This window comes from Physcomitrium patens, chromosome 22 (assembly GCF_059467195.1).
Source record: "Physcomitrium patens ecotype Gransden chromosome 22, ASM5946719v1, whole genome shotgun sequence".
Taxonomy (NCBI): Eukaryota; Viridiplantae; Streptophyta; class Bryopsida; order Funariales; family Funariaceae; genus Physcomitrium; species Physcomitrium patens.
The window spans coordinates 9,992,698-10,064,786 of record NC_143431.1 but is presented as its reverse complement, the minus strand read 5'-3'; the positions used below and the strand labels follow the sequence as shown (position 1 = coordinate 10,064,786).

The 72,089-nt window shown below is 36.5% G+C and overlaps 3 protein-coding genes across 10 annotated transcripts; 2 read left to right on the top strand and 1 right to left on the bottom strand.

Moving 5' to 3' along the window:
• The first annotated feature begins 27,577 nt into the window (after nucleotides 1–27,577).
• On the top strand, nucleotides 27,578–31,102 carry LOC112274681 (4-coumarate--CoA ligase). The gene is made up of 5 exons (XM_024504348.3): nucleotides 27,578–28,148; nucleotides 28,497–29,653; nucleotides 29,800–29,998; nucleotides 30,118–30,331; nucleotides 30,471–31,102. Exons 2-5 carry the CDS (start codon nucleotides 28,541–28,543, stop codon nucleotides 30,673–30,675), a joined length of 1,731 nt encoding a protein of 576 aa, XP_024360116.1. The 5' UTR covers nucleotides 27,578–28,148; nucleotides 28,497–28,540; the 3' UTR covers nucleotides 30,676–31,102.
• A 2,729-nt stretch (nucleotides 31,103–33,831) lies between these two features.
• LOC112274657 (phenylalanine--tRNA ligase beta subunit, cytoplasmic) lies at nucleotides 33,832–40,033 on the top strand. 6 transcript variants are annotated; one of them, XR_002967478.3, is made up of 21 exons: nucleotides 33,832–33,973; nucleotides 34,426–34,498; nucleotides 34,606–34,661; nucleotides 34,758–34,855; nucleotides 35,008–35,137; nucleotides 35,322–35,437; nucleotides 35,570–35,636; nucleotides 35,841–35,882; nucleotides 36,026–36,067; nucleotides 36,243–36,319; nucleotides 36,528–36,654; nucleotides 36,774–36,941; nucleotides 37,297–37,413; nucleotides 37,512–37,622; nucleotides 37,809–37,943; nucleotides 38,081–38,155; nucleotides 38,261–38,368; nucleotides 38,539–38,652; nucleotides 39,084–39,167; nucleotides 39,290–39,463; nucleotides 39,690–40,033. XR_002967478.3 is itself a non-coding variant. In XM_024504314.3 (20 exons), the coding sequence occupies exons 2-20, from the start codon at nucleotides 34,441–34,443 to the stop codon at nucleotides 39,362–39,364; spliced, it is 1,800 nt and encodes a 599-aa protein (XP_024360082.1). In that variant the 5' UTR covers nucleotides 33,832–33,973; nucleotides 34,426–34,440; the 3' UTR covers nucleotides 39,365–39,588. The 6 variants fall into 6 exon arrangements, 4 of the variants coding, with proteins under 4 accessions (XP_024360082.1, XP_090102223.1, XP_024360083.1 ...); XR_016499967.1 differs by having other exon boundaries at nucleotides 33,837–33,951; XM_024504314.3 differs by lacking the exon at nucleotides 39,690–40,033 and having other exon boundaries at nucleotides 39,290–39,588.
• A 4,406-nt stretch (nucleotides 40,034–44,439) lies between these two features.
• On the bottom strand, nucleotides 44,440–48,825 carry LOC112274818 (uncharacterized). 3 transcript variants are annotated; one of them, XM_024504588.3, is made up of 6 exons: nucleotides 48,040–48,825; nucleotides 47,663–47,758; nucleotides 46,959–47,271; nucleotides 46,301–46,510; nucleotides 45,827–46,084; nucleotides 44,440–45,612 (listed from the first exon to the last, which is right to left on the bottom strand). In XM_024504588.3, the coding sequence occupies exons 1-6, from the start codon at nucleotides 48,168–48,170 to the stop codon at nucleotides 45,166–45,168; spliced, it is 1,455 nt and encodes a 484-aa protein (XP_024360356.1). In that variant the 5' UTR covers nucleotides 48,171–48,825; the 3' UTR covers nucleotides 44,440–45,165. The 3 variants fall into 3 exon arrangements, with proteins under 3 accessions (XP_024360356.1, XP_024360357.1, XP_024360359.1); XM_024504589.3 differs by having other exon boundaries at nucleotides 47,663–47,713; nucleotides 48,040–48,824; XM_024504591.3 differs by lacking the exon at nucleotides 47,663–47,758 and having other exon boundaries at nucleotides 48,040–48,824.
• Nucleotides 48,826–72,089: the final 23,264 nt, after the last annotated feature.

The following is a 72,089-nucleotide window of genomic DNA, read 5'->3' as shown; positions in this document are numbered from 1 at the left end:
AATATTTATATATACAATTTTTTTGTTTTATATTTTTATAATAAAAATAAAGTCAAAATCTTCAAATTATACATTACGATATTATAGAAGTATTGTTGTGATGTAACACACCTAATACATGAAAGAATGAAGAAAATATTATATTATAAAAAATATTATTTTAAAATATTGTAGCAAATTATCTTAGAAATATAGATAATAGTCAAAGGGTAGTAAAACTAAAAGTGCAAATGTTGCCTTTTTGCTAAGCGGGCTTCTATTTAATTTGTAGGACTATAAATAAGGCAAAACAAGGAAGATTAGAAAAATAAAAGATATAAGCATATATACACGAGAGTTAAGAGCTGATTTTAGCAAAAATTATCTCAAGAAAATAGAAATTGATATGTGAAAAGGATCGGTTGCTAACAAGAGTTGAATTCAGATTTAGAGATACAAAACCATTGTTGTGTGGTAATACGATTATATAATAAAAAATAAAAATATGGATGTTATTATAGAAGAGCCTAGTAGAAAGATATACTAAAAAAATAAAGATAAATAATAGAAAGGTAGTAAAAGATTTAGTCTTAATGCTACCTTTTATAGAAAGAACTTCTATTTATTTTATAGAGGCATAAATTAGCCTAATCAAAGTAAATAAAATAAAAAAATTAATATAAACATATTTAGGAGAAATTTAATAATAGGTTAAAGAAAAATTTACCTCAAATTACCAAAAATTGATACCCAAAGAGGACTAGCTATCAACCTATGTCGAAATCATATCTTAAGGTATAAAACTATATGTCTATATAGTGACTCTAGAGTTTCTTTGATATATTAGAAAGTAGAATTTGAGGGCAGACTAGAAGAGAGATTTTTAGGCATTGGTTTCATGTCATTTGAACTAATATTGAGATTTTGACGGATTTTCAAAGTTAGTGATGTTCTTGGTAGGATGAGGATTTAAGAAATAAAAATATGTTTACAAATTTGAGGATTTCTTGAGTTTTGTGATGTGAGTATGGGTGAAATTTGGATAATGTGTTGATGTACTAGTTATAAATGTGTATGCAAAATTTGAGATCAATTGAACAATTAGATTGAAGTATATGAAGGTTTTTGTAGATTAAGGTTTCAAAAATTAGAGTTTGTGGATCAATGAGTGTTTCTAATAAGATCTTCAACAATAAATCAATTGGATTAAAGTGAAGTTATTTTATATAGATATTAAACTTGATTTTTAATGTTTAGGTGAAATTTGAAAGTAATTCAACAGTTCAAGAAGGAAATATTGGTACTAGAAGTTTAGTATTTATGTTGGAGTAGAAGGCCACCCAATATCCAATCGGATTATCTTGCATCTCTTTCAATTGATAAGTGCAATCAATTTTATCTTTCTTGTGTATATTTTTAACTAAGATATTAAGAAGTGTGTAATTTTTGAATTGATATCAATGATTCAACCATTAGTTGTTGAGGTTTCAATCTACTATAGGATTTAATAAAAGTTTGTTTAAGATTTAGAATTTGATTAGGATTTGCTTAGGATTTGATTAAGACTCATTAAGATTTTAATTAAGGTTAAATTAGGATTTAATTAGGATTTATTTAGAATTTCTATTTTTAATATTTTAAAAGAAAATTTTATTGATATTTTTTTAAGATTTCTTATTATTTTTCTTTGAGATTACTTTAAAACTTCTTTAAGTTTCTTTTATAACTTCTTTTAAATTTATTTTGGATTGATCAAAGTTTGATTGGAATTATTAAGGTTTATTTAAAGTTTATTTGAGATTCTATTAGACTTGGTAGGATTGTTACTGCATTTCTACTTACCTTTATTGGTTAAGTATCTAATGCAAGAATACACATAATACAACACTGCGCACCTATAGCAACTCTAAGGTTCTTTTACAAATCAAGGAATGGAGTTTGAGAGAAGACTTCATAGAATTTCTTTGAACATTGATTTTCGGAAATTTAAGTTTATAATGACTTTATAAGATCTTAGTAAAGTTAGGATTGTTTTGATTAAATTTGATTTTGTGAAATAAAAAAAAAAAAATACATTTGAAAAAAATTATAAATGTGGTAGTATATATATATATATGTATATATATATATAAAATTTAAGGTTGATTTATGATTTAAGATTTTATTATAATTGTCTTGGATTTAATGAAAGTTTGTTTAAGATTTGATTAAGATTTATCTAAGATTTGTCTAAGATTTGTTTAAGATTTTATTAGGATTCAATTAAGATTTATTTAGGATTTTTTTGTGTTTCTTTTATAATTTATTTAAAAATATAATTGAACCTAATCAATGTTTGATTATATTTGTTAAGCTTTAATTGCAATTTTTATGTGATTCTATTAGAGTTGTTAAAACTTATTGTTGCAACTTTCTTTTAGCTTCTATAGCTAATTATTCAATGTATTTTTAAACAAGACTTCACATAATACAATATATTTAGTGAACCTGATGTTAAAAGCTTTAAGTGGAAGATATTTGGTGTTTTTGGATTTTTTTTGAGTTATAGAGAAGAAAGGGAAAGAAATGAAATATGAACTATGGATGGTGCTTCAATTAGACCTACAAGTGGAGGTAGTAGTAGAGGACAAGGTGTATATTTTGATCCTAATTTTATAAGTATGTTTGAAACTTTTGTTTTATTTACGCAAAAGCATGTTAAATATTGCAAAGAAGGTATGCCAGACAAAGCATTACACATAGTTGTGAATAAGATTGATGAATTAGAAGGGAAGGATATTACAAAATATTTAAAATAATATACATAAGAAATTAAGTTGAAGTGTATTTTAAAGAAGAAGATGGTTCAATTATTTGAATTATCCTCTACATTAGATAGAAGAAATTATGTAAAGTCTATTATAAGATATTCTAGAGGTTCAATGAAAAAATTATTTCAAGTCTTAAAGGATGAATTGTTTTTAGAAGATAGTGACAAAATTACAAAGAAGTCATTTTTTTTAATAGATTAAAGTTTTTAAAAAGGATCTTCTAGGAATAAAATTATTAAAAAAGTTTAAAAAGTAATATTCTTATTTATCAAAGAAAAAAAATATAATTATTGGATCCAAGTAAAGTGGAGCTTATTTTTAAATTGCTGATAGAAAGTTGCAAGAGAAGTTGGAAATCTTACTTAAAGATAAAGAAGAAGATGAAGGATTGACAACAAATTGGAAAGAAGTGAAAGAGGCAATAGGATTGTTTGCAAAAAGAGAAAGAAGAAAGGATAGGATAGCTATTTAAAGACCATTCCAAACATCTAAAGTAAAGAGATCTACAATCTATCCTATATCTATAATTCAACCTTCAATAGCTACATCAAAGAAAGAAGAAATGTGCATCAATGAAATCATATGAAGGATAAGAGATTTGCAAATAAAATTTACAAAACTTAAAGAGAAGGATCAATCATCAAGAGAATCAACAAGATAAAATTTAGGACCAATAGAAGGTGTAGTGTATAGGTAGATGTAGGATAATAAAACAGATTATTCAAGAAGGGAATCTGAGAATTTTACAAAGGTGCTTTGTATAGAAGTTATTTTTTCCAAAGATGGTATAATATACTAAAAAGAAAGTAGAGAAAAGTTGGAGATAAACTTTGGTAAAAAAAGGAATGAAGATTTTTGTGAGAGTTGCTTTTAAAGTACATAAAATCTTAAGCAATGAAACATCAATATATTGGATGGAAGAAAATCCAAGTAAAATTTCTCTTTTCAGTATAACTCATTACATTTGACAACAAAGTATTAGATTTTCTTAGGAATTCTAAATTATACTTAAATATTTATTTGAATTTTAAATGTGTTGGCAATAATATTTGACAATTTACAGAGTGGAATGATCTAATAGATGGATTATTAGTACATACTCATATTATAAGGAGTCAATATAAAATATTAATAGAAGAAAAATAAAAGAAAGATGAAAATAATGAAGGACCATCAAAAGAACTATAAGAGAAGAAAAGACATGGTAATAAAAGAATCTTATGCCTGAAGAGAGAATAGAAAATATTTCTACAAAAGAAAGAAAAATTAGAAAAGAAAAAATAAAGACTATTATTTATAAACTAAAATCATATATTGAAGCTATTGTAGATTTGAAGAAAGTATTGGAAGACTGAATTTCAAGTGAACACGTTGAATTCATAATTGAAAAAATCCTAGAAATTACAAAGTATGAATTTCATGAAATTATTATTGATACAATAATAAAAAAAAAATTATAGAAAATATTGTAACATTAAATGTACAAAGAACAAGAGCAATGGAAAGTAATAAAGATGAAGAAGATGAAATGTAATTTTTTATAGATTTTATGCAAGTAAGATTTACAAAAAAGAAGATGATGTAATTCAAGCTTCTAGTTACTATTCTTGAAGTCATTGGACAAACTATTATAATTTTTTTGATAAAATTAGGAGATTTAAAAAAATCAATTGTAGCATTGATTGATTATAGTTTTGAAATCAATTTAATATCAAAAGAATTGTGTAAAAGGAAAAAATGGCCTATTTATATTGAATATAGGTGGATGATAAAAACATAAAATAATTCAAATGGAGTTTTTCATAGAGCTTGTTTAAATATCAAGATGACAATAAGAGTTATTATTCATGAATAATTTTTTTTTTCTATAAGATATGTCTATATATCCTATTACATTGGAAAACCCATATATTATTGCTACATGAATAGAAACAAAGGTAATGGATGATAATTCAGCCTATGCAATGAAAAGAAGTTAAAATGGAAAGAAGGTAGTACAATTTTTAATAGTTTGTGCCAATCATGAAAGAAATCAAAATAGTTTAAGGGAACATCCTTTACTAAAGATATACAAAGAATTTAAAGATCTTGATAACTTAAAGGATTGATATTAGAGGCCATTATAAAGCAAAATTATAATCATAGAAGGAGTGATGGTTTCTTGTCTAGTAGAAGAAATGAGACCTTATAAGATTATCATGAGATCGATATATTTCATTCAAAAATATATATATTTGAAAAAGATAGAAAATAAAAACATGAAAAATACGAAACATGAGTTGAAAAAATGTAGATTGATTTGTGAAGATAAATACATAGTACGGATGTTTGAAGAATCTTGATTTGATGATATTATAGATAATTTACAAATATTATTGAATTTAGACTTTGAAGATTGTAATAAGGTGATAAATATGTATTTTAAGCAATTTTATGATGGATTGAAAGAATATATAGATAAGTATGAAATAAAGGTGAATACAAAATATAAGACTATTTCAAAGAAAATTAAACCAATGGCATTGCTACTACCATTAAATTTTGAAAAAAGGATTGAAAAGGCTTCTATGTAACTCAATTTAAGAAATCTAAAAAAATAGGTCATGAATTTAAGGATGAATTGACATTGTGTCATGGACATAGAAATACAGACTCAAGATCTAATAAGAAGTTCAAGAAGAACTGGCAAGAACTAGATTAATCAGATGAATACAAGAACAACACCAGAGAGGTGAGTTAGAGCTCCAAGAGATGTGTTGTCGAGACTGAAGAACTCTTCAGCCTTGATTCTAATATATACTTCTATTTAGGAAGCTTCTCAAGCAACTTCTATCAACTAGGAAGCTTCTAGAAGGTTCGAAAGACTTGCTTCTAGAAGGTTCTAGAAACTTGTCTCTAGAAGGTTCTAAGGATTATGTCCCTAATATCACCCCCTCCTTTAGCTTCGAGGTCTCTGAGAAGGATTGTTGTTGATCAGTACCAACGCAAGAAAATGAAGATCTGTCGCACAACGTCTGCTATGAACTCCAACTGTTGTTCACGAGGCAAGTGGTTCATCGGTCCTTGAAGCCAACGGTAGTGGCCCACTCCTTCAACTTCTGACCAAGCATGAACTTCCGTGTCCTCATTATGAAATTGTCCTGCAAATACGCCTTCTGGCTGACCATCGTAAGCAGGCTCGGACTCAAATACAATCACCAGTGATCGGTTACTTGGTATCTTCCGTCGTCGTCGTGGTGTAGGTGGTTCTTCATCTCGAGGTCGCCTTTGTGAGCTAGTCGATTGTGATAATCTGACTGGCATAGTATCTATCTCTTGGCTATCCATATCAGAAGACCAAACTATGGCTACTGAAAAAATTCTATTTTATCTTAGAGAAAATAACTATATCAACTACGAATTTTGGTGGTGCTTTCCTCATTTCTTATATTCTTGGGTGAGCAAGCTTCAGAAGGAAGCTATCGTCGAACCGACTTAGGTTTATGATGATGTTGTTGATGAAACTCCTGTACCTTTTGCGGCGCATTGGCGAGATTTTCAGCTGGCTTCCATGTTCGCTCATTAATGTCGTAGCCACATCAATGAACAAGATACTCCAACTTGTCCCACCTTCGCCATGAATCCAGTACCTTTTCAACCTCGTATTCCTTGTGGTTCACGATCTCAATACTAGGTGGCAGACATTGTACTCTTCCAGGAAAAGACGACTCTCGATAAGGCTCTAACAGAGAAACATGAAAGACTGGATGTACCTTCATAGAAGCCGGTAATTCCAAGCGGTACACCACTCGATTGATTTGCTTTTGGATGATAAATAGTCCCAATCTTTGATAGTCCAACTTATCACATGGTTGCTTGGTCTTGATATTCTATCGAAGAAGCCATGATTTGTCTCCAATTTTGAAAGTAAATGCTTGATTCCAAAATCTATCTATAGACGCCTTGTAGGATTCTTGAGCGGATTGTAATTGAAGCTTCAACGTATTTTGAAGCTCTGATAATTGTTTTGTAAATCCTTCAGCTGCTGGATTCTTATTTGTTGACGGTGTCGTATTGTAACATGAGTATATCGTGAAAATATAAAGAAAGTAGACTTTTATTAATGTTCAGTTACCCCAAATATTGAGAGCAACGACCAATTCCAGTGCAAATACTGAGAGGCCAGGTTCAGTCACCCCGTTACAGTCAGCCGGGGCATACTAAAATGCTCTATTCGATTCCAATAACGGGAGTCAGCAGGAAGGAAAAGGACTAAATCAACGACAGATGAGCCTGGTTCGAAGAGCCAATTGGATCCAATTTCAAGACATCTAATCTAGGTCTTACTACGGGCCTCTTAGCCAATATGAGACCTGAATTGGTCGGGCGACTCAATGTCGTACTGATTATGGGGCTCCGATTCCATTTCAGGCTGTTCCATCCTTCGTGCCATTTTGGAAACGTCATTTTGGTAAAAAGATCTCTTAAAGGTAAAAATGGAGGAGAAAGCTCTGACGGCGGAGCCAATTCCGAATCCAAGATGGAAGATTGAAGAAATTCAGAGGCTAGGGTTTCAAAGAGGGGAGAATTAGGGTTAAAGGAGAGGATAGGTTAAGAAATGAAAGGGAGAGAATAAGGGTTTGAGAAGGGTCAGAGAGCTAGCTTCATGCTTCGGGCAAGGAAAAAAGACAAAGGATTGGGGTTTTTTTTTCTTCATAGGATTTTGAGAAGACTCAAGTAATCGTTGCTGAAGTCAGTGCTGTACTGGTGAATTGGGATTTTAATGAAGTAGGTGTGATTATTCTTGACTGTTTTGTGAAATCGAAGTTACGTCTATGATTGAAGAATTAAAAGGGTGTCCATAGGATTGAGTATGCGGAGAGAATGAAATTTATTAGATTAATCTAACAAGACAGTCAGTGGCTACAAGGTCGTGAGTATAAAGCGGTATCAAAGATTAGCAGTTTGGGTTGTTCAGGGTTCTCTTTATCGTCTAGAGATCTACCGGCTGGGACAAAAAGGACTTCGGTGAGCAGTCGAAGGGCATCCATATAGATTTACGATGTATTCTTGCAGTTGTTTATATTCCAACAGCCAAAAACCGATAGACTGTTTGAATATTAGCGAATCTCCATACTACCTTTTACAGCCAGACGTCCCGCGCGTTCTCGAGCAAGAAAGCACATAATACGACATAAAGTGGTGAACCCGATGTGAAAGCTTGAGGTGGAAGGTATTGGATTTTGTTTGATTTTATTTTTATTTTATGGAAAACAAAGATAAAAACTTTGAAGGATTTTTGGCAGGAGTTTCTGGTGGGGGTTCTTCTAAAGGACAAGATATGTACATGGATCCGTCTATTGCTAGTATAATTCAAGCCTTCTCATTATCAATGCAGCAATAACAAAGCAATGATCAAAGGGAAGCTTTGGCAACCAAAGCATTGCACGCAGTGGTCAATAAAATTGATCAATTTGATGGGAGGAATATTTCAAGGTATTTAAGATGTTATGTTCGTGAAATGGAATTAAATCAGGTTTCTGAGAAGAAAATGGTTGCACTATTTGGACTTGCCACGATATCGAAGATAAGAGACCACATTACATCGATTACGGATCGTTATGGGAATTCATGGGAGGTTTTTTCACATGCATTGAAAGACGAATATTTCTTGGAAGATGCTGATCGTGTTACTAAGAAGCTGTTTCAGGAATGGATTGAATGGCCCAATAAGAATTTGCAAGCAACAGAGCTACTAAGGGAATTTGAGAGGCAGTACTCTCAATTGTCGAAAGTAGAAAAATTGACATTGGAGCCAAACAAAGTTGATCTATTTCTTCAAGCTGCTGATGGAGAATTGCAAGGAAAATTAGAACTCCTTCTTGAAGACAAAGAAGAAGATGAAGGATTGACAACAAAGTGGAAGAACGTTGAAGATGCGGTGGGGTTGCTTACAAAAAGAGAAAGGAAGAAGGATAGGAGCAATATTCAGAAAACAGTACAAGCACCCAAAGCTCCAGTACATACAAGACTACCAACAATGCCTACAGTTCAACCTTCGACATCCTTATCAAAGAAAGCAGATATCGAGATGGAAGAAATTATATGAGAAATGCGAGATCTTCAAATCAAATTAGCAAGACTTGAAGAGAATACTTCTATAAATAATTTGAAGAATGTTTCAAAATAAGGATATGTACAAAGATGCATTTGATGTGATGATGCTTCACATACTAGGAAAGATTGCAATGAATTTAATAATATGATATGAGAAGGAATTATTTGCTGAAAAGATGGAAAGATAGCATTAAAAGATAGGGAGCATCTTCTTCAAACCAATTTTGGCAAGGGAGTAATGAGAGCATTGGTTCAAGATTACTTAAAAGAGCATGAAACAGCAACACGAGAAAGTGCAAGTTATGGTGCTAGAGTGGATGATGACCTTGGTGGAAGTACGAAAACTAGTGAATTTTGAGCTTCTGCCATTTCTACAATGTAAGAAGGGAAATTACCTTAAGAAGCGTTATTGAGGACTACAGCTGCAATACGAGGTGAACAGGTTGGGAAGATCTTGTTGAGTCTCTTTCAATTCATGCATATATTGCTAAGAGCCAACATGAAGCTTTGATGAAAGAAAAGAGACGAGGAAATTTTGATGATACGAGAGAAGGAAATTCTTCTAAGAGGCAAACTCGAGGAGACAAGGCTCGGGAGGCAGCTTCACAAGAATTACCTGTAAAGGATACCTTAGCATCATTGGAAGAAAAAACAAGGGAGGCAAAAGATAAGGGCAAATCAATTGCTTATAAGCTACTTTCTGACATTGAAGCGGCAACAAATTTGAAAGGGGTGTTGAAAGAACGTATATTAAACGCTAAGGTGTAATTCACATTGAAAGAAAATTTGGAAATTGTAAAGAAGGAGTTTCATGATGTTATCATTGACAGCATTAAGCGAAAGAGGCAATTAATGGGTGAAACTCGAATGAATCATGCTATTGATGCAAGAATATATAAAGATGAAGAAGAGGTTGATATTGGTTACAAGTAACCAAAAAATGAAAAGAATGGGTATAATCAACGAGTACGATTCAAAGATTATAATAATAAGGAAATGGAAACTTTGAGTCATTATACTCGAAAGTATTGGGCAAGGGCAATTACTGAGGTATTGGTGAAAGTAGGAGATATAGAAGAACCAATTGTTGCTTTAGTTGACCATGCTTCTGAAATAATTCTCTTGTCTAAAGATCTTAATGAGAAGCAAAAATGGCCAATTGATATGGAACATGGATGGGCAATACGAGCAGCTAATAACACATGAGGCGAATTATATGGAGCTTGTCCAGATGTCAAAATTTGGATTGGGGATGTTGCGACGGAGCAACATTTCTTTGTTCAAGATACAACATCTTATCCGTTGATTTTAGGACAACCTTATATTACTGATACATGGATGGAAACAAAAGTACTTGACGATGGTTTTGCTTATGCAAGGGTACATAGCGAAGATGGGAAGAAAGTTGTACAATTTCTAACAGTACCTCCTAACCATGAACGAAATCGAGATAGGTTGAGGGAGAAACCATTGCCAAAGATTGTTGAAGGATTTAAGGAATTTGGGGAGATACTACTATATAGCGAGATTATGGAGGTACAAAAGAGGAGGTACTCTCGCAAGATGAAGGTGCCTTTGATGTGAATTTTATTGGTATTTTGGAGAATAGAAATATTATGTATAAGAAAGTTGATGATTTTAAAAGAAAAGAAAGAAAAAGATTATGTAATATTGAAGGAGTATTATGCAAGTTAGGTACGGAGCAAGAAGATGAAAGTGATTTGGATAATGAAGGTGATATAGATGAACTAGACAAAGACGTAGAGAATATATTATAAATCAAACAACAATTGGATAAATTGGTGCATACTGAAGGATGCTTAGGTATAGAAGGAGTGGATGTCGTGTTGTAAGACGAGTATACCGTGAAAATATAAAGAAAGGGGAATTTTATTAATGTTCAGTTACCTCGAATATTGGGAGCAACGACCGATTCCAGTGCCAATATTCAGGGGCCAGTTCAGACACCCCGTCACAGTCGGTAAGGGTATACTTACCAGTAACGAAATGTTCCGTTCGAGTCCAATAGTGGAAGTCAACAGAATTGAAAGGACTAAATCAGTGACTGAGTGAGTTTGATGCGAAGGACCAATTTGACCCAATTATGGGAACATTTAGGTCTTACTACAGGCCTCTTAGCCAATATGACGCGAAGGACCAATTTGACCCAGTTACGGGAACATCCAAGTCTTACTATGGGTCTCTTAGCCAATATGAGACCTGAATTGGTCCGGTGACTCAATGTGGTTCCGATTACAGGGGTTTCGATTCCGTTTCAGGTTGTCATGTCTTCTATGCCGTTTCAGGAAATGTTGTTTCCAGAAAAAGAACCTTTAAAAGGCAAAAAATGGAAGAGAAAGCTCTGATGGTGGAGCCAATTTAGGATCCAAGACGGAAGATTGAAGAAATTCAGAGGCTAGGGTTTGAAAGAGGAGAGAATTAGGATTAAAGGGGAGGATAGGTTAAGAAAAAAAAGGGTCGGAGAGCTAGCTTCATACTTCGAGAGGGGGAAAAAAAGACAGAGAATAAGGTTTTTTTTTCTTCTTCATAGGGTTTTGCGAAGACTGAGGCAATCATTGTTGAAGTCAGTATTGTACTGGTGAATGGGGATTTTAATGAAGTGGGTGTAATTACTCTTGACTGTTTTGTGAAATCGAAGTTACGTCTATGATTGAAGAATTAAAAGGGTGTCTACAGGATTGAGTATGTGGAATGAATGAAAATTTTTGGATTAATCTAACAAGACAATCAATGGATACAAGGTCGTGAATATAAAGCGATATTGGAGATTAGCAGATTGGGTTGTTCGAGGTTCTTTGTAACATCTAGAGACCTACCCGCTGGGACAAAAAGGACTTCGACGAGCAGTCAAAGGACATCCATATAGATTTACAGTATATTCTTGCAGTCGTTTTTATTATAAAAGTCAAAAATCGATAGACTGCTTGAATATTAGCAAATCTCCATACTACCTTCTACAGCCAGACGCCCGGCACGTTGTCGTACTGTAATCACTTACAGTATGAAAAAATTAGTGAAAACATGTAATATGTTTATAAGTCTTAATGTGAGTTAGAATAGTTAGTATGTTAATTTAAAATGAATTGAAATAAGAAAAATTGTTTGGAAGTTAATCTAGTTTGATCATAGAGTTTATATTATATAGGATTTAGATAGTTAGTATAAAGATTAAGGGAAGGGAGGAGTTAAAAGATGAAAATATAACTAGAAGGAGGCTTATTGGGAAGGATGAAAGTAAGGCATGGTTGGATGAAGGAAAGGGGTGAAGAACTTCATCCCTATTGGTCGAATACCATGCCCAATGGGCTTTGAGGAGGCTGCCCGAGGCCATATTAGGAATTAGGGTTCCTCTTTCGAGGCCATTCGAGCTTTTGAGGCTAGGGTCAGAAGGTTTAGGGTTTTGGGTATAATTTGGGTGAAGATTTTGTGTGATTTCGAGTTTTTATGGAAAAGATATGAATGTTCAAAGATAAGGTGTCAATTTCGTACCTACTGTCACTTCTTTTGGGCATCACATACGAATACGGAGAGCAACGGAAGATCGGCGACTGGATTTGGAGGGAGCGTTTTCTCGGCTACACATTCTACTTACTATATAGTGAATTCTAAGATTGGGTGAAGGAGTTATGAGGCGTTGAAGACATCACTTGTAATTTGAAGGCAGTAAGTATATCGTTTTGTTGCTAGTTATGGGTGAAGCCTTATCTTGAGTTTCTGGACGAATTTTCGGCTCAAAATTTCCACAAGTGTGTGTAATTGGGTTAAGAAGCTTTAGATCAAAGTTTCATAGTATTTGAATAATTACTTTGTGAGATATGAAGGAAGTTGTACACGGGTGTAAAAAAGCTAGGGTTTGAAGCTACAGTTAGGGTTTTCAAGATATCACAAGATCCAAGACTAATTTACGGTTGAATTTTGGTGTGGTATTTGCTAAAGATATATCAATAATCCATGTAAAATTTGGAGTTGTTTAGACGGTTAGATCGTAAGTTATGAGCTGTTGAACTTCGGGAAAAATTCCTCCTAAGGATATATAAGTTTTTTATAACACCTTATCAAGTATTTTGGTGTTCTTTGGATTTTATGGCTTATATATTGATGTAATTGCTCCAAAGGAGAGGAGTTTTTATATATAAAATTTTTACCCTTATATTTCAAACTTGATTGAGTATTTAGTGACAACCAGAAGCCCAGAGCTTTCTTGAGGCAAACTCTCTCTACCCCGACAACGTTCTCGAGGAGGAAAGCACGTTGTCGTATTTCGTGCTTTCCTGCTCAAGAACGCGCCGGGCATCTGGCTGTATAAGGTAGTATGGAGATTCGCTAATATTCAAACAGTCTATTAGTTTTTAACTATTGGAATATAAACAACTGCAAGAATACACCGTAAATCTATATGGATGCCCTTTGACTGCTCGTCGAAGTCCTTTTTGTCCCAGCCGATAAGTCTCTAGACGTTACAAAGAACCCCGAATAATCCAAACTACTAATCTTCGATACCGCTTTATACTCACGATCTTGTATCCAGTGACTGTCTCGTTAGATTAATCCAACAATTTTCATTCACTCCCCATACTCTCTCCTATGGACACCCTTTTAATTCTTCATCCTAGACGTAACTCGATTTCACAAAACAATCAAGATTAATCAAACCCATTTCATTAAAAATCCCAATTCACCATTACAACACTGACTTCAGCAACGATTGCCTCAGTCTTCCCAAAACCCTATGAAGAAAAAAAAACCCCAATCCTCTGTCTTTTTTTCCCGCCCGAAGCATGAAGCTAGCTCTCTGATCCTTCTAAAAAATCCTCCAAAACTATTCTCTCCTTTCATTTCTTAATCCATCCTCCTCTTTAACCCTAATTCTCTCCTCTTTCAAACCCTAACCTCTGAATTTCTTCAATCTTCCGTCTTGGATCCGGAATTGGCTCCCACCATTTGGGATCCGAAATTGGCTCTTCCCATTTTGGATCCAAAATTAGCTCCGTCGTCAGAGCTTTTTCCTCCGTTTTTTCTTTTAAGAGATCCTTTTACTGAAAGGACGTTCCCGAAACAGCACAAAGGACGGAACAACTTGAAACGGAATCGGAGCCCGTAATCGAGACAACATTGAGTCGCCCGACCAATTCAGGTTTCATATTGGATAAGAGGCCCGTAGTATGACCTGGATGTTCTCGCAATTGGACCGCATTGGGTTGCTCGACCAATTCAGGTCTCATATTGGATAAGACCTGGATTGGATGTCTTGTAATTGAATCCAATTGGCTCTTCGAATTAGGCTCACCCATCGTTGAATTGGTCCTTTCCCTTCCTGCTGACTCTTGTTATAAGAATCCAATGAAGCATTTTAGTATGCCCCAGCTGACTGTAACAGGGTGACTAAACCTGGCCACTCAGTATTTGTACTGGAATTGGTCGTTCCTCCCAATATTCAAGGTAACTGAACATTAATAAAAGTCCCCTTTCTTTATATTTTCAAAGTATACTTGTGTTACAACACGACATCCACCCCCTCTGAATCTGTGCATCCTCAAATATGCACCAATTTACCCAATTGTTGTTTGATTTAGAATATATTCTCTACGTCTTTGTCCAGTTCGTCTTCGTCACCTTCATTATCCAAATCACTTTCAATCTCTTCCTGCTTACCTAACTTGCGTAATTTTCTTACAATATCATATAATCTTTTTCTTTCTTTTCTTTTAAAATCATCAACTTTCTTAAACATAATATTTCCATTCTCCAAAATACCAATAAAAACTCGCATCAAAGTCACCTTCATCTCGCAAGAGTACCTCCTCTTTTGTACCTCAATAATCTCACTTTACAGTGGTATCTTCCCAAAATCCATAAATCTTTCAATAATCTTTGGCAATGGTTTCTCCCTCAACCTATCTCGATTCCGTTCATGGTTAGGACGTACTATTAGAAATTGTACAGCTTTCCTCCCATCTTCGCTATATATCCTTGCATAAGCAGAACCATCGTCAAGTACTTTTGTTTCCATCCATGTTTCAATAGTATAAGGTTGTCCTAAAATCAACGGATAAGATGTTGTATCTTGAACGAAGAAATGTTGCTCCGTCGCAACATCCCCAATCCAAATTTTGACATCTGGACAAGCTCCATATAATTCGCCCCATGTGTTATTAGCTGCTCGTATTGCCCATCCATGTTCCATATCAATTGGCCATTTTTGCTTCTTATAAAGATCTTTAGACATGAGAATTATTTCAGAAGCATGGTCGACTAAAGCAACAATTGGTTCTTCTATATCTCCTACTTTCACCAATACCTCAGTAATTGCCCTTGCCCAATACTTTCAAGTATAATGACTCAAAGTTTCCATTTCCTTATCACTATAATCTTTGAATTGTACTCGTTGATTATACCCATTCTTTTCATTTGTTGGTTGCTTGTAACCAATATCAACCTCTTCTTCATCTTTATATATTCTTGCATCAATAGCATGACTCATTCGAGTTTCATCCATTAATTGCCTCTTTCGCTTAATGCTGTCAATGATAACATCATGAAACTCCTTCTTTGCAATTCCCAAAACTTCTTTCAATGTGAATTCCACCTTAGCATTTAATATATATTCTTCCAACACCTCTTTCAAATTTGTTGCCGCTTCAATGTCAGAAAGTAGCTTATAAGCAATTGATTTGCCCTTATCTTTTGTCTCCCTTGTTTTTTCTTCCAATGATGCTAAGGTATCCTTTACAGGTAATTCTTGTGAAGCTGCATCCCGAGCCTTGTCTCCTCGAGTTTGCCTCTTAGAAGAATTTCCTTCTCTCGTATCATCAAAATTTCCTCGTCTCTTTTCTTCCATCAAAGCTTCATGTTGGCTCTTAGCAATATATGCATGAATTGAAAGAGACTCAACAAGATCCTCCCAATCTATTCACCTCATATTGCAGCTGTAGTCCTCAATAACGCTTCTCAAGGTAATTTCTCTTCTTACATTATAGAAACGGCAGAAGCCCAAAACTGACTAGTTTCCGTACTTCCACCAAGGTCATCATCCACTCTAGCACCATAACTTGCACTTTCTCGTGTTGCTGTTTCATGCTCTTTTAAGTAATCTTGAACCAATGCTCTCATTACTCCCTTGCCAAAATTGGTTTGAAGAAGATGCTCCCTATCTTTTAATGCTATCTTTCCATCTTTTCAGCAAATAATTCCTTCTCATATCATATTATTAAATTCATTGCAATCTTTCCTAGTATGTGAAGCATCATCACATCAAATGCATCTTTGTACATATCCTTATTTTGAAACATTCTTCAAATTATTTATAGAAGTATTCTCTTCAAGTCTTGCTAATTTGATTTGAAGATCTCGCATTTCTCATATGATTTCTTCCATCTCGATATCTGCTTTCTTTGATAAGGATGTCGAAGGTTGAACTGTAGGCATTGTTGGTAGTCTTGTATGTACTGGAGCTTTGGGTGCTTGTACTGTTTTCTGAATATTGCTCCTATCCTTCTTCCTTTCTCTTTTTGTAAGCAACTCCACCGCATCTTCAACGTTCTTCCACTTTGTTGTCAATCCTTCATCTTCTTTGTCTTCAAGAAGGAGTTCTAATTTTCCTTGCAATTCTCCATCAGCAGCTTGAAGAAATAGATCAACTTTGTTCGGCTCCAATGTCAATTTTTCTACCTTCGACAATTGAGAGTATTGCCTCTCAAATTCCCTTAGTAGCTCTGTTGCTTGCAAATTCTTATTAGGCCGTTCAATCCATTCCAGAAATAACTTCTTAGTAACACGATCAACATCTTCCAAGAAATATTTGTCTTTCAATGCATGTGAAAAAACCTCCCATGAATTCTCATAACGATCCGTAATCGATGTAATGTGGTCTCTTATCTCCGATATCGTGGCAAGTCCAAATAGTGCAACCATTTTCTTCTCAGAAACCCGATTTAATTCCATTTCACGAACATAACATCTTAAATACCTTGAAATATTCCTTCTATCAAATTGATCAATTTTATTGACCACTGCGTGCAATGCTTTGGTTGCCAAAGCTTCCCTTTGATCATTGCTTTGTTATTGCTGCATTGATAATGAGAAGGCTTGAATTATACTAGCAATAGACGGATCCATGTACATATCTTGTCCTTTAGAAGAACCCCCACCAGAAACTCCTGCCAAAAATCCTTCAAAGTTTTTATTTTTGTTTTTCATAAAATAAAAATAAAATCAAACAAAATCCAATACCTTCCACCTCAAGCTTTCACATCGGGTTCACCACTTTATGTCGTATTATGTGCTTTCTTGCTCGAGAACGCGCGGGACGTCTGGCTGTAAAAGGTAGTATGGAGATTCGCTAATATTCAAACAGTCTATCGGTTTTTGACTGTTGGAATATAAATAACTGCAAGAATACATCGTAAATCTATACAGATGCCCTTCGACTGCTCGCCGAAGTCCTTTTTGTCCTAGCCGGTAGGTCTCTAGACGATAAAGAGAACCCCGAACAACCCAAACTGCTAATCTTTGATACCGCTTTATACTCACGATCTTGTATCTATTGAGTGTCTCGTTAGATTAATTCAACAATTTTCATTCACTCCCCATACTCAATCCTATGGACACCTTTTTAATTCTTCATCCCAGACGTAACTCGATTTCACAAAACAGTCAAGAGTAATCAAACCTTCTTCATTAAAAATCCCAATTCACCATTACAACACTGACTTCAGCAACGATTGCCTCCGTCTTCTCAAAACCCTATGAAGAAAAAAAAAACCCCAATCCTCTGTCTTTTTTTCTCGCCCAGAAGCATGAAGCTAGCTCTCTCGATCCTTCAAAAAAACCCCTCAAAACTATTCTCTCCCTTCATTTCTTAACTTATCCTCCTCTTAAATCGTAATTCTCTCCTCTTTCAAACTCTAACCTCTGAATTTTTTCAATCTTCCGTCTTGGATCCGAAATTGGCTCTCGCCGTCTTGGATCTGGAATTGGCTCGTTCCATCTTAGATCCGAAATTGGCTCCTTCCGTCTTGGATCCAAAATTGGCTCCGTCGTAAGAGCTTTCTCCTCCGTTTTTACCTTTAAGAGATCCTTTTATCGAAAGGACGTTCCCGAAACAACACAAAGGACGAAACAGCCTGAAATGGAATCGGAGCCCATAATCGGGACAACATTGAGTCGCCCGACCAATTCTGGTTTCATATTGGATAAGAGGCCCATAGTAAGACTTGGATGTTCCCGCAATTGGACCGCATTGAGTTACGACCAATTCAGGTTTCATATTGGGTAAGACCTGGATTGGATGTCTTGAAATTGGAACTAATTGGCTCTTCAAACTAGGCTCACCCATCGTTGAATTGGTCCTTTCCCTTCATACTAACTCCCATTATTGGAATCGAATGGAGCATTTCAGTATGCCCCGGTTGACTGTAACGGGGTGACTGAACCAGGCCACTCAGTATTTGCACTGGAATTGGTCGTTGCTTCCAATATTCGAGGCAACTGAACATTAATAAAAGTCCTCTTTCTTTATATTTTCAGAGTATACTCGTATTACAACACGACAACGTTATACGACAATGGACTTTATAAATCAAGCTTCGGATGATATCCATAGTTGGAAAAGAATGGTGTGTAATGAGTCGACACATGGAGGGTGTTGTTATATGTAAACTCGAGTAGCGACAGACATGTGGTCCAATCGTCTTACTGATAGTTGATGCTGCATCGTAAGTATTGTTCCAAGACTTGGTTCACCCGTTCCGTTGAGCCATCACTTTGAGGATGAAAAGCCGAAGGAAAGCATGATATCCACCTTCAGTATCTCAAAGAGAGATCTCCAAAACTTTGATACGAACTGGATTCCTCGATTTGATATGATATCATTTGGTAGTCCATGTTATCGATACACATTATCGAGAAAGAGCCTTACTGTGACTTCATTGGATGATGTCTTCTTGCAAGGAACAAAGTGTGCCATCTTTGTATGCCGATCTACCACGACAAAGATGCTATTAAATGAGTTTGATGATGGAAGATCCGTGATGAAGTCCATGGAAACTGAAGACCATGGTCGACGTGGAATCGGCAGTGGCTGTAGGAGTCCATAAGGGCGATGCCGAGGATTCTTAAATCTTGAACAGATGTCAAAGGAGAGGATAAAATCTTTCACATCCTTTAATATTTGGGGCCACCAAAAATCTCGAGAAATAAGCTCCAAGGTCTTGTTGAATCCAAAATGTCCCGCAACTGGAAAATCGTGGCGAGATTGAAGAACTCGGAGTCGTGCTGGTCTTTTTGGGATATACAACCGCTCCTCTAAGTATAAAAGTTCTCCCTCCACCTTGAATTTGTCGTCATTGGCATGCTGCTTGATATCAATGGCTACTGAATCTTTAATGGTCACGGCTCGTACCTGATTCAAGAAGTCAGCATTAATTAGCACAATTGTAGCGCGAAGCCAAAATAGCTCTGGCTTCAACAATGTCGTATATTGTTGATCAAACGCTGCTTCTCCAATCTTTGGTAGAAGATACGATCTCCTCGATAAGGCGTTAGATAGTCCTTGCTACTTTCTAGGTCGATAAGTCATAACAAAATCAAACTTAGATAGCAACATACTCCACTGAGCTTGACGTCGATTTAGAACCCGAGCCGACATGAAATACTCTAAATTCTTGTGATCTGTGTATACGGTCACTAGGTGTGCAGCTCCTTTAAGAAAATGATGCCATTCTTGGAAAGAATCCACTACAGCAAGAAGTTCCTTATCGTGGATCTCATAATTGATTTCAGCAGCAGAGAACTTTCGAGAATAGAATGCAACCCGTGGAACTTCTTGTCTTCTCCCATTTGTGAAAGTACGGCTTCCTAAGCAAAATCCGAAGCATCAGTTTCTAAATAAAAGGCCTTTGTAAAGTCTGGATGTACCAAGATTGGAGCCGTAGTAAATATAATTTTTAGGTCTTGAAATGCCTTCTCCGCTAGAGGTCCCCACTCCAGCTTACCCTTGCATGTCAATCGAGTGAGAGGAGCAGCAACTTAAGAGTAATTCTTGATGAAGATCCAATAGAAGTTGGCAAAGCCAAGAAAACATTGTACGTCTCTCACAGTCTTCAGAACCTCCCAGGACACGATTGCTTCCACCTTCTTGGAGTCCATCTTTAAGTCTTCTGTAGTCGCAACGAACCCCAAAAACTCCATCTCTATTTGGTGAAATAAATACTTCTCCAACTTGATATATAGTCCTCACTCACGTAGTTTCTCCAAGACCAAACGAACGTACTTTTCATGCTCTTCCTCATTTTTGGAGAATATTAGAATATCATCCAAATAGATGACAACAAAATCATCAAGGTATTCTCGAAAAATGACATTCATCATATGTTGAAAGACCGTTGGAGCATTGATAAGACCAAAGGACATGATTTTATACTCAAAATGGCCATACCTTGTACGAAACACTATCTTCCACTCATCTCCTTCCTTGATTCGTACGAGGTTGTAAGCTCTCCTTAGATCAATTTTTTTAAAAATCCTTGCACGTCCAAGTTGTTCTAAGAGACCAAAAATCAAGGGTAACGGGTAACGATTCTTCTTTGTTACCTTGTTGAGGCCTCGATAGTCCACGCACATCTACAATGAACCATCTTTCTTCTTCACAAATAAGATGGATGCTCCAGCTGACGATTTTGAATGACGGATGAAGTTCTTGGCTAGATTCTCATCGATGTACTTCCGCAACTCCACCAACTCCGTCTGCAATACATTGTAGATTGGACCAAAAGGCAGTTGTGCTCCTTCCTACAAGTCTATGGCGCAATCATATGGTCTGTGTTTCGGTAGCATGTCCGCATTTTTCTGTTGAAACATGTCTTTAAAATCCTTATATTGCTCCGGTATACTTGTTGTCGAGATCTTCTCCCTGGTAGTTGGAGCCGCATAAATGACAAATGGTGTGCCTTCCTTGGACGATCTTATAAACGCTCTTACTCCAATAAATAAAGATTTCTCTATTCGAGGTTTTCTACTAGGCTTGCTCTTGGGTGGTTTGTGGGAAAGGTCATGTTCCGCAACTTCCAATCTTTGGATGGATTATGCTTTTTCAACTAAGAAAGACCAAGAATAAGAGGATTTGATGGGGTTCTAATAATATTAAAAATAATATGACTACTATGGCCCTTAAACGTCACTTCTGTAGGTTCTGATTCATAGGTGACACTACCAGACAATAAAGGTCGCCCATCTATGACCTCAACGTGAACAGGTTTGGATTTTTGTGCTAAAGGGATCTTACGATGCTTCACAAATTCTTCGTCTAAGAAACAAGCAGATGCTCTTGAATCTAATAATACTAAGGTTCTTAGTTTTTGAGGGCCAATAAGCAAAGGGATTATAAAACAAAGGACAAGTTGAGCGAAAAGAAAGGAACCTGATTGTTGTTGCGATGTTTCACTGTCCAGCCGCACGGTTCCTATTGTGGCTGGTCATCCTCGTTTTCCTGAATAAACACGTCCCTTGTCTTGACAATACGTCAATTTTACTTCTTGGGGTAGTTTCCAACTTTGTGGCCTTCTTCACCGCAATACAAGCATAGACCTTCCTCCGTACGCCGCTTTTTTTCTTCTAGAGTAAGGTATTTGACATGTACCACATTAATTTGTATGTCTTCTACCTCTGAATGTGAATTCACGTTGCTTACCAACATAGTTGGGGAGTGGCGAACTGTATGTTGTCTTGAACGTTGGTCTTGGCGGTGTTGAAATAGGCAGTTATCACACTTCACAGCTTGGCTAATAGCTTCGTTGAGCATTTGTGGATCTGGAAGAGTTAACAACAAATCCTTCACATCGTCCCTTAAATCCCAATAAAATTGATTCATCAACGCTTCTTCATCCTAATTGATGTTGCATGCTAATTGCTTGAAGTCCGATGTATAGACTGATGTAGAGTGCATCTCTTGTCGTAGTGACCGAATCTTTGCTGTAGTCCATCGAACCTTGTCGTGTTCACCAAATGCTTCCGCAAACGCCTCCAAAAATGTTTCAAAGTTGTTTAGTATAGAGGATCGTTTCTCAAACAAAGGAGCAAACCATGATAGAGCTTGTCATGTAAGTAAGGTTCCAACAAGCCCAACATGTGACTCCTCCGTTGGATAGCATTCGAGCTGTAAAACTGTTATCAACCTGATTTGGTTGACAAATCCTCGAAACTTGGTACGCGTACCATCGAACTTGTCCGGAAGGCTAAGTCGGGGCTCTTTATATTATAGAACCAGCAGTGCTTGTCGAACTTGAGGCAAAGTTGCTTCTCCAAGTGCAGAAGTTTGAGGCTGGTGCAACCTAGATTGTGCCATCCCAGATGCTCCATCATTATGAAGCCTTGCCACGACTCCTTCAATCTCTGCAGTTCTTTGCGATAACGTAGCGAGGACATTCATGATAGCATCCAACTTGGACTCCAAACTTTCCATCATACTAGTGTCTTGGCCCTCGGCCATTCTAAGAGAAGGACAGAAATGACTCTACAAGAAGACAATATTGGTTTAGAGGAGGGTACTCTGCAACCTCTAAAATGCCTTAAGAGCTTCAAGAAAAGGGATAATCCACTCTCTCCAAGAAGAATAAGACTCCAATATTGTAACAAAAGAAGTATCAGTTTAGAGGAGGGTAATCCGCAACCTCTAAAGTGCTAGTACACTTCCAAGCAGAGGAGTAATCCACACTCTAACAAAGAAGAAACTAGCTCTGATATCTGAGGTGAGTGAAGTCTCGACAAACTGTCATGGACACAGAAATACAGACTCGAGGTCTAACAAGAAGTTCAAGAAGAACTGGCAAGAACTAGATTAATCAGATGAATACAAGAACAACACCAGAGAGGTGAGCTAGAGCTCTAAGAGATGTATTGTCGAGACTGAAGAACTCTTCAGCCTCGATTCCAATATATACTTCTATTTAGGAAGCTTCTCAAGCAACTTCTACCAACTAGGAAGCTTCTAGAAGGTTCCAGAGACTTGCTTCTAGAAGGTTCTAGAAACTTGTCTCTAGAAGGTTCTAAGGATTATGTCCCTAACACATTAGATAGTTTGAAAGTTAGGTGTGAGAATTTTTTGACAAAAGATGAAGAGAGATATTTCAAAGAATTGCTTTTATGATATAGTAAGATATTTGCATTTGAATCACATGAGATAGGGTGCATTGATTCAAATATTATAGCATCTATGGTTATTTTTACATTTCCACATGAATCATGGAATTTGAGGCAAATTCTAGTTCTAAAAGACTATTTCCCAAAACTAATCAAATTATTCAATGACAAGATTAGGATGGAAGTTTTAAAACCATCTATTGCACCATATTCGAATTGATGGTTTAGAATATTTAAGAAAAATAAGACATTGAGGTTTATTTAAGATATATAATTGATAAATAAAATAACTATTAGAAATATAAGTTCAAGTCCAATTGTAGATGAATTTGTAGAGGCATTCATAAGAGAGTAGTTTATTCTTTGGATGATCTTTATTTGAGATATGATCAATTTCAATTGGCAATGCAAAATAGAGATTTGACAACTATAAAGACATGATTAGGATTGGTCAAAATATGCACATTATTACAAGGAATTACAAATTTTGTGGCACAAATGATGAATAGAATGTACAGATATTAAGAAAATTTATTTTGAGTATAATAATACCTTTATTAAATAATATATCAATTAAGAAATGTGAAGAAGAAAGAAAAGATGAGACATTAGATTTAAAGCAATGTAAGAAGTTTATAGCAAATCATATTGATGATTGTGAAAAGATTTTGATAAGATTAAAAGAAATTTATTAAACCTTATTGGAGGCAAAAATAATGTTTGAGATAAAAAGAGTTTTGGTAGTATGACATATGTGTGGACTATATGGACGCAAGCCATCAATGGAAAAAGTGGACATAATTCAAAGGATAAAAAAAATATTCAAATACATTAGAAGTTCAAAGGTTTTTGAGATCATACATTTTTTACCACATTTAAATTCTATATTTTGCATATGTAGCAAAGCCATTATATTATTTATTGAAGAATGGGTGGAGGTTTCAATGGAATATTGAGTAAAGCAAGGTAGTAAAAAAGTTGAAGAAATTCCTTTCTTTACGACCATCTTTGAAAAAAAATAATTATGATTTAGGAAAACCACTAGTATTAATGGTTGATGCTAGTCCAATAGAAATTAGATGGATAATTAGAGAAGTTGGTGAAGAAGAGAATAGATATGTGGTTAGATTTGGAGCAAAAGTCTTAAATCTTCATTAAAGGGCTTATGCACAAATAAAAAGAAAATTATGAGAAATAATAACCATAATAAAAAAATAAAAAAAGAATATTTGATTGATACAATCATGATTGTTGAAATAGATTATTATCATTACTAGGCATGATTATTAATTATTCTACACTAGATATTATAATGTTAATGTAGATTGTATATATAAATTCTATTAATCCAAAATTTAAGCATATTTTAAAAAAAAGCAATATGATTGTAGATTTGTTATCACAAGCATGATATGATAATGAAGATGATATGATTGATGATGAAGAAAATATTGGCACCAATTTTTATTCAACTTTATATGCAAGAAGGGATGGATTGTATTTGGCTATATCACTTGAATTTTTTTGAGAAGAATTATATGATGGTCAATGGTTGTATATAGGAAAATACTTAATTACATTAATATGAGAAGAAGATTAGATAAATAAAGAATTTAAGAAGATTTGAAGGAAAACATATGGATATTTTCTTCCAAATGGTTTTTATGGAAGCATTCAAAGAAAAAGTGTGGAATATCATAATAAGTTGTAAATAGAATTAAAAATAAATAAAAAAAAATTATTAATAAATTTTATGAGAATTGGTGAGCCAGACATTGGGATATTTGAGCAACATTTATTGAGTTGAAAGAAAAATATTGGTGGAAGAGCACAAAGACAAAATTTTTTTTTGTAAGATCTCGTGAGAGTTATCAAGTGTATTCGAAAATTTAACATCAAGATGGATTACATTCAACATATCCTTTAGTTTTATATTAGATTTAACAAATATAGTTGAAGGACAAGTAATAAAAATAAGCATCTTTCATGGTGCTTAAAGTATACATTTAAAATTAAATTAAATTATACAATATAATTTTTGAAATTGATGTATTATCCATATATCAAGTGGTTATATGAAACACAAATATATATATATATATATATATATATATATATATATAACTTCATGGTAATATTTTTAAATATAAATAATTCAAATAAATTATAATTAAAATTAAGTTAATTTTCAAAACATATCGTATTTTACATTTAATTCTTATATAAAAAATTAGTTAATAAAAAAAATCCATTCATTTTAAAATTTTAAAAAATTTAATCAAAATAAATTATTTTGTACTCATGGCATATATAGGATTTTAGTTTCTACTAAAATATAATATTAAAAATAAATTAAATTATTTAAAAGATAAAATCATTTATTTATATAATATATTAGTAGAAACTTGTGCCATTGAGTAAATAAAAGTTGTAAAATTTTATTTTGTAGTGTTCAATCAAAAATCAACTACTCCTAAAGAATTGTTGACTAAGAAAAGAAAAGACAAAAGAAATTTATATGCATAAAAACTGAATCATTTATGTTTTATTTTAGTATTATTAGAAATTTTGGACGTTATAAAAAAAATTATATTATAGAATAAAAATATGAACTTAACATTTACTTTGAAAGTTGTTAATATGATTATTATTATTATTAGATACTTATCCATATCATTGGGTAAAAAAAAATTGTGACATTTTAATTTTTCAAGTAATAAATCAACAACTTGTTAAAAAGCATCAACTTAAAAAAAATCAAAATCAAAATCAAAAATTACAGAACCATTTATATTTCTTTAGTGTTATTGGCAAAGATAATTCTTATTTACTTCAATTGCTAAAATAACTAATTTAATAAAATATTATAATAAACCATATTTATTTTAGTATTTTTAGATTTTTTATTTTTAGAATAAAAATCATAATTATATTTAAAAAGTGCATTGTGAAAAGGCAACATAAATTTTTACATTGTGAATATAAAATATATGTTTTTATATATATAGTAGTGAAAACCTATGTTATTGGGCATAGAAAAGATATAAAAGCTTTTAGAGGTAGTCTCTTCTATACTACAAGGCCTTGAAAAGCCTTGTGTTCTTACGCTCCCATGTTTCCCAAGTTCTCTTCTTCATGGCCAATGAAAAGGCTTCTTTGTCTCTTTATCTTATACACAAGCTATTTTATATATTAATAGTGGGAACCCATGATATTGGGCACTACATTCTTCTACACATCCATCCATATATTCCCTTGTTCATCCATATTCTCTCATTTCCATCTTTAGCCAAAGAAAAGACTACTGTCTCTTTGATTTATACCCAAGTTGTTTCATATAATAAATTAGATAAATTATGTGTTTATTAAAAAATAAAATAATTAAAAAAAAGTATATATTTATAATATAAACTAAAAACTAGAAAAAAAATATAGAAATTCCTTTTGCTTTGATATGATTGGAAAATTTTCATCACACTTTACATGTTTGGCAAATGTAAATTTGTAAAAATTGACGATTTAAGAAAAGGATGATGTAATAGGGGCTAAAATCTGTATTTGAAAAAGATTCATTGTATGTTCTATACGAATTATGATATAAACCATTAAACTACCTTAAAACTAGTATGTATATTCACTTCAAAATCATTCAAACTTATAGAAAAGCTATCATAAAATAGTGTTTAAAAAAAAAAAAAAAAAAAAAAAAAAACATTTTTCCCAATCCTTTCCTTGTTTTTTAAAAGCCACATATTCCAATTATAATACTGTACATCCGTCCACCATTCATACTATCTGGTCATCCAAACATCCATGCACTAATTCATCCACCAATCCATTCATCAATCAATCGTATCGGATCATCCATACTATCTGGTCATCCACTTATCCACGCACTAATGCATCCATCCAGCGGATTCACTCTCTCGCTTCAGTCAGCACAAGAGCATACCGCGTGGACGGCATAGGAGCGTCAAGGCCTTGAGCACATGCGCAAATCCTCGCGGTCAATGCCGAAACCCGGCGATGGAATCTCGTCCATGACAGTCAGAGCGGGGCTTGACTTCCAACCCCTTTGCGAGATTCGGCACAAAAATGTTTCATTCCTCATGCACTTTCTGCCACCTTTACGGACCAATGGGGACTAACCGCGCTCTTCAGTTGAAACATTTTCCTGCAACTGTTGAACATCATGGAACCAGGAGAAAGCACCAAGCTCCTGTTGACAATATGGCAACCCCCGCAGAGACATCCCTCGAGGGATGAACTCGAAGTCTCTGACTATCGTCGATTCCCATGCTGCTTGTTTTCCATATCGATCCCTCCGCCGCTGTCGCTGTTGCAGACATTACGCGGTGCAGTCAAAATGGGAAAAGGAGGAAAGGAAGGAGAAAAGTTCTGAAAGCGGTAGGAATTTGTCCAAGGTTGGACATCGCCTGAGGAAAGCCTACGCTGCGGATCCGAAGTCAGGTTCCGTGATCGAGCAAGACCAGGATGACCTGAGCCCCCAGCGTCTGAACGTCAGCCAGAACTCAGCGGGGAGCCCAACACCTGCATATGAAGAACCGTGTCAATTGCGAGTTTGTCTTGTGGAGCCGATCCGCAATCAATAGTCGCGCCAACCTTGTGGATAATAGCGCGGATCGAGTTAGATGCTTGTGAGCCTGCACGCTGAAGACCCATTTCTTGAGGACAGGTGTAATGAGTGATATTTATCTTCTTTCTCTGTGGAGCCATTACAAGGGATGAAAGAGGAGCATTTCAGGGGACTCAGGCCCAAGTATGCAGTGGCAATGATAGTGCAACCGAAGAGCAGGGAGCAGAACACGTGAGCGAGGGAGCTTCGAGGCCGTCAGATACCCTCTCTTCATCTTCGCAGTTCTGCTGATTTGTTTTCCAGCCTCCAACTGTAATTGCCAGCTTACAATTTTCTCTACCGTCATCCACAATCTCTCTGAGAAAGTCCCTTCGTTCCGATATTAGTCCACATTTGGTCGCCAAAGAGCTCGCATCAGTCTCTCCGCTCAAGATTTCATCTAGTCCCTGTGCACAACCCGACCTTGAACATCAATAGCCTCTGGAAGGAGTGAGGTCCTGGTTGCTAGTCAGGTAGAAGCTTGAAGCTCGCATTGAAATGTGCTGTGTAGTATGAGATCGCAATGTAAAAAAAATATTGTGATGTTTCCTGACGTTCGAGCTTCGGTAGAATAATTTTGATTGCTCTTGTAGTTCTACCAGAATAGTGATAACTTTAGCACCACGTGTGAGAGGGTTTAATGGGAGAGATACGAAGCTGTTGGTATGTCTGTTGTAGGTCGATCACTTTGCAAGCTAGCGGATTCTCAGAGGCTCATTGCTGTTGTTCTATTCGCGTCTATAATGATGAGAAATATACAGCCAGGCGGTAGCTCTTTTCTATCCGTTTTACAACTAACACAGTAATTGTTTTTTGAACAGATCGGTGAGCACATTGGTCCAGCCGGAAATTAAGAGCTTTGAAAATGTCTCCTAGCATAATCTCGGAGTCTCTCATGTCCGAACCCTTAACGTACTCGATTATGAAATCCCTACAATCTGATGTTCAGGAATTGAAACCTTCTCTCACTGAGTCCTGGGCGGAGACGAAGACGGAAAGTGCACCGTCTGATCAAGTACAAGAATTCATTTTCAGGTCCAAACTACCAGATATTTATATCTCCAATCACATGCCCCTGACTGATTACTGCCTCGAGAAGGTAACGCAGTGGCCCGACAAAGTCTGCTTAATCGACGGTAACACAGGGAGAGAGTACAGCTATGGCGAGATGGAGCTCACTTCACGGCGCGTGGCCGCAGGGTTGGCAAAAATTGGAGTGGAACAGGGGGGAGTCATTGCCTTGTTGCTCCCAAACTGCGCGGAGTTCGTCCAAGTGTTCCTCGGAGCTGCGAAGAGGGGCGCCATCGTAACCACAGCTAACCCATTTTACACATCAACTGAGCTTGCGAAGCAGATCATCGCGTCAGGGGCGACGGTCGTGGTTACTCAATCCAGATACATCGAGAAGCTGGCTGGTTTGAACATCCAAATCATCGTCGTCGATCAGTATGTCGACGGCTACTTACACGTCTCCGCGCTCCTAGAGGCCGACGAGGCTGAATGCCCGGAAGTCGACATCCACCCCGACGACGTCGTCTGCCTCCCATACTCCTCTGGCACCACAGGGCTGCCAAAGGGTGTCATGCTTACGCATAAGAGTCTTGTGACCAGCGTTGCCCAGCAAGTCGATGGCGAAGTGCCCCATTTCAATATCAATGTAGAGGACACTCTGATGTGTGTGCTGCCCATGTTTCACATCTATTCCCTGAACTCGATCCTCCTCTGCGGGCTTCGTGCCGGAGCCACTCTCGTGATCATGGCCAAGTTTGAGCTCTCCAAACTGCTAGAATTCATCCAGAAATACAAAGTGACAATGGGACCTTTTGTGCCGCCAATTATGCTCGCAATTGCGAAGAATCCCATCGTGGAGAATTACGACCTTTCCAGCATCAAGATGATAATGTCCGGTGCTGCCCCTCTTGGTAAGGAGCTGGAAGATGCCTTCAGGGCTCGGCTGCCCAACGCTATTCTAGGCCAGGTAACATACTCTATCACTCCAGTAATTCCTTTTGACATGTCTTCCTTTCCGAAACAGAAGCGCTGAAGATTTGAGGATAATTTTTGTGTATTGTATTCTAGGAACCGACAACTCATATGAGCTTGGATTAAGTTGTGAATTTGCAGGGTTACGGAATGACCGAAGCGGGCCCAGTACTGGCAATGAGTTTGGCATTCGCCAAGACACCCTTTCCTGTGAAACCAGGATCTTGTGGCACTGTCGTTCGGAACGCAGAGGTGAAGATTATCGACACCGAGACTGGCATGTCATTGTCATACAACCAGCCCGGAGAGATATGCATTCGGGGACCTCAAATCATGAAAGGTTTGTTTCCGTTCTCCTCGTGAAGTTGAGTAACTGTTTCACGAAATGCTCACACACGAGTAAATCAAGTGTGACCACATTTGCGCTGTATCACTAAACGTAGAGTTTGCCAACCTCAGGATACTTGAACAACCCGGAAGCTACGGCCTACACGATCGACGAGGACGGCTTTCTCCACACTGGAGATGTCGCATTCATAGACGAGGACGAGGAGATGTTCATCGTGGACAGAGTGAAGGAAATCATCAAATACAAGGGCTTCCAGGTTCCACCAGCAGAACTGGAAGCCGTCCTTCTTTCTCACCAACAAATCCAAGACGCAGCAGTGGTCTCGTAAGCTCCACCACCCTCCCCCCCTCCCTCCATCACCCCCTCCTTGCCCATCCCTACAAGCAGCAATTTAGATACCATCTCACAAACTACGAAACCTTGTCGAGTCTGCTCTACAACTAACCAACCCAATGCTCTGCAGACGCAAGGATGAGGTCGCCGGAGAAGTACCCGTGGCGATCGTGGTCCGATCCCCTGGCTGCACGATCACCGAAGACGAGGTGAAGGACCACGTTGCAAAGAGGGTGGTGTTCTACAAGAAAATCCACGATGTCTACTTCGCTGACTCGATTCCCAAGTCTGCATACGGAAAAATCTTGCGAAAGGATATCACCTTGAAGTTCTAGACAACACCGTGCAGGGTGTCTCATTCTTTCTGCTCTGTAATTATCTGTAAAAGAGATGCACCGAAAAACCGTGTATCCGCTCCATTCTTGAAGACGCATCCATTCCTGAAACAGCCAATCTTTCTGTGAAAATGACGATCTCTGCATCGATCCGGTGGCAAAGAGAGACTAGAAATGCGGATCAGATACTGGCTACGGCAGAGAGGTAGTCGGATGGAATCGTGAGCCTCCGGGGCGACCCACTATGATTTTTTTCCTGAGGAATAGTGAGGAATGCCTGCAACTAGATGATGAGGTAATCAGAAACAATTGGTTCAGTACAATATAATGTAGCATATATCACTGAATCACATCAGTGGTTCGAGGTAACATATGCCTCGGTTATTGACGATTTATATATACATTAAATTCTTTAACTTCTTTGATTCGTTTCTGTTTCAAATGTGCTAAGCATGACATTGTTGATTTGCCCATGGGGTTTCAAAGTTCGATTTGTTTTTGGTTCCTTGGAGGGTGAATACCTATCTTATGCAAATTGTTTATGTGTGAAGTTTTTAAATTGAAGTAGCATCTGAGATGTTTTGGTTAGACCTAGTAAACATGAACTATGAACAAAGTGTAAGTATTAAGACAGAAGTAGGTTTGATAGAAGTTCTTCTACATTGAAAACAATCCTAAATGTTATTGCAACCTAAATTATTTTGGTAGTCAATTTTTTGTTTTGTTCTATTTACTTATCATGTTATGCATAAATGCATTTTTAGAAGACATTAGTATTGTAGACACCTACATTTGTAGTTAAACCATGTACATAATAGTTTATTGTGTAAACAAAGGTCATTACTCACAACACATCAAGTGCTACAAACTAGTCACAAAAATATGTAATCTAAACCAAATATAAATGCACAATCAACACACGGTGTTGTAATACGTGAAGTCTTGCTTGAGGATGCTCAGGGCACCTGGCTGTGGAAGGAAGAATGGAAATTGCAATAACAAAATCCTAATTCTAATAGAATACTAACAATGTTCTAATTAGACCATAATAATGCTAAGCAAGCTTAATCAAATTCAAAAAAACCTCAAAGAAATTTCAAACAAACAATAAGAATTCTTAAAGAAATATTAGAAGGATCACAAATATCACTCAAATACATCTCAATTCAATCTTAATTTAATTCTAGTTAAAATCCTATTGAACTTCATTCAAACTTTAGGCCAAAACTAATTGAATCTTAAATCCTAATAAAATCCTAAATCCTAAATCAAACCCTAAACAAACCTTAAACCAAACACCAACCAAATCCTAAACCAAATCCTAACCAAATCCTAAATCAAACCCTAACCAAATTCTAATCCAAATCCTAAATCCTAAACCAAATCCTAATCCAAATCCTAACTAAATCCTAAATCCTAAATAAATCCTAATCAAACCCTAATCCAAACCCTAAATCCTAAATCAAATCCTAATCCAAATCCTAAACCCTAAACCAATTCTTAATCAAACCCTAATCCAAATCCTAAATCCTAAATCAAACCCTAATCCAAATCCTAAACCCTAAACCAATTCCTAATCAAACCCTAATAATTCCTATAATAGATTTAAACCTTAATAGCTAATGAAAAAACTGTTGATCTTAACTCAAATTTTTTACACTTCTTAAAAACTAAGTTGAAAAAAACCACAAAATTTTTGAAAATGATCGGAATTACCAAATAGGCGATAACCTCAAAAACGTGCTCGGGTATTGGTTGGCCTCCTTCTTCAACCTTGATGCCAATCTTCCAGAGCCAATATCTCTTCTTTGCACCGTTCGATTGATCTCAAAATTCTCATACACATAGAAAAACAAGTCTATTATCCTCTCACATAAGTTTCACTCTAATCCAACAAGTAGATTGCAAGAAATCTTAAAAACCCTCACTGGACCTAAAATTCTACTTTCTAAGACCTTGACCCACTTAAACTTCAGTATTCCTCAATCCAACCGTTAGATCGAGCTCAAATTCACAACAAATATTAAATCCAACTATAACCATAAACCTACAAAATTTCATGGGTAGATCTATTACAAAACACTTGAAATCACCCAAAACGTAAACCCTATTTTATTTCATAAAACCCAAGTCATCCGAAACAAACCTTGACTTTGCAAAGCTCATATAAAGTCATACCAACTCCAAATCACCCAAAATCAATGCCTATAGAAACCCTATTCAATCTTCTATCAAACTCTCTTCTCCGATCTGTCAAAGAGTCCCGAAGTCGTGGTTGAGACTCGGTTTTGTGCCTCAGGGTCTGATTCCGACCCTGGTTCATAACCGGCCCTCTCCGGGTATCAACATCTAGTTTTTTTAAAGTAATTTTTACTAGAATTTACTCTTAACTTCCTCCTAAAGATGTCTATATCATTTATTTTTCCAATCTACCTTATTTTTCCTTATTTTTGGCCCTACAAAGTAAGTAGAAGCTATTTTTTTCTAAAAATGCAATATTACTACTAAAAGTTTTACTACCTTCCTATCTTTTATCCATATTTTTCTACCTTTTCTTTTAACTTGGCTCTTCTATAATAAGATCCATATTATCATCTTTCACTATATAGTCGTGTTACGACACGACAACGGTCACAAAAATATGTAATCTAAACCAAATATGAATGTACAACCAATACACTCTTAGTGCTACAAACCAGTCACAAAAATATGTAATTTTAACCAAATATAAATGCACAACCAACACACTCTCTATCATGTACAATTATTTACCTTTGTTAATTAATAAAAGTCAATAAAAATCAAATGACTATTAAAAATAAAATATTAATTATGCACTATAAAACAAAGTTAATTCTTAATTTTTTTGACTAATTGTTGGAGATTGTTGATTTTTAGGAATAAATTATGGGGGAATATATATAATGCATATGACTCTATGTACAACGATAAAAATGGATAATGGGATGATAAAAGATGGAATACAACGATAAAGACGAGACATGGAAAGACATAAATCAAACAATGCGCGAATAAAGTAATAAGGAGCCCCGACAAGTGAGAAAGCACCAATCTAAAAACCCTAATTGCAAAAAGAACGCCTCCGAGAGGAAAAGAAAGAGTGGGGGCTGGCTCCGAAAGTCCAGTCCATGCTTAAGTGGAGGGACGGAGAGAGGGGTATAGGCACGCTTACATCAACTGCACCAGTGCTCCGTGTCGTCGTCGTCGTGAGCGTTGTTGTTGCGCTGCGATTGATCACCTATTACACTTCCACGGGTGCTTGCGGCGATAACCCTTGGTCTCTCTCTCTTTCTTCCCTACCTCGACTCACTATTTTTTAAGGTTTCAGATTTCACCTCATTGTACAGTGATTCGGACGAAATGAGCTTCCTTCTCCGATATTCTGGAATTCGAAGTTTGTCTTGATTATTCCGAGGTCTAGGGATGTAGTCCTGGATATTGTCGCCAGCAGGGAACTGTGATGCACTTAGACAAGAGGATTTGAGGATTGAATTCTGCTATTATTTAAATTGTACTAGACAAAAGGATTTGAGGATTGAATTCTGCTATTATTTAAATTGTACTCTTTTACTTCAACTACGTGAAGAAGTCGTGTAGGTTTTCATTTTTGATTTCCTATTATTTGTTATTTATTAAAATTGTCCCCCTCTCTCTCCTACAGAGCTCTTCTAACTGTTTAATCAGGAAAGGAACTGTGCTGAGGTGAGGAAGTTGGTGTTGTGTTGGCAGGGCGCACGTCTCGCCATGCCGACGGTTAGTGTAGGCCGTGATCGTCTTTTTGCTGCGCTGGAGCAGACTTACAGTAAGTGTGTTTTGACTTTTGTGACATTTTGGTTAGATTTGAGTTCTCTGAGGATTCTTTTGTTGGATTTGGACTGTGGTAGTGATATCGTGCTCACGTCGGTGCAGCTGATCAGGAATTTGACGAGCTTTGCTTTGAGTTCGGTATTGAGCTTGATGATGTGGTACGTGATTTCTCTAATTCTTTTTTATTCGGACATCTGTATGTTTTGAATTTGCGTCGAGCGTTAGTTCCAATGCATTGTGAACCACTTGTTCAGACAACCGAGAAGGAGGTGATGCGTAAGGAGAAGCATGTGGATGAAGAAGCAAGTTCAGATGAAGAGATCATTTACAAGATCGACGTACCTGCTAATCGGTATTTACACCTTGATCTTCGCTTTTTTTATGAAAGAGCCTTGCTTATGAAAGCTGTGAGTACTTGACATAATACCTCGAACTGCTACGTTTAGAAGGAACCTGACGTGCCCTTATATGCACTTGATTAGTATGTTCTGCATTTGCTTGCAGATATGATTTATTGTGCTTGGAAGGCTTGGCAAAGGCATTGAGGATATTCACTGGGAAAGATCCTATTCCGACTTTTCGTCTTTCTGATATCCCGAGACGTTCAGTACAGAAGATGGTTGTGAAACCAGAGGTGTGCAGTAGTTATAGCAATCTATTTTCTGTTCTTGGAAAACTTTTTTATGAAGCATTCCGGCGACTTTAGTCTTGTTCGCAATGAAAATGCCTTCATGATGACATTTCTGCGCTTCTATGAATTTATTTATGTAATTTTTTTGAACACGAGTGGTATTGATGCTCTTTACGCAAATTTGCAGACTTCGTCAATCAGACCCTTCGTTGTATGTGCGGTGCTGCGGGGCGTTACTTTTGATGAAGCACGTTACAACAGCTTCATTGACCTTCAAGACAAGCTTCATCAGAACCTGTGCAGGTGTGGTTTCACTTAAAACTTCGACCAGCTAGTTACTTTTGTAGCAAAAAGTGGAATTATTCCAATTACTCCTCTGTTCTGCCGAGTATAGTATCATAACCTCGCATTTTCTGTTATATTGCATGCTTTCAGGAGGAGGACTTTAGTTGCAATAGGGACTCACGACCTTGATGTAATTGAAGGTCCATTCACTTACGAGGTAATAACATGTCTCAACCCTCAACTCTCAACCGTCAGAGTCTCATTTTTGTGGTTGTTTGGACAATATTGCAGATGCATTAATACTTGGCCATAATATTTCCAATTCATTACCTGCGTATCTCGTTAGTTCTCATTTTATATTCGATTTCATGATTCCTTTTAGGTCTCAATAGATTGAATCATTTTGATATTTTTTGTGCAGGCTCTACCACCAATTGATATTAAATTCGCTCCTCTCAAGCAGGTGGGTTTGTTTTTATGCCTTGATGAAGATGGAACGTAATCGATTCAAAGTTGTTGTCAGGCCTTGTGAATTTGCATGAAGTCTATGTTCTAATTACTTGACGTATATCCTTCATTTTTATCATGGTTCTTATCCGTGTGCAGACAAAGGAATTCAATGGCGCTGATTTAATGGAGTTTTACAAGGTAACTTCTATTTAAGATTCGTGAATTTTTATTTGAAACAGTTCTGATTTATGAATTCTAGTAGACATTGTCCCTCCTGGTTACTCTGTTAGGAGCAGAATTTAAGTTCATCTAGAGGGGGAGAGGCAGCGAGAGAGAGAGAAACGGGACTAATTATGTTATATTGTCGTGACAGTCGGACTTGAAATTGAAGAAGTTCTTGCACATCATTGAAAGTTCTCCAGTCTACCCTGTAATCTACGACAGCAAGAGGTAATCTATCTGTGATGTTCGTTCTAGTATTACATGTCTAGTACTTGAAAATAAGAATAAATCAGTGTGTTAGATCAGTAAGTTCCCGCTAGACAACTAATTTATTCTGCAATTTTCATGATCACTTAATCATGAGCATAAAAACAACTACAACGGTTTGCTTCTTTCCTGTAGAGATTCATGTTCCCCTTTGGTTGTAATCTATCAGGAGAGTGCTGTCATTGCCCCCAATTATCAACGGAGCACACTCGGCAATTTCCCTGAAGACAAAGAATGTCTTTATTGAATGCACAGCTACCGATTTGACGAAGGCAAAGATTGTGCTGAACACCATGGTATGCCACTTTGCTGCTTGCCTCCTCTTTATTTTCCATTATTAGCTCTATTGTTCATGGCTATCAATGTTTAGGTGTTGATGAATTTGTTATTTTCTTGCTTTTATTGTGGGAGACAGGTTACTACGTTCTCACAGTACAGCAGTCCTCAATTTGAAGTGGAACCTGTGGAGGTGATCTCAGCAGATGGAAAGTCCGCACTATACCCAGATCTTTCACTTCGTACATTTGAAGTGGACATGGCATACATCAATAGAATTATCGGAACTTCATTGGGAGCAAAAGAGGTTTGTCATATCATCAATGTCATTGTGTACCTGAGTTCTGAAATTCTAACTCATTGCTGCTTATAACACCATTTAAGATAGACGTAGCGCTAGTATTCTAGGAACAGTTGAAGGATTCTGTCTTGGTAGGTAATGTGTGCAATTGAAGAAGTCTATGCTTATGGGTTCTGGTGTTTGTCTATTTATACCCTCTGATGGGTTGAACTTACTAATCGCCTTAAATCCATTGCTGAAGGATGATTAACTGGTGATCGAAGAGGTTGTGTGGAAGAATTTGTTGTACTGGTTTGACTTGTACACTGACGATGTAAAAGATGCACTTATTATTTTTATTTGCCAAAATTTTGTGTGGCAGGTCGCAAATTTGCTGAATAAGATGCAGCTTCAAACTGAGGTTCAATCTGACTCAAGAATTCGAGTGTCTGCTCCACCTACAAGAAGCGATGTTCTACATGCTTGTGATGTTGCCGAGGTGAGAATTCTCCTCCAGAGAAATTCCTAGCTTATATCTGGACGCAAGAACCGATTGATTGAAAAAAATGGTGTTCTCAAGGTTCTTTTTGTTTGCAGGATGTTGCAATAGCATATGGATATAATAATATTTCAAGGACTGTGCCGAGGTCTCACACGCAAGGGAAACAGCAGCCATTGAATCATTTCACTGACTTGATAAGAGCCGAGGTAGGATTTTTTTCTTGCGTTCGGTTTTGAGTCAATTTACTAAGTTTATGGCTAAATAATATTGCAGATTGATATGTTTGTTTGTCACGCACATGCGTTTGTGAGGGTGTTGTAGATGTTGATGTTGTTAACTTCCTGCTCACCATATCTAATTTCAAGCCGCTCTGGATGTGGTTACTCTCGCAGGTGGCAATGGCAGGGTTTACGGAGGTAGTTACGTGGATTTTGTGCTCTCGTGAAGAGAACTTTACTATGGTTAATCGAAAGGACGACGGGAATACAGCCGTAATCATTGGCAACCCGAGGACTGCAGATTTTGAGGTGGGATCTCTTTTCTAATTGCACGTGCAGTTGCGATTATCAATAACACAAGGTTGATGAGATTTCGTTTGTGGTAATTTGCTGACAGTCTCTTTTACGGTTGATACTTATTATTAGACGTTGCTACCTTATTACAGGTAGTACGCTCGAGTTTGCTTCCAGGGATGTTGAAAACGATGGGTTCAAACAAAGATGCACCTAGACCACTTAAGGTTATTCTCGCTACCTTTCCTATCAGCATCTGAACTGTGTTCGTTTGCTGTGCCCTTAGCCAAACGTGGATGCCAATCCTAATAAGGTGGGATATCTCATTGCAGCTGTTCGAGGTATCTGACATTGTAAGACTGGATAGTAAAAAGGACGTGGGTGCAGTGAACAGTAGACATCTTGCTGCTATCTACTCCAATATGAACTCTGGTTTTGAGGTTTGTTAGAGACCACCTTTTCTTTCTTCTTGGTTTTGCTGTAGTCTCAAGACAAGACGTTGATACATTTCTGCTTAAAAATATCTGATGTTTCTTGAAATGTTTTTGCAACACTCGGCAGAAACTTTTCTTGTTGGCTGCTAATTATTTTCGTGTGGGTATGAAATTAGGTGATTCATGGTCTTATTGACAGAGTGTTTGAGGTTCTTGGTGTTCGGCCTGCTGAGTTTAATAAAGGTTCTGGCACCTACAGTGATGATGGCTACCATATTGTCCCGTCCCAGGTACGTGTGTGTGTATGTGTGTGTACATATATACATACTATCTCTCTTTAAGTTGCCTATTTTGTTAAAGAACCGTCTGAGCTTTATGTGTGTAGATTTTACCTGCCATATTAGTGTAAGAAATTGCAGTGCTGTGTGCCAGTTTTTGCTTTTCGCATGCGTGTTCTTGTCATAATAACATGGTCTGTTATTTCCTTGCTAAAAGTTCTTTATTTAATAATATTTATAATAATGGTAAAATTAGTGAGGTGCTGAAAGGCTAGGGTATCCTAGGTTCCAGCTTCAATTAGTAAGCTAGAAGTACTCTTTGTTTGTCCTCTTAACAGGCGGGGAGGTTAATTCCTAGTTTGTAGCCGTTTGGTGTTATGCCTGTTATAAACACGCTCTACCTCACAATGAACTAAACCTGGATTTTCCCTTGTCGATTTCAGGAGCCTGAATATTTTTCAGGACGGCAAGCCAACATAATTTATGCGGGATCTTGCGTTGGCTCCTTCGGAATCGTAAATCCTGAGGTCAGTCTCGCATGTGCATTGATTTGGGTACTTGCTCAACTCGTTCAGTATGCATTTGGCTTTATGCCTCGATTCAAGTCCTGCTCACCACATTAACGTTATCACCTCTACTTTTGAAACAGGTCATGCTGCGCTTTGATATTACAGATCCGTGCTCAGCCGTGGAATTAAATATTGAACCATTTTTGCACTTGTAACGTTCTCGGGTTTCTTCCAACCCACATTTGCGTATCACACCCGTCTGTTCATACTGTGGGGATGTTGGGAGATTCTCTCTCCTATCGTCTTAATGCAGTGTAAGTGCACCGGCAGATTCCTGTTGGGGTTTATGCTCGGACATCTCGGTTTCTATAGATAGACATTATCGCTCTAAATAATATGGTTATTGAATCAATATTTACATCTATTGTTTGACACTAAAGCTGTCGTGATTGAAATGGTGGGTGTAGTAGTCTGTGTCGGGCCCTGTTTTGTTTATATCTCGTAATATTGATGAGAGTAAGTGGTCAAATATGTGTTCAGAAAATCATGAGTGATAACAATTCCAACCAGGCAGCTGGGGTGGCGCCACTCTGTCAGATCATCCATCATTAGGATGTGCAGTGCCGTCCATTGAAAGAACTTGTAAATTTCCCCGACCAGTTATTTTTAGCACAAGATTGCGCTGATTCTTCACAAACTGTATGAGGCATCCCCTCCCAGTGCATATGATTTTATGCATTTATTAACGCCACTAGCAAGCAACATCAACCGAACTATTCTTCTTAAATTTTGAGTACTTTAGTTGTGAAACAACTTGAACTTTTTTTTCCTTCGAATACATGTTGATCTTACATCTTCCAGGTACTATTTGGTTGTACCTCCAATTTTTGCTTCATGTGAGATTCTTGGATATTTAAAAAGTATTGTTTCAGAGTTGATGTGGATTCAAATTGTGGAGCTTGAATTAGATTCTGTACCTAAATTTAAGTTGATGGTCTATGTTATCTAAAATCGAGTATTGTTTATAATTTTATGAAATTTCAGATTTGAGTTATAAATGATACCAAGTTATAATATTATATTATATTTCTAAGTTATTTGATATTTTCAAGTTACTTTGTATTTAGTTTTGTTGTAAGTGTACATATTCTAAACTCTCTTTAGATGTAAGTTTATTTGGTAATATTTTTAATTATAAAATTTTACAAAGAATGGTGATTATATGTTGGAAAAGTCAAAGATGTGGCCAATTGAATTTGTTATATATTTTGATTTTTGTTTCTATTAAAGGTAGTTGATAGGTCCTTTCAATCATAAATAGTAGCTTATATCAAAGTAGTAAGACCATCTTATTATTTCATTATTATTTAAGTATTTATGGCTTCTTTCAACAAAACATTTGGATTATAATTAATAATAGTTTATATTTTTAATAGTATTATCAAATATTAAGAGTCTCTTTCAAGGTCATGATATGAAATGCATTATGTCTTATCATCTATTCTTAAGAATATGTCATTTTTAAAGATCTTCATCTTTATTACATTGCTTAAAAAGTTATGACAATTTCAATGATTTGTTTGGTAATTCAACAAACAATAATTCTTGAGTATTGAATTTGCTTGTTGTTAATTTTTTATTTCCTTAAGGTCACAATCTTCATTGAATCTACTTTGCTTTGTAACAAAGAATTTTTTATTCATCATCTTGGTTTTGAAGGATGTTATTGATAAAACACATCAATATTGTTTGTTGCATTGATAGGATTTTTGAATGGCTGTCATGTATATTCACTAGTATCATATCTATGCTAATGTACAAGATATTCCAACTATTTCAACGTTGTCTTAAGTCTAAAATTTCTTCTATTTTAAATTCTTGATTGTTGTCCATTTTTATAAGAAAATGTGGCATTTGTCCTTTTTTTGGTATACTTACTATCTTCTATGATAAAAAAAAGAAAAAAGAAAAAAAGGACATGGAATACATGATAGATTTTAAATATTGATCTAATATTTAATTCACCTATTTTGTTTGTCCATTAATTTGGAGATAGAAGACCAAAGATGATTTAATGTATACTTTCAATATTTTAAAAAGTCTTCTCTAAAATCTAAATACAAATTAAGTCCTTCTATTTGATATAATATTTCTTGGCAATCCATAATAGCAATAAATATTATCAAAAATAACTTTGGCTATTTCTTTATTTATGATAGTTTTTGCACAAGATACAAATTGTGTTATTTTAGTGAAGCAATTTACTATTACAAATATAAAATTATAAGAACTTAAGATTGATAAAAAAAAGTCTATAAAAATAATTGACCATAGTTGTTTTCATATAAGTAATGGTTGAAGAAGTCCATAAGGTCAATAACAAGTATTTTTTAATTTTAAACAAACATCACATAATTATACAAAGTCTTTAACTACCATTTACATTTGAAGCCTCTTAAAATCTATTGATATTAATTTCAATATCTTATTGTATCTAAAATGTCTCGTTGTAGGAAAATTTAAAAGCGCATAATTGTGCTTCACTTTCTATGAATAGTTTTATAGATAAGATCTAAAAAAGATAAAGAATAATAATCTATGACTTCTACATTTATGGTCTTAGTTTTCTTTATTGAAGATATTTCATGTTTTTTAACAAAGCTTTTATTTAAAAAGAAGCTAAGCCTCTTGAATCAAATCAAGCAAAAGCTTTGTGATTTTTAGATTCTAAACAAACATCTATTATAAAACAATGTGAGGTTTTTGAAGATAAAATATGACCTTTATTAGGTCTTGCATAAGATTTCAATTGCAAGGTGCTATATAGTAGCATAGCTATACAATAAAAGAAAAAATATATGAATTATATTTTAAAAAGATATGGGTAAAAAATAGGGAGTTAGTAAATACATTTAGTGTTAATATTGTTTTGTTTGTAAAAAGGCTTCTATTTATTTTGTAGGAGCATAAATAAATTAGATTAAAGTAGACTAAAAAAATATAAATATTTGCATCTTTAGGAGAGAATTAAAAGTGTTTTTTAGAAAATATTATTTTAAAAAAGCTAGAAATTGGTATTTAAAAAGGATTGGTTGTGAACCATAGTCAAAACTATATCTTAAGACACAAAAATGCACACCTATTGCAAATCCAGTTTTTTTTTTTTATTTTTTTATTTTTTTTATTTTTTATTGATTGAAGAACAATATCAAAGATTAAACTTGTTAAAATATGTTTGACTATTGTTTTAAGGTGATTTAGATAAATAATAAGTATTTAAAGGTTTTTTAAAGTTAGAGGTTTTTAAAGTGATTTGAGATTTTGAGAAATAAAAAATAATTTATATATTTTAAATTTTTTGAACATTATAGTACTTTGATAGGTGAATATGTGTAGAATTGTGAATTGGCTTATTAGTAATGTGGCTTGTAAATTTGAGATCAATCAAACAATTGGATTAAAAATTATTAAAATTCAATTGAAGTACCAATTGAATTTTATTAGTCTCTTAATTAAATCAATTGTATTAAATCAATGCTTAGGATCTTAAAATTTGGATTTCAAGAGTTAGTGAAGATTTCTTTGATCTTGCGAAAGTTGCCAATCTAATTGAGATAATTTTTTTTGAATTAATAGTTTATTTAGTTTTAAATATTATTGTGATTTTTGAGACAATGAAACAAAGTTTGAGAGCAACACACAAAACTTTGTCCATCAAGTTTGAACAATAAAATAAAAAAATAAAATTTCTTGTAGATTAACATTAAGGTTGGAAAAAGAAGATGGCCAATATTCAAATAAATTAGAAGTTTTTTTTCCTAATCAATAAGTTGAATTTTTAAAAGATTTCTTTTACTTGTTGTTAATCAATAAATTGCAATGTGTATATATTTTAAAGTAAAATAAATAATTTAATTAATAATTTATGGAGTTTTAAAACTACTATAAGATTTAATTAGATTTAGATAGGATTTGGTTTAGATTTAATTAGCACTTAATTGAAGTGTCTTTAGAATTTTATTATAGTTTGTTAGAATTTACATAAGATTTGGTTAAGATATTATTAAGATTTGTTAATATTTAACTAGACTTTTATTAGAGTTATTAGGATTTGTATAAAGTTTTATTGGATTTATTAAGATTTATCTAAGATTTTATCAAACTGTTTTTAGGATGTATTTAAGAATCTTTATAACTGTAATATTAATTAAAAATATATTAAAATAAAAATATCAAAGTTTTTGTTATTACAATAAAAATGTTAATAAATCAAAAAATAATTAAACATTGTAAAAAGAATCCTTAAGATTTTCATTGAAGTTTTTATTTTTCTATTTTTTTGTGATATTTAAAAGTTTTTTTTTTTTTTTTTTTTTTTTTTTTTTAAATAGATTTTTTTGAAGATTTAATTTTTTTAAAAATAATTTATAAAATTTCAAATGGCAATTAACTTGCATCAAAGGACCTTTGTCTTGGCTACACCACTTTTTAAATCCTCTACAATTATGAATCAATAAGAAGCGTTGTAACAAAGTTTCAAAAGGATGGATAAATGTTGGAAATATCATGAAGCTAAGTTCAAACTTAAATCCCAAATTTTAAGTTATTTATTTTCAGGAAGAATTTCCAATTTATTTATCATGTGGTTTATTTAAAATGTATCCATGTCAGCATGTTAAAGCAGTTATGTGCTTATACACACAACTATATAATCCTTCATCTTTGTAATGTTAAAAGTAACTTCAAAATCTTCATTAAAAGTTGGCACTTATATCATACATCAAAGCCATTCAAAAATTGAATAAAAAATATTTATTCAGTTTTACAACGACTTTAAATATATGCTCTAATTTATAATCAAATCTATCAATATATTTGTAGCTACAATAATTTAAGTATGATTTTACAATACAACTAATCATAAAAACTAACTAATGAAAAGAAATTAGACAAGATAGCTACAAAAGAAAAAAAGTTCTATTCATTGGAAGTAGATATGTAAAAAGTTATTGAAGGCATGTACCACGTAGTACAATCAACATGTAAGATATTGTTGACAAGTTCCATAGAAAACAATTTTCATAAAAACATAAAATCATCAAATTCTTTAACTCATACTAGTATGTTTTTTTGAAATAATTTCATAGTAAAGGATATTCCAGTACAAATTTGACTTATTCCGATAGGAAGAAGGTTGGAGTATTTGGGAAAAAATATAACAGAACGATGCAAACAATCTTCTTTCGCACTACTGAATTAGATCTTAAAAGTCAAATATACTACAATCATGTTTAAAATCACTTACTTTATTTTGGAACATCAAACAGGCTAAAACTTTAACATGCGCACTAATTTGAAAACAAACTTTGCAATTTCACACAATCTAAGTACAATGTAAGTACAATCCGAATTTCCGAGGGTGAGGAACATCACAACTGTGGCCACTCATGCAAATGGAACTAGAACTGCACTCTGAGTCCATGAGCTTTAGGTGTTGCACGCTGTTGCGGCTCATACTTGGCATTGCAGATCATCGCTGCCGAGATGTTGTGCTCTTCTGGCATGCTCTTCACTTGCCTTGAGTGATCATGGCGCATGGTGTTGAGAGTTCGTGTTTGATGCTCTGCATAGGAAGTGACTCGAATGGGGGAGGACATCGACCGTCTCTGTAGAGGAGGTTTTGAGGTGCACCGGACCGATTGCCGAGTGTCGGTTTTCTAAAGAATTCGAGTAGATTTACTCTTTTTCGGCTTGATTGGCACCGCGAGGTGTGTGTCCACGACCAGGATCTGATTTTTGTGTTGTGAAGCTACCTGATTTCCAGCTGCACCTACCTTCCCTCTCTAACTACATGCAGGTTGTGTTGTGCACTTCCAGGGCGATTTTTGGAATGATCGATGAGAGTGGTTCATTCGAATAAGGTCGCTGGAATTTGGGTCATTTTCTAGTCGAATCGATGTTAATGGACAAAGTTTCGCGGGTTGTAGGTGGTGAAGAAATGGGTTTTGTTCGCTGCTCACACGGTACAAGTGAAGCCAAGACAGGAGAAGATGGAGACCAGGACGTGGCGTAGTTCGATCTGGTTGCCGCGGCCAACAATGTGCAGCAATCCCTCCGCCATGTGGAAATGATGGATGTGGTATCTGTAGATTGCGAGAATTTCTTCTTCGTCTGTGTTAATGAAGCATTTGTAGTAGACGTTGTCCCTGTCCTTGGTCCCTTTGATGAACAGGTTCTGCAAGTCGAGGTCGATCCGGGTCGACCCCACAACCTGAACGCTCGTCCGGTACTTTTGAGCTTGATGAGCCCTCTTGTTTGATTTTACACACTTCTTGTTGAACCTGAGCAGACTGCCTGCCATAGAAGCAACGTTGGCCACTAAAAAATCATTGTACGTGATGAGCACCGTGTTGTGTGCAGCTTCCCAGCCCCAAGCTCCTTTCTCAATCTTCACGCGATCGGCCTTGCACATCAGATGACAAGCCATGGTAATGTCATGCATGCGCTCTACCCATCCCCCCATGTGCAAGCCAAATCACTCACCATAATTCAAAATCCTTCGAGCTTAGTGAAGGACAGAAACGTGACACATAATTCAGTTGAACCCGAGCAATTCGTCATTGTAGGATAAGAGTTTCCTGTGCAGAGATGATGCTGAATGGATTTCAGTATTATACCAGCAACACTTGCTTGTATCCACGTTCACTGCTCTCGACTCTCGAAACAACGCCCACATCGTCCGAAAGCCATGTCCGAGGGTACGTAAGCTCCACAGTGTATAAGGACTTGCCATAAATTTCCGTTATCGGAGTGACCACTCGCTTTTCTTTGTACAGCCTCCTCGCAATGTTGAGCACAGGCACCGAGTAAGTGCTGACACCATAAGAGAGTCGCTTTTCTCGAGGACAGCCGCCCGACTGACAGTCATTCTCACTCTGCAAGGCCCCAAGGCATATCAAACCTTGAAATTAGGAAAAAAGAAATGGTACCATGTATTTTTCGCGCCGATTCAATCTCTACGATTCCGTGTGCATTCTCTCTAGAAGTGCAGAGGCCGTCTACTCTTACCCTTGCCTGGTATGATCAGGGAACGTCACCAATATACAACGAGAGAACGATTTGAAATCCACGTAAATGGATTGAAGGCTCACCCTCTGGAACTGTTCACAAAGCTCGACCTTCAGGTTGTAGAACCGGCAAGCGAAGTCACCAAATTTGAAGTGAGCCTTCTGTCCCGTCACTCCATGAAGTGAATTTGTCATCGCCTGGAAGAACACCTTTTCGGTGAAGGCATAAGCCTTGCTCGCATGCAACAAGACACCTTCCAACAGCTCCTTATATTTGTCGAGGCAAGCACTTCCCTGCTCAAAGCACAATCCGCAGAATTTGTTTAGATAAGATCACTATCAGAATTGTTCCAAAGTATCAAAACAAGAGGCAATAAGCAGTATAAGCAAGTGGATCATTCATCTGGAGTTACTCATTTAGAAGTAGCGACGCTTCAGTACAAAACAATTTACAGAGCGAAAAGTACTGGTGTCGTGATAATCAATTCGCTTATTTTGAGTACGACCTCAAAGAGATTATTGCCCTCTCTATAAATCTCTTAATCGTAACTGCAAATGGCCACTTGAATGCACTCCTTTATGAATGCCACTGCGCGTCGTAGTTATAAACTCACAAAAATTCGACGCTTCACTGTGCAAATATTTCAATAATTACGACCACACGAATCATGAAGACTTGACACCGATTACTATATCCTGTGTATGAATGAGAGTTCCTAATAATGTTTCAGTGGAAATTCACCTGTATGACAAGGAGAATATCGTGCAAGCTTTTCAGCGTTGTACTAAACTCAGTGCACTGTTTCCTACACAGTGTTGAAACACAGTTCAGCAGTTTGCATTTGTCGATCACTGCCTCCACTACCTTCACAGCGGTGTAATCGATGTCCAAGGTGTAGCCCAGAGGTGACGATGGACGATGATGTTTGAGACCTGTGGTATAATCATCCTCCTGGTCCTCGGGGAATAAGATGCCCTCCTGCAACAACTTCACGGCTCGGGAGGCTCTTTCTTTCTCAACTTTCTCGTTCAGTTCAAGCTGTGCGGAGAAGTGACTGCTCACAATCCCAATTCCATACGCTCACGAGGTCAGCACTAGCAATGGACGCTGTTACAACTTTCTATTGTATTTGCGAGAGTAATAATTAATAATTCTTTTGCACATGGAGGAACAAGACATGTCAGATGCGACCACTCAGCCTGGTTGAAAGGTCATGCACAGGAAGTGGACCTTTAGTCCTGCGATCGTCTTTCGAATCCAGAATGGTACAGCGTAATTAAGCGTTCGCGTCGCCCGTAAAATTGTAACTTTCCTCAATTTACAGGCTAAAATTCACTAACTGAAAAACATTCATCTGCGACTTAAATGTGTAGATATGAACTCCGAGGCATCAGTTCTAGATTCGATTCGCAATTCAGCATTGCAAGAGAAGGAATCCAAGCTACCTGCAGTTTTCTGCTGGTTTTAAGTTTGTGGTCTCCTCCTGCGGCGAGATTCTGAATATCGAAGGAGATTGCAACATTAATGTGCATCGACTAGTGCTGTGTTTAAAACGAAAAGTACCAGCCATATGCGCACTGTTATACCGACATTCAATAATCCAGATACGAATGCAACACCTTGATGAATCTTTCATTTTTTAACATGTACAGGCTGAATGAAGTTACTTGGAACGACAACCTCAAACCTGGCGCTAAAAATGTGTTATGAACATAACAACCTTCACAAATTAGCAATTAAATAGCCACCAGACCGTCACATGAAGTTGCGTCTCGCAAACTGTATTCAATCATAAGTAACGCAGTAGGGAGCAAAATAATACCTGGCAGCTTGGTTGATGAATCGCGTAAGAACGGCGTTCTCTGTACACTGAATGGCCTCCTGCTCTTGGCTGATACCACTCATCCAGCAATTGAATAACTTCATCTGATTCACCTGCCCGAAAATCTTCATCTCTAATCCACCTCGTCACCTCTTCGACAGCAACTAACACGTCCAATTGAGCTCGAATTCCATGCAGCAATGACCTACAACTCATAAGTAAGACGTGCCCCGACAGCGCATCCCATCCAAGGGAAGAAGGTCGCCGCAGGTAAGCAGCTCGAGAGCTGCTGAATTACCAGCAAAGACGCCCTTTCTCTCACCAACCGGCAGCAATTCCTGGTCGGAGCACCAGAATCTTCGACCTGAGCAAGTTCATGCAAAGCTGCTTTCCAGAGAGATTCAACCCCAAATACCGCTGCGTGGTCCGTGATACCAGGACGTGGAAAATTCATACCAGGCGCGCATACTGTGGGTATGGACATGGCAAGATTCAAACTAACGAAGACCAGGAAGTTTTGCTGTCCGTGCGTATCGCTCCAACCTCAGGATGCTACAGACTAGACCTCCACACAAATCCAAGCTGCGGCGTCGGGCTTGGATCATCGGGTGCTAGCAACGCACATCCCTGAACTTCCATGAGTGACGTCCTCAGCTGACGCGGCCTCACTGCGAGATTCCTAGGAATTGTTCAGTGCGAGCTCACTCTGTTTCAATCAATCGGAGCAGTCTGCAGTCGAGCAGCGCTGCGGCAACCGGGAAGATGAAGATGGAGCAGGGGAGATGGGTGCGCGTGGTGAGCAACTTGGGTGACATGTCTCTCACTCTTTCGGTTTTATCTAGTTCCCCCTTGCATTTCTCATAACGGAAAGTTGGTGGCTGTATCGTTTCCGCTAACTGCCCTTAATTTTCCTTTTTAATTAAAAGTACGGAGTTACAATATATCCGTTTTTCGAAGATATAGATAATTAGTTCATAGATTAATATTGTACGATAGAACTTCTTACACAATGTGAGTGGCCTTGGGATCACTATGAAATAATAAATAATGGAGGGGTTATGCCACCAAGTATTTGTACCATGTGGTGGTGTCACGTTATAAATTTAGACATGATTAAACAAGAAGTTATAATCCTCACCATAAAGTTACAGTAATTCATTGGCTCGATTCACATCACTATTTTCTTATCAGCCGATAAAATTTCAGAATGTATTCCAGAAATGTGATTTTTTTGTTGCAAACGAAAGTTCTTACTGATATCGATGTTGCTTAAAAGGTTATTTGTTTATTTATTTACAAATTTATTTTTACATTATGTATTTGCGACATAGAAAAAAATTAAAAAATAATCTCTTTGCTATGAGTGATTTGTTTTTGTTACAAATGTATACAAATTCATCCGACATGGTCAACGTTCGGACCAAGCACCGAAGTGGTGCCGATGACCAGCAAGAATGGACGACGCAAGGTGAACGCATGGGGGTGAAGGACAGAATCTTCATGATTTGGACCCTTTGCCCCAACGTTGTGGTGGAACAAGCTTCAGTCCTGACCTGTCCAGATTCAAAGCAGCCCTCCAGATTCCATAGATTCAATGCAGAAGTGGATGCGGGCACCACCACCATACGCATGTGCTGAACTCTTCATTCAATGCAAAGCAGACCGTGGTTACTCAAACTACCAGTCTCCAACACTCTTGTAATTTCTCCAGTTTCGTTCTTCTTTCTTTTAATATATATATATATATATATATATATTTATTTTGTGGCACAAAAGAAACAGCTATTTCGTATCGTCCTTTCTCCAGTTTCATCGTATGTAGCTTTAAGCTTTTTGGATCGTTAACAACGGAAGTTTTTGCAGACGACCCATCTGCAGTCATGACATTGTCGTAATTACCTGCCGGGTTTTTCTCAGCTGAAGAAGAATGTACGTGCGCCTCCAAAGTCAAATTTAGTTCTTGTTGTGCAGCGCCTCTGAATCGTTCGGTGTGCTTCGTAGTTGTGACCATCTCATGCCGCTGCGTGGCTGATGGACTTTCCTTTTTTGCCAGCTTGCACGCTTCGATCATCCTTCTATTCAATTATTGAACCCGGGTTCGGCTTTTCCAACACTCATCTGTTCGCATTCATATGAATGATTGCATGTGAGCAGAAAGTGTGGTATGGTGCGAACCCAAGAAACTGACAGGTGGAGTCGGCTTCAGCACAAAGACAAACGTGAACAGATCGGCGTGGATCTCATGCCATCGAAGGGCTGGCTCACAGCATAAATTTCTAGATGTGGACCGTCAGAACCAGGTCAAACTAAACATCGCCTTCATCCGGCTTTCGCATGCTATGGTGATCCTCTGCGGCGCAGGAGCTCGAACCAAACCGACGAAGATTCATCAAGCTGCAGTGCTACCGCTCTGCCGATCCCTAAAGCTCCACAAGGTCTCCACAACACTCCGATCGTTGCCCTGGAACACGTATACAATTCAAAGTGTTAGCTTGCCCACCTGGGTACATGCAGAGATGCTCCGGCGACTTTCACCGCATAATCAGTCCTTCACTGTGAAGATTTATGAACTTTGTTTAATCTTTTGACTGTTTGCTGAAACTGGAAGGTTGACATTCAGGCCACAAGTCGGGAACCACACAAGGAAACTAGATACTGATTTTGTGACGATCATGCAAGTGGTTTATTTCACCTTGACAACATCGTCACCTCCATGGCTGATTCTCCGGAGTGCATGAACATGGAAGAATCTTGTACTGAAAAACTAGTGAAGGAAAACTAGTATTGTATCGATTCTTGAAAGTAACATGAAGATACAATATTAACGTAAAAATCGGTAAGTCATTTTTTAATTAGATTTTTCAAATAGATGACTCTTATCTAATTGATTCTATTGATTTCTAGAAATTGAAAAGTTATGTTTAAAACATTAATATTTATTTTTTAAAGTTTTTTTTTTTGTTTGTAGCTATCTTAAGTTGATTTTTTTCCTTGTATATGTTGATTATTTATCCCAATACTAAATTATATGAAGTTATAAAATTTAATGAACTTGATCAAATTCTTTGCTTAAAAACTTCATCAAATTGATATTTTCTTAAAAAGAAGTAGAAATTAAATTACTACCTACTATATTAAAGCATTTGAGTACTTATTTAATGTATTTCTATTAGTAAATTTGAATATTAGATTTAGGACAATTTCTCACAAATTGAACTTTAGAATAATAATTTTAGCTTAATACAAAGTTATATATCTCAAATTAATTTTTAAATTTGATTTTAATCTATTCTATTTTGTATTTTTTTTTTTTTTTTTTTTTTTTTTTTTTGTATTATTTGTTACGTTCATCAAATCATCTACATAGAAATTTGCAACTAATAAGAATTTTGTTAATTATATCACATGCAACAAATATATATTTTTAATCCTTATAAATGATTTATTCACAAATTAAGCATCAATAGATTCTTATTATGCTCTTGATGATTTTCTAAGATTACACAATAATTTCTTCAATTTGCAAACAATATGCTTATTTTCTTGCTCAAATCAATTATATTGGTCTATATAGGTATTTTTTACAGTTAGTTTTTTCTACTTACTTAAAACCACAAAACACATGATTTTAGGCATTATTAATAGAATATTAAAAAAATCATATTTACAAGTTTTTATAAAATAAAAAAATTATTATTCTATTATCCTCTGAATAGTTGTTGATACCTTATTTTATATTAACACCCACTAAAAGGTTGATCTTGTTAGTAGATATGATCTACATGTTTGAGTACTTCCTTAATAATTACTTTTTATTTTATTTTTGGAGATGTTAGGACCATATTCTTTATAAATAAATTCTTTAGTTCTTATTTGTTTTTATGAAAAATATTTATTTTATTCGAATTATAAAAACATAAAATTTATATCTTTAATTATATTAATATTTTTATTTAGATGTATCTCTAGGTATTTATTAATATACTTTGATTTTAATAATTTAATAACTTGATGTTTGATAGTCCTTTTGATTTACATATATAATTTATTTATTTATTTATTTATCATCTAAGATATAGGTTTTTGATACCTTTTGTATCAAGTCTGATCTTCTTTTATTTATAAAAATTAAACCATTATACATTAGTTAACAATGCTCTTCTTGACTTAAAATAAAAAAGAGCTTAATCCTTATTTGGTTGTTTTATAATATAATTTGAAGGGTGGTTAAATATCCTCCATCAAATACAACCAATCTTTGCAAACTTGACAAAAAAGCTAAGACAGGGAAGATGGAGTTCATTGTAGAATGCATAAATAAGTCACAATGTTCTCCATTCATGACAACATTCACAAAAAATTACAAAATACTAAATATTGGAGTGACATGAAGTTACACATGTATATAAATTTAGATTGTATTGGTTTAAATTTGGTGGATATTGAAAGAAGTTATTGAATAAAGGTTTGATGAGTTGAGGTAGTCTAAAATCAAATAAGGATTTGTCAAATTGATATTATATAGTAACATGGCTATTAGGTAAAAAAATAAAAAAATAAAAAAATAAAAAAATCTATTATAGAAGATCTTAATTAAAAATATTTTATAAATTTATTTTATAAATATAGATAATAATCAAGGAAGAAAAAAAGTTGATAAGTACTAATATTATCTTTTATAAAATAAGCTTCTATTTACTTTGTACGATCTTAAAAAAAATCAAAATAAGGTAAATTAAAAAAAATAAATGATATAGACATCTTATGGAAAAATTTAATATTAATTTGTAGAAAAAATTCCCTTGAAAATTTAGAAATTGATATCCAAAGAGGATTAATTGTGAATCACAATTGAAATTATATTTTAAGGCATAAAACCATGCATCTATGGCAATGATTAAATTTTTCTTTTGTAGATTAAAGAATAGGGTTTGAAAGAAAATTAAAGCAATATTCTTTAAGAAATAATTTTGATTAATTTATTTTTTTAATGAATTTTTAAAGGTTTTGTAAAATCATAGTTGTTTTAAAGTGATATTAGTTTTTTTAAAAAATATATAGGATTTATACTTTGAAGAATTTTATAAGATTCGTAGTTATTTGACAAATAAAATTTTGTAGTTATATAATCATAGTTATATTAAATTTATATCATATATTTGAGCTTGATTAAGTAGTTTACTTAAATTTTATTAAAATTTAAGTAAATTGGAATCTCAAGAATTAGAATTTAGAGGACTATGAAAAGATTTTAAGATTTGCAACACTCTACGACTTGCATTGAAATAAAATTTTCTACACAAGTAGAAAATTTTATTTTCAATAACTTTATAAATTTTGAGAGAAATTAGAAAGTAAAATCAAGAGATATTAGTGCTCGGAGATCTACATCAAGGTTGAAAAAAGAGATCATTTAATACCTAAGCGGATTATAAATTTTATCTTCATTTTAGTCATTTTCATCTTCTTTAAATTTTTTGTGCTTATTTTGAACTAAGTACTTTAAAAGTATATAAATTTTGAGTTAAAATAAATAATTTAATTATTATTTATTGATATTTTAATCTATTTGTCAAGGACATATACTAGGAAGTTGTAGAAGATTCTAGAAGGTTCTAGAGAAGCTTTGTAGTTTATAGAAGCTACTTGAGAAGTTTTCAAGCTTGTGGAAGCTGCTTGAGAAGCTTCCTAGTTTGTGGAAGCTACTTGAGAAGCTTCCTAACTTGTAGTATATATAGGAGCCGAGACTGAGGGGATCCTCAATCTCGACAACACACCTCTTGGAGCTCTAACTCACCTCTCTAGTGTTGTTCTTGTACTCATCTGATTACTCTAATTTTTGTCAATTCTTCTTCAGCTTCTTGTTTAGATTTTTAGTCAGTATTCTAAATTTGTGACAATTTGTCGACACTACACTCATCTTTCATATCAGAGCTAGTTTCTTCTTCTTAGAGTGTGAATTATCCCTCTGCTTGAAGGTGCTGGCATTCTAGAGGTTGTAGATTACCCTCCTCTAAACTGATATTACTTCTATTATAATATTGGATTCTTATCTTTCTTGGAGAGAGTGGATTACCCCTCTTCTAGAAGATTTTAAGGCATTTTACATGTTGTGGAGTACCCTCCTTTAAACCAATACTGCCTTCTTCTAGAGCCATTTCTTTCCTTCTCTTAGAATGGCTGGAGGTCAAGATGTTAATATGGCTGAAAGTTCGAAGTACAAATTGGATGCCAATATGAATGCTCTTGCTACGTTGTCGTATTGTAATACGAGTATATCGTGAAAATATAAAAAAATGGGACTTTTATTAATGTTCAGTTACCTTGAATATTGGAAGCAACGACCGATTCCAGTGCCAATATTCAGGGGCAGGTTCAGTCAGCCCGTTATAGTCAGCTGGGGCATAATGAAATACTCCGTTCGATTCCTATAACGGGAGTCAGCAAAAAGGGAAAGAACCAATTCAATGACGGGTGAGCCTAGTTCGAAGAGCCAATTGGATCCAATTTCAAGACATCCAATCCAGATCCTATTACAGGCCTCTTACCCAATAAGAGACCTGACTTGGTCGAGCAACCCAATGCGATCCAATTACGAGAACATCCAGGTCTTACTACGGGCCTCTTAGCCATTATGAGACCTAAATTGGTCAAGCGACTGAATGTAGTCCCGATTACGGGGGTTCTGATTCCGTTTCAGGCTGTTCCGTCCTTTGTGCCATTCCGGGAATGTCCTTTCGGTAAAAAGATCTCTTAAAGGTAAAAACGGAGGAAAAAGCTCTGATGGCGGAGTCAATTCTAGATCCAAGATAGAAGATTGAAGAAATTCAGAGGCTAGGGTTTGAAAGAGGGTGAGAATAAGATTTTGGGAGAAGGGTCAAAGAGCTAGCTTCATGCTTCGGGTAGAAAAAAAAGACAGAGGATTGGGGTTTTTTTTCTTCATAGGGTTTTGGGAAGACGGAGGCAATCGTTGCTGAAGTCAGTGTTGTACTAGTGAATCGGGATTTTTAATGAAGTGGGTGTGATTACTCTTGACTGTTTTGTGAAATTGAAGTTACGTCTGTGATTGAAGAATTAAAAGAGTGTCTATAGGATTGAGTATGCGGAGTGAATGAAATTTATTGGGTTAATCTAACTAGACAGTCAATGGATACAAGGTCGTGAGTATAAAGCGGTATCGAAGATTCGCAGATTGGGTTGTTCGGGGTTCTCAGTAATGTCTAGAGACCTATTGGCTGGGGCAAAAAGGACTTCGACGAGCAGTCGAAGGACATCCATATAGATTTACGATATATTCTTGCAATCGTTTGTATTCCAATAGTCAAAAATCGATAGACTGCTTGAATATTAGCGAATCTCCATACTACCTTCTACAGCTAGACACCTGGCACGTTCTCGAGTAGAAAAGTATGAAATATGATAAAAAGTGGTGAATCCGACGTGAAAGCTTGAGGTGGAAGGTATTGGATTTTGTTTGATTTTATTTTTATTTTTATGGAAAACGAAAATAAAAATTTTGAAGGATTTTTGAGAGCAGTTTCTGGTAGGGGTTCTTCTAAAAGACAAGGTATGCATATGGATCCGTCTATTGCTAGTATGTTTCAAGCCTTCTCATTATCAATGCAGCAACAGCAAAGCAATGATCGAAAGGAAGCTTTGGCAACTAAAGCATTGCAAGCAGTGGTCAATAAAATTGATCAATGTGATGGGAGGAATATTTCAAGGTATTTAAGATGTTATGTTCGTGAAATGGAATTAAATCGGGTTTCTGAGAAGAAAATGGTTGCACTATTTGGACTTGCCACGATACCGGAGATAAGAGACCACATTACATCGATTACGGATCGTTATGAGAATTCATGGGAGGTTTTTTCTCATGCATTGAAAGTCAAATATTTCTTGGAAGATGTTGATCGTGTTACTAAGAAGTTGTTTCTGGAATGGATTGAACGGCCTAATAAGAATTTGCAAGCAACAGAGCTACTAAGGGAATTTGAGAGGCAGTACTCTCAATTGTCGAAGGTAGAAAAATTGACATTGGAGCCGAACAAAGTTGATCTATTTCTTCAAGCTGCTGATGGAGAATTCCAAGGAAAATTAGAACTCCTTCTTGAAGACAAAGAAGAAGATGAAGGATTGACAACAAAGTGGAAGAACATTGAAGATGCGGTGGGGTTGCTTACAAAAAGAGAAAGGAGGAAGGATAGGAGCAATATCCCGAAAATAGTACAAGCATCCAAAGCTCCAGTACGTACAACACCACCAACAATGCCTACAGTTCAACCTTCGACATCCTTATCAAAGAAAGCAGAGATGGGGATGGAAGAAATTATATGAAGAATGCAAGATCTTTAAATCAAATTGGCAAGACTTGAAGAGAATACTTCTACAAATAATTTGAAGAATGTTTCAAAACAAGGATATGTACAAAGATGCATTTGGTGTGATGATGCTTCACACACTAGAAAAGATTGCAATGAATTTAATAATATGATACGGCAGGGAATTATGTACTGGAAAGATGGGAAGATAGCATTAAAAAATAAAGAGGATCTTCTTCAAACCAGTTTTGGTAAGGGAAGATTGAGAGCATTGGTTCAAGATTACTTAAAAGAGCATGAAACATCAGCACGAGAAAGTGCAAGTTATGGTGCTAGAGTAGATGATGACCTTGGTGGAAGTACGGAAACTGGTGAGTTTTTGGCTTCTGCCATTTCTACAATGCAAGAAGGGAAATTACCTCGAGAAGCGTTATTGAGGACTGCAGCTACAATACGAGGTGAAATAGGTTGGGAGGATCTTGTTGAGTCTCTTTCAGTTCATGCATATATTGCTAAGAGCCAACATGAAGCTTTGATGGAAGAAAAGAGACGAGGAAATTTTGATAATACGAGAGAAGGAAATTCTTCTAAGAAGCAAACTCGAGGAGACAAGGCTCGGAAGGCAGCTTCATAAGAATTGCCTGTAAAGGATACCTCAGCATCATTGGAAGAAAAAACAAAGGAGACAAAAGATAAGGGCAAATCAATTGCTTATAAGCTACTTTTTGACATTGAAGCGGCAACAAATTTGAAAGGGGTGTTGAAAGAATGTATATTAAACGCTAAGGTGGAATTCACATTGAAAGAAGTCTTGGGAATTGCAAAGAAGGAGTTTCATGATGTTATCATTGACAGCATTAAACAAAAGAGGCAAATAATGGGCAAAACTCGAATGAGTCATGCTATTGATGCAAGAATATATAAAGATGAAGAAGAGGTTGATATTGGTTACAAGTAACCAACAAATGAAAAGAATGGGTATAATCAACGAGTACGATTCAAAGATTATAGTAATAAGGAAATGGAAACTTTGAGTCATTATACTCGAAAGTATTGGGCAAGGGCAATTACTAAGGTATTGGTGAAAGTAGGAGATATAGAAGAACTAATTGTTGCTTTGGTCGACCATGGTTCTGAAATAAATCTTATGTCTAAAGATCTTTATAAGAAGCAAAAATGGTCAATTGATATGGAACATAGATGGACAATACGAGCAGCTAATAACACATGGGGCGAATTATATGGAGCTTGTCTAGATGTCAAAATTCAGATTGGGGATGTTGCGATGGAGCAACATTTCTTTGTTCAAGATAAAACGTCTTATCCGCTGATTTTAGAACAACCTTATATTATAGCAACATGGATGGAAACAAATGTACTTGACGATGGTTCTGCTTATGCAAGGGTACGTAGCAAAGATGGGAGGAAAGCTGTACAATTTCTAACAATACCTCCTAACCATGAACGAAATCGAGATAGGTTGAGGGAGAAACCATTGCCAAAGATTGTTGAAGGATTTAAGGATTTTGGGAAGGTACCACTGTAAAGCGAGATTATGGAAGTACAAAAGAGGAGGTACTCTCGCGAGATGAAGGTACCTTTGATGCGAGTTTTATTGGTATTTTGGAGAATGGAAATACTTTGCATAAGAAAGTTGATGATTTTAAAAGAAAAGAAAGAAAAAGATTATATAATATTGAAGGAGAATTACGCAAGTTAGGTACGCAGCAAGAAGATGAAAGTGATTTGGATAATGAAGGTGACGAAGACGAACTGGACAAAGACGTAGAAAATATATTATAAATCACACAGCAATTGGGTAAATTGGTGCATACCGGAGGATGCACAGGTTTTGAGGAAGTGGATGTTGTGTTGTAACACGAGTTTATCGTGAAAATATAAAGAAAGGGGACTTTTATTAATGTTCAGTTACCTTGAATATTGGAAGCAACGATTGATTCCAGTGCCAATATTCAGGGGCAGTTTCGGTCACCCTGCTACAGTTAGCTGGGGCATAATGAAATGCTCCGTTGTCGTTTTAGGTGCTTTCCTGCTCGAGAACGCGTCGGATGTGTGGCTGTAGAAGGTAGTATGGAGATTCACCAATAGTCAAGCAATCTATCAATTTTTGACTGCTGGAGTATAAACGACTGTAAGAATATACCGTAAATCTATACGGATGCCCTTCGATTGATTGTCGAAGTCTTTTTGTCCCAGCCGGTAGGTCTCTAGACGTTACAGAGAATCCCGAACAATCCAATATACTAATCTCCGATACTGCTTTGTACTTACGATCTTGTATCCACTGACTGTCTTGTTAGATTAACCCAATAAATTTCATTCACTCCGCATATTCAATCCTATAGACACCCTTTTAATTCTTCAATCACAAACGTAACTCGATTTCACAAAACAGTTAAGAGTAATCCAACCCACTTCATTAAAAAAAATCCCAATTCACCATTACAACACTGACTTCAGCAACGATTGCCTCAGTTTCCCAAAATCCAATTCTCTGTCTTTTCTTCCCCGACCCGAAGCATGAAGCTCCTCTCCAATCCCCTTGATCTTCAAAAACCTCCAATGAAACCGAACTAGTAACCTTAAAAAGAGCTTGAAGCTAGCTCCTCAATCCAAAAAAAACCCTCTGATCTCTCTCTGAAAAAAAAACCCCCCCAAAACTTATCCTCCCTGTAACCTTATCCTCTGAATTTCTTCAATCTTCCTTCTTGGATCCGGAATTGGCTCCCATCATTAGAGCTTAGATCCAAAATTGGCTCCCGCCGTCAGAGCTTCTTCCTTCGTTTTTACCTTTAAGAGATCCATTTACCAAAAACAACGTTCCCTGAAACGGCACAGAGAATAGGACAGCCTGAAACAAAATCGAAACCCCGTACTCGGATCCACATTGAGTCGCCCGACCAATTCAGGCCTCATATTGGGTAAGATGCCCATAGTAACCTCGATGTTCACGTAATTGGGTCAAATTGGTCCTCGCGTCAGATTGGCTAAGAGGCCCGTAGTAAGACCTGGATTTTCCCGTAATTAGACTGCATTGAGTTGCCCGACCAATTCAGGTCTCATATTAGATAAGAGTCCAGTAGTAAGACCCGAATTTCCTCGTAATTTGACTGCATTGGATTGCCCGGCCAATTCAGTTCTCATATTGGATAAGAGTCCAGTAGTAAGACCCGGATTTCCCCGTAATTTGACTGCATTGGGTAGCCCGGCCAATTCAGGTCTCATATTGGATAAGACGCCCATAGTAACCTAGATTTTCCCGTAATTAGACTGCATTGGGTTGCCCAACCAATTCAGCTCTCATATTGGATAAGAGTCCAGTAGTAAGATCCAGATTTCCCCGTAATTTGACTGCATTCGGTTGCCCGACCAATTCAGGTCTCATATTGGGTAAGAGGACCCAGATTGGATTCTCAAAATTGGATCCAATTGGCTCTTCGAACCAGACTCACCTGTCGCGTGAATTGGTCCTTTTCCTTCCTGCTGACTCCCGTTATTGGAATCGAACGGAGCATTTCAGTATGCCCCGGCTGACTGTAACGGAGCGACTGAACCTGACCACTCAGTATTTGCACTGGAGTTGGTCGATGCTCCCAATATTCGAGGTAACTGAATATTAATAAAATTCCCCTTTCTTTTTATTTTCACTGTATACTCGTGTTACAACACGACATCCACCCCCTCTGAACCTGTGCATCCTCCGGTATGCACCAATTTATCCAATTGCTGTTTGATTCAGAATATATCCTCTATGTCTTTGTCCTGTTCGTCTTCATCACCTTCATTATCCAAATCACTTTCATCTTCTTGCTGCTGAATCTCTATACCTTCATTAAGGTCTTCCATATTCATCTCTCTGTGTCTTCGTTTAAATATTTTTACTCGCTTCCCTACAATTGGTATTTTCAATTTTGTACCATCTAACTCCTGTAATGAGTAAGTCGCATTATCATAAACAATTGTTACCACATAAGGTCCAAACCAACGTTTTGAAAATTTTTGCAAAGTACTATGTTGATTATCCAGACTATTGTCATAAACAAGTACCCAGTCACCTTCCTCGATTGCTTTAGGTCTCAATCGATGTTGCTTATCGAATCACGCCTTGTTTTGTAACCTTGCTCTTTTTAACCTTTCTAATGCTATCTGGACATCTTCCGTTCTTTGCTCCAATTATCGAATCCTAATAGCCAGAAGTTCTCCTCTTGTCAATCCATCTTCCTATGGTAGCATACTCTAAGTAAGTACCTTTTCTTCAATCGGCATAATTGATTTTCGACCTGTCATAAGTTCTACTGGCATATATCCTGTCACCGAACTATGTGTTGTTCGATCAGCCCATAATGCAAATGATAAAAGCCGTGGCCACTCTCTAACTTTTCCATTAGAAGCTTTAACCAATGCTTTCACAATCGGTGGATGACTGCGTTCGCTTTTTGCATTCCCTTCCGGATTATAAGCAGTAGTCAGTGATAGTTTAACTCCACATCTTTCAAAGAACTTACGAGCTTCTTGTGCATTTAATTCTCCACAATCTGCAGTGATTTTTCCTATGCACCCGTAACGGCAAATGACAACTTTAAGCAAAAACCTACAAATCCCCTCTGTAGATTTTGTCCTCAATGCTCTTCCTTCTACTTGATTTGATAAATCTTCACGAGCTAAAACCAAATATCTCATCTGCCATAACCCAACCGGCATAATAACCAAATCAACAATACATTTAAAATGAATAGTCAGAGGATACGTGGGATGAAGACCATCTCGATGTCGGATATTAGAATACGATTGACAGATTTCACATGACTCTACAAATGAGAGCACATCTCGATACATATTTTTCCACCAATATCATTCCTTGAGTTTAGCAAAAGTAGCCCAGATTCCTCTATGCCCTGCCCATAAACTATCATGAAACTCCTTTAATAATTTTAGTTTTTTTTCTCTTTTGCCTATCACTCGTTGTGGCATCCCAATTCCTTTCTTCGGTCTCTTCCATAAGAATCCATCTCGAAGTAAAAATCCATATGCTTTTATTCTTATTTGTTTGAATTTTTCTATAGACCAATTCCCCTGCTTAGTCAAGGTATTCAAATAATGACCAATATCCTATAATTCTCCTTCATAAGATTCTTCAAGAAATAGCTTGTCTTCTCTGTTGAGATTTGATATTGAATAGAATTTCAATCCGACATCATCAATGTCTTCAACCATTTCGTCCTCCCTCTCGTATCTTGCTCGAGATAGTATGTCTACTACTAAATTGTCCTTTCCAGTGATATGCTTAAATTCTGGATTTAGTGACTTAATATAAGCAATCCATCTCAACATTGCAATATCTGGCGTTGAACAGTTAATAATCATTCCAAGCAATGGCAAGCAATCTGTTTCAATTACTACTACTGCCCCAATCAAATAGTCCTTTTCAGCTTTCATAGCCGAAACGACTCCCCAAAGTTTTCTTATGACTTGCGAATATGCACGCTGACGAATACTTAAAACTTTAGCCCCAAATCGAACTGCAAATCTACTCCTATTTGAATCATCTTGACCCACAGCCCATCCGACGGCAATTGGACTAGTGTCTACAGTAAGAATCACTGGTCTATTGCACTTATAATCAACCTTCCTCAATATTGGAGGTGACATCAATAATTTCTTCAATCTTTGCATTGCCTGAATATACCTTTCTTTCCATTTAAATCGGTAACCCTTGCGTAACAGTTCATATAATAGATCCGCTATGTGAGCAAAATGAGGGATCCAGATTCCATAAAATACACATGCATCCAAAAACCTGCGAACCTCTGTTAAAGAATCACAATCCTCTTTCATCCTTCCAATTGCATCAACTTTAGTCGGATCTGATTTTCTTCCGTAAGATCCACATAAATGTCCAACAATTACAATCTCTCGTACTCCAAATACAGACTTCATACCCGATAATGTAAGATGAACTTCTCCAAGCCGAGTTAAAATCTTTTCACAAACTTGTATATGATCAACAACATATCTACGACATCCCCTCGTATCTAAAGTTTCATCCTTGTCTCCTTCTCTGCACCTTTTTATAGGAACATCATCCAGAAAAGGCATAGTCTTTTTCGAAATAAAATCTCTCAATACCTTATTCATCCCATTCATCATATGCGCAACTGAGTTGGTCGCGCCTTGAGGAAGAGTGCACATTCTAACTAATCCAAGCGGTGTCCTCATCGTTGTCATATCTATACTTCTTTCGGCAAGTTGAAATTGATCATAACCTAAATACAAATCACCCATTGAATAGATCGCCCTTCCAGCAAACGCCTCAGCAATTTCATCCACAATAGGTCCAATTCTTGCATTCCTAACAGTTATTGCATTCACCGGTTGCATATCTTGAATAAACCGTAGTGACCCATTCTTCTTAGGTACCGTAAACCATCGACTAGAATACGGCGCAAATGAAGGTTCCAATATTTTCATCTTTATCTTTTCTTTTAATAGTTCCACCAATTTAGGTAAATGTGCCCTCGATACTGGAATCGGTCTTAGATTCCAAGGTACGTGCGGTATAGTGAAGATAACCATAGGTGTTATAATATTTGGATCCACACACCCAATTTCATGAGATTCGAAGGCAAACGATCTACCTTGTTTAGCCAACATCTTTTTGAAGCAAGTAATTTCCTCCGGCAATAAAGAACCATCAGAACCAATCTTCAATTCTTCAAAAGTCTCTTCAGTAAACTGATGTCCAATACTCATTGGATCTCTTAAACTTGCTTCTTTTGATGCTTCTCCCATTTGTTCTTTAGAATCCTCTAGTAATGGTCCGACAACAGGCTTTACCTTCTTATCTGCCGTTTTATATCTCGTCTCTACAGTGACTTCTGGTGCTTGAAAAGATTCAAGTATGGTATAAACCTCTCTTGAATGAATCTCAACAATCTTATCATTATTTCCTAATCCAATAGATGTAATCAATTCCAATGAATCTTCCAGTCCATTTTCTTCATAAACACCTAAAATCCTCTCATCATCTTGCAATGTACCTAACTTGCGTAATTGTCCTTCAATATCATATAATCTTTCTCTTTCTTTTCTTTTAAAATCATCAACTTTTTTATACATAATATTTCCATTCTCCAATATATCAATAAAACTCGCATCAAAGGCACCTTCATCTCGCAAGAGTACCTCCTCTTTTGTACCTCCATAATCTCGCTTTACAGTGGTACCTCCCCAAAATCCTTAAATCCTTCAACAATCTTTGGCAATGGTTTCTCCCTCAACCTATGTCAATTCCGTTCATGGTTAGGAGGTACTGTTAGAAATTGTACAGCTTTCCTCCCATCTTCGCTCCGTACCCTTGCATAAGCGGAACCATCGTCAAGTACATTTGTTTCCATCCATGTTGCTATAGTATAAGGTTGTTCTAAAATCAGCGGATAAGACGTTTTATCTTGAACAAAGAAATGTTGCTCCGTCGCAACATCCCCAATCCGAATTTTGACATCTGGACAAGCTCCATATAATTCGCCCCGTGTGTTATTAGCTGCTCGAATTGCCCATCCATGTTCCATATCAATTGGCCATTTTTTCTTCTTATAAAGATCTTTAGACATGAGATTTATTTCAGAACCATGGTCGACCAAAGCAACTATTGGTTCTTCTATATCTCCTACCTTCACCAATACCTCAGTAGTTGTCCTTGCCCAATGCTTTCGAGTATAATGGCTCAAAGTTTCCATGTCCTTGTCACTAGAATTTTCGAAACGAACTCGCTGATTATACCCATTCTTTTCATTTGTTGGTTGCTTGTAACCAATATCAACCTCTTCTTCATCTTTATATATTCTTGCATCAATAGCATGACTCATTCCAATTTCACCCATTAATTGCCTCTTTCGCTTAATGCTGTCAATGATGACATCATGAAACTCCATCTTTGCAATTCCCAAGACTTCTTTCAATGTGAATTCCACCTTAGCGTTTAATATACGTTCTTCCAACACCCCTTTCAAATTTGTTGCCGCTTCAATGTCAGAAAGTAACTAATAAGCAATTGATTTGCCCTTATCTTTTGTCTCCTTTGTTTTTTCTTCCAATGATGCTGAGGTATCGTTTACAAGTAATTCTTGTGAAGCTGCCTCCCGAGCCTTGTCCCCTCGAGTTTGCCTCTTAAAAGAATTTCCTTCTCTAGTATCATCAAAATTTCCTCGTCTTTCTTCTTCCATCAAAGCTTCATGTTGGCTCTTAGCAATATATGCATGAACTGAAAGAGACTCAACAGGATCCTCCCAACCTATTCTACTTCGTATTGTAGCTACAGTTCTCAATAACGCTTCTCAAGGTAATTTCCCTTCTAGCATTGTAGAAACGACAGAAGCCCAAAACTCACTAGTTTCCGTACTTCCACCAAGGTCATCATCCACTCTAGCACCATAACTTGCACTTTCTCATGTTGCTGTTTCATGCTCTTTTAAGTAATCTTGAACCAATGCTCTCATTACTCCCTTGCCAAAATTGGTTTGAAGAAGATGCACCCTATCTTTTAATGCTATCTTTCCATCTTTTCAGCAAATAATTCCTGCTCATATCATATTATTAAATTCATTGCAATCTTTCCTAGTATGTGAAGCATCATCACATCAAATGCATCATTGTACATATCCTTGTTTTGAAACATTCTTCAAATTGTTTATAGAAGTATTCTCTTCAAGTCTTGCCAATTTGATTTGAAGATCTCACATTTCTCGTATGATTTCTTTCATCCCCATATCTGCTTTCTTTGATAAGGATGTCGAAGGTTGAACTGTAGGCATTGTTGGTAGTCTGGTATGTACTGGAGCTTTGGGTGCTTGTACTGTTTTCTGAATATTGCTCCTATCCTTCCTCCTTTCTCTTTTTGTAAGCAACCCCACCGCATCTTCAATGTTCTTCCACTTTGTTGTCAATCCTTCATCTTCTTCTTTGTCTTCAAGAAGGATTTCTAATTTTCCTTGCAATTCTCCATCAGCAGCTTGAAGAAATAGATCAACTTTGTTCGGCTCCAATGTCAATTTTTCTACCTTCGACAATTGAGAGTACTGCCTCTCAAATTCCCTTAGTAGCTATGTTGCTTGCAAATTCTTATTAGGCCGTTCAATCCATTCCAGAAACAACTTCTTAGTAACACGATCAACATCTTCCAAGAAATATTTGTCTTTCAATGCATGTGAAAAAACCTCCCATGAATTCTCATAACGATCCGTAATCGATGTAATGTGGTCTCTTATCTCCGATATCGTGGCAAGTCCAAATAGTGCAACCATTTTCTTCTCAGAAACCCGATTTAATTCCATTTCATGAACATAACATCTTAAATACCTTGAAATATTCCTCCCATCAAATTGATCAATTTTATTGACCACTGCTTGCAATGCTTTGGTTGCCAAAGCTTCCTTTCGATCATTGCTTTGCTGTTGCTGCATTGACAATGAGAAGGCTTGAAACAAACTAGCAATAGACGGATCCATGTGCATACCTTGTCCTTTAGAAGAATCCCCACCAGAAACTCCTCCCAAAAATCCTTCAAAATTTTTATTTTCGTTTTCCATAAAATAAAGATAAAATCAACCGAAATCCAATACCTTCCACCTCAAGCTATTACATCGGGTTTACCACTTTTGTCGTATTATGTGCTTTCCTAGTCGAGAACCCGTCGGTGTCGTATTACGTGCTTTCCTGCTTGAGAACGCGTCGGGCGTCTGGCTGTAGAAGGTAGTATGGAGATTCGCCGATAGTCAAGCAGTCTATCAGTTTTTGACTGCTGGAATATAAACGACTGCAACAATGTACCGTAAATCTATACGGGTGCTCTTTGATTGCTTGTCGAAGTCCTTTTTGCCCCAGCCGGTAGGTCTCTAGACATTACAGAGAACCCCGAACAATCCAAATATTTAATCTTCAATACCGCTTTGTACTTACGATCTTGTATCCACTGACTGTCTTGTTAGATTAACCCAATAAATTTCATTCACTCCGCATACTCAATCCTATAGACACCCTTTTAATCCTTCAATCACAGACATAACTCGATTTCACAAAACAGTCAAGAGTATTCAAACCCACTTCATTAAAAATCCCGATTCACCATTACAATACTGACTTCAGCAGTGATTGCCTCAGCCTTCCCAAAACTCTCCAAAGAAAAAAATCCAAATTCTATGTCTTTCCTTCCCCGACCCGAAGCATGAAGCTCCTCTCTCTAATCCCCCCCTTCAAAACTATATCCCCCCTAACCTTATCCTCTGAATTTCTTCAATCTTCCGTCTTAGATCCGGAATTGGCTCCCACCGTCAAGCTTGGATCCAAAATTGGCTCTCGCCGTCAGAGCTTTCTCCTCCGTTTTTACCTTTAAGAAATCCATTTACCGAAAACAACGTTCCCTGAAACGGCACAGAGAACAGGACAGCCTGAAACAGAATCGAACCCCGTAATCGGGACCACATTGAGTCGCCTGACCAATTCAGGTCCCATATTGGAAAAGATGCCCGTAGTAACCTGGATGTTCCCATAATTGGGTCAAATTGGTCCTCGCGTCAGATTGGCTAAGACCCGTAGTAAGACCTGGATTTCCCGTAATTAGACTGCATTGGATTGACCGGCCAATTCAGGTCTCATATTGGATAAGAGGACCCGGATTGGATTCTCGAAATTGGATCCAATTGGCTCTTCGAACCCGTCGTGTGAATTGGCCCTTTTCTTCCTGCTGACTCCCGTTATTGGAATCGAATGGAGCATTTCAAGATGCCCCGGCTGATTGTAACGGAGCGACTGAACCTGACCACTCAGTATTTGCACTGGAGTTGGTCGATGCTCCCAATATTCGAGGTAACTGAATATTAATAAAATTCTCCTTTCTTTTTATTTTCACTGTATACTCGTGTTACAACACGACACCGGGCGTTTGGCTATAGAAGGTAGTATGGAGATTCGGCATTACTGAAGCAGTCTATCAGTTTTTTACTACTGGAATATGAACGACTGTAAGAATATACTGTAATTCTATAGGGATGCCCTTCGACTGCTTGTTGAAGTCTTTTTTGCCCGAGCCGGTAGGTCTCAAGACATTACAAAGAACCCCGAACAACGCAAACTGCTAATCTTCGATATCGCTTTATAGTCACGACCCTGTATCCATTGATTGTCTAGTTAGATTAACCCAATAAATTTCATTCACTCCGCATAGTCAATCCTAAAGACACCCTTTTCATTCTTCAATCACAAACGTAACTCGATTTCACAAAACAATCAAAAGTAATCCAACCCACTTCATTAAAAAAAATCCCGATTCACCATTACAACACTGACTTCAGCAACAATTGCCTCAGTCTTCCCAAAACCCAATTCTCTGTCTTTTCTTCCCCGACCCGAAGCATGAAGCTCCTCTCCAATCTCCTTGATCTTCAAAAACCTCCAATGAAACCGAACTAGTAACCTTGAAAAGAGCTTGAAGCTAGCTCCTCAATCCAAAAAAAACCCCTCGATCTCTATCTGAAAAATAAACCCCCCCAAAACTTATTCTCTCTCTAACCTTATCCTCTGAATTTCTTCAATCTTCCGTCTTGGATCCAGAATTTGCTCCCATCGTCAGAGCTTAGATCCGAAATTGGCTCCCGCCGTGAGAGCTTACTCCTCCGTTTTTATCTTTAAGAGATCCATTTACCGAAAACAACGTTCCCTGAAATGGCTTAGACAATAGGACAGCCTGAAATAAAATCGAAACCCCGTACTCGGATCCACATTGAGTCGCCCGACCAATTCAGGCCTCATGTTGGATAAGATGCCCGTAGTAACCTGAATTTTCCTGTAATTAGACTGCATTGGGTTGCCCGACCAATTTAGGTCTCATATTGGATAAGAGTCTAGTAGTAAGATCCGGATTTCCCCGTAATTTGACTGCATTGGATTGCCCGACCAATTTAGGTCTCATATTGGGTAAGAAGACCCGGATTGGATTCTCAAAATTGGATCGAATTGGCTCTTCGAACCAGGCTCACCTGTCGCATGAATTAGTCCTTTTCCTTCCTGCTGACTCCCGTTATTGGAATTGAATGGAGCATTTCAGTATGCCCCAGCTGGCTGTAACGGGGTGCCTGAACCTGGCCACTCAGTATTTGCACTGGAATTGGTCGTTGCTCCCAATATTCGAGGTAACTGAACATTAATAAAAGTCCCCTTTCTTTATATTTTTACGGTATACTCGTGTTATAATATGACACCGTTCGATTCCAATAACGAGAGTCAGCACAAAGGGAAAGGACCATCTCAACGACGGGTGAGCCTGGTTCGAAGAGCCAATTGGATCCAATTTCAAGACATCCAATCCATGTCCTATTACGGGCCTCTTACCCAATATGAGACGTGACTTAGTCGAGCAACCCAATGCGATCCAATTACGAGAACATCCAGGTCTTACTACGGGCCTCTTAGCCATTATGAGACCTAAAATGGTCAAGCGACTGAATGTGGTCCCGATTACAAGGGTTCTGATTCCATTTCAGGCTGTTCCGTCCTTTGTGCCATTCCGGGAATGTCCTTTCAGTAAAAGGATCTCTTAAAGGTAAAAATGGAAGAGAAAGCTCTAATGGCGGAGCCAATTCTAGATCCAAGACAGAAGATTGAAGAAATTCAGAGGCTAGGATTTGAAAGAGGGTGAGAATAAGGTTTTGGGAGAAGGATCAAAGAGCTAGCTTCATGCTTCGGGTGGGAAAAAAAAGACAGAGGATTGGGATTTTTTTTCTTCATAGGGTTTTGGAAAGACGGAGGCAATCGTTGCTGAAGTCAGTGTTGTAGTGGTGAATTGAGATTTTTAATGAAGTGGGTGTGATTACTCTTGACTGTTTTGTGAAATCGAAGTTACATCTGTGATTGAAGAATTAAAAGGGTGTCTATAGGATTAAGTATGCGGAGTGAATGAAATTTATTAGGTTAATCTAACTCCACAGTCAATGGATACAAGGTCGTGAGTATAAAGCGGTATCGAAGATTCGCAGATTGGGTTGTTCGGGGTTCTCAGTAATGTCTAGAGACCTATTGGCTGGGGCAAAAAGAACTTCGACGAGTAGTCGAAGGACATCCGTATAGATTTACGATATATTCTTGCAATCGTTTGTATTCCAATAGTCAAAAATCGATAGACTGCTTGAATATTAGCGAATCTCCATACTACCTTCTACAGCTAGACGCCTGGCACGTTCTCGAGTAGAAAAGTACGAAATATGATAAAAAGTGGTGAATCCGACGTGAAAGCTTGAGGTGGAAGGTATTGGATTTCGTTTGATTTTATTTTTATTTTTATGGAAAACAAAAATAAAAATTTTGAAGGATTTTTGGGAGGAGTTTCTGGTGGGGGTTCTTCTAAAAGACAAGGTATGCAAATGAATCCGTCTATTGCTAGTATGTTTCAAGCCTTCTCATTATCAATGTAGCAACAGCAAAGCAATGATCGAAAGGAAGCTTTGGCAACTAAAGCATTGCAAGCAGTGGTCAATAAAATTGATCAATGTGATGGGAGGAATATTTCAAGGTATTTAAGATGTTATGTTCGTGAAATGGAATTAAATCGGATTTCCGAGAAGAAAATGGTTGCACTATTTGGACTTGCCACGATACCGGAGATAAGAGACCTCATTACATCGATTATGGATCGTTATGAGAATTCATGGGAGGTTTTTTCACATGCATTGAAAGACAAATATTTCTTGGAAGATGTTGATCGTGTTACTAAGAAGTTGTTTCTGGAATGGATTGAACGGCCAAAATTGGAATTTGCAAGCAACAGAGCTACTAAAGGAATTTGAGAGGCAGTACTCTCAATTGTCGAAGGTAGAAAAATTGACATTAGAGCCGAACAAAGTTGATCTATTTCTTCAAGCTGCTGATGGAGAATTGCAAGGAAAATTAGAACTCCTTCTTGAAGACAAAGAAGAAGATAAAGGATTGACAACAAAGTGGAAGAACATTGAAGATGCGGTGGGGTTGCTTACAAAAAGAGAAAGGAGGAAGGATAGGAGCAATATCCCGAAAACAGTACAAGCATCCAAAGCTCCAGTACGTACAACACCACCAACAATGCCTACAGTTCAACCTTCGACATCCTTATCAAAGAAAGCAGAGATGGGGATGGAAGAAATTATATGAAGAATGCAAGATCTTTAAATCAAATTGGCAAGACTTGAAGAGAATACTTCTACAAATAATTTGAAGAATGTTTCAAAACAAGGATATGTACAAAGATGCATTTGGTGTGATGATGCTTCACACACTAGAAAAGATTGCAATGAATTTAATAATATGATACGGCAGGGAATTATTTACTGGAAAGATGGGAAGATAGCATTAAAAAATAAAGAGGATCTTCTTCAAACCAGTTTTGGTAAGGGAAGATTGAGAGCATTGGTTCAAGATAACTTAAAAGAGCATGAAACATCAGCACGAGAAAGTGCAAGTTATGGTGCTAGAGTAGATGATGACCTTGGTGGAAGTACGGAAACTGGTGAGTTTTTGGCTTCTGCCATTTCTACAATGCAAGAAGGGAAATTACCTCGAGAAGCGTTATTGAGGACTGCAGCTACAATACGAGGTGCAATAGGTTGGGAGGATCCTGTTGAGTCTCTTTCAGTTCATGCATATATTGCTAAGAGCCAACATGAAGCTTTGATGGAAGAAGAAAGACGAGGAAATTTTGATGATACTAGAGAAGGAAATTCTTTTAAGAGGCAAACTCGAGGAGACAAGGCTCGGGAGGCAGCTTCACAAGAATTGCTTGTAAAGGATACCTCAGCATCATTGGAAGAAAAAACAAAGGAGACAAAAGATAAGGGCAAATCAATTGCTTATAAGCTACTTTCTGACATTGAAGCGGCAACAAATTTGAAAGGGGTGTTGAAAGAACGTATATTAAACGCTAAGGTGGAATTCACATTGAAAGAAGTCTTGGGAATTGCAAAGAAGGAGTTTCATGATGTTATCATTGACAGCATTAAACAAAAGAGGCAAATAATGGGCAAAACTCGAATGAGTCATGCTATTGATGCAAGAATATATAAAGATGAAGAAGAGGTTGATATTGGTTACAAGTAACCAACAAATGAAAAGAATGGGTATAATCAACAAGTACGATTCAAAGATTATAGTAATAAGGAAATGGAAACTTTGAGTCATTATACTCGAAAGTATTGGGCAAGGGCAATTACTAAGGTATTGGTGAAAGTAGGAGATATAGAAGAACCAATTGTTGTTTTAGTCGACCATGGTTCTGAAATAAATCTTATGTCTAAAGATCTTTACAAGAAGCAAAAATGGTCAATTGATATGGAACATAGATGGACAATACGAGCAGCTAATAACACATGGGGCGAATTATATGGAGCTTGTCCAGATGTCAAAATTCAGATTGGGGATGTTGCGACGGAGCAACATTTCTTTGTTCAAGATAAAACGTCTTATCCGCTGATTTTAGAACAACCTTATATTATAGCAACATGGATGGAAACAAATGTACTTGACGATGGTTCTGCTTATGCAAGGGTACGTAGCAAAGATGGGAGGAAAGCTGTACAATTTCTAACAATACCTCCTAACCATGAACGAAATCGAGATAGGTTGAGGGAGAAACCATTGCCAAAGATTATTGAAGGATTTAAGGATTTTGGGAAGGTACCACTGTAAAGCAAG

Coding starts and splice junctions, on each gene's coding strand:
- LOC112274681 (XM_024504348.3), top strand. CDS start 28,541: ATGTCTCCTAGCATAATCTCGGAGTCTCTCATGTCCGAACCCTTAACG. Junction 29,999..30,117: donor GGGACCTCAAATCATGAAAG/GTTTGTTTCCGT, acceptor TGCCAACCTCAG/GATACTTGAACAACCCGGAA. Junction 30,332..30,470: donor CAAGACGCAGCAGTGGTCTC/GTAAGCTCCACC, acceptor AATGCTCTGCAG/ACGCAAGGATGAGGTCGCCG.
- LOC112274657 (XM_024504314.3), top strand. CDS start 34,441: ATGCCGACGGTTAGTGTAGGCCGTGATCGTCTTTTTGCTGCGCTGGAG. Junction 34,499..34,605: donor TGCGCTGGAGCAGACTTACA/GTAAGTGTGTTT, acceptor ACGTCGGTGCAG/CTGATCAGGAATTTGACGAG. Junction 34,856..35,007: donor ATCGACGTACCTGCTAATCG/GTATTTACACCT, acceptor ATTTGCTTGCAG/ATATGATTTATTGTGCTTGG.
- LOC112274818 (XM_024504588.3), bottom strand. CDS start 48,170: ATGAAGATTTTCGGGCAGGTGAATCAGATGAAGTTATTCAATTGCTGG. Junction 47,272..47,662: donor AAACCAGCAGAAAACTGCAG/GTAGCTTGGATT, acceptor GATTGTGAGCAG/TCACTTCTCCGCACAGCTTG. Junction 46,511..46,958: donor ATATTCTCCTTGTCATACAG/GTGAATTTCCAC, acceptor TGCTTTGAGCAG/GGAAGTGCTTGCCTCGACAA.